The sequence below is a fragment of the Leguminivora glycinivorella genome, chromosome 21, assembly GCF_023078275.1.
Source record: "Leguminivora glycinivorella isolate SPB_JAAS2020 chromosome 21, LegGlyc_1.1, whole genome shotgun sequence".
Taxonomy (NCBI): domain Eukaryota; kingdom Metazoa; phylum Arthropoda; class Insecta; order Lepidoptera; family Tortricidae; genus Leguminivora; species Leguminivora glycinivorella.
In genome coordinates this window covers 2,075,352-2,147,440 of record NC_062991.1, presented here as the reverse complement: position 1 = coordinate 2,147,440, position 72,089 = coordinate 2,075,352, and the positions used below count along the sequence as shown (strand labels likewise).

The 72,089-nt window shown below is 36.6% G+C and overlaps 1 long non-coding RNA gene and 1 other non-coding gene across 3 annotated transcripts; one reads left to right on the top strand and one right to left on the bottom strand.

Moving 5' to 3' along the window:
- Positions 1-36,812: 36,812 nt before the first annotated feature.
- On the bottom strand, positions 36,813-41,606 carry LOC125237476. Of its 2 annotated transcripts, XR_007178333.1 has the most exons (3): positions 37,654-41,606; positions 37,462-37,576; positions 36,813-37,250 (listed from the first exon to the last, which is right to left on the bottom strand). It is a non-coding gene; the product is annotated as an uncharacterized LOC125237476 (long non-coding RNA). The 2 variants fall into 2 exon arrangements; XR_007178332.1 differs by having other exon boundaries at positions 37,462-41,606.
- A 26,124-nt stretch (positions 41,607-67,730) lies between these two features.
- On the top strand, positions 67,731-67,804 carry Trnas-cga. The gene has a single exon. It is a non-coding gene; the product is annotated as a tRNA-Ser (tRNA).
- Positions 67,805-72,089: the final 4,285 nt, after the last annotated feature.

Here is a 72,089-nt window from a genome sequence, read left to right as displayed (position 1 = left end):
ACGATTTGTTTCATGAAATGTTTAACAAGATTATGACACTGATTCTAGCGATAAAATTGATAAAACATGCAGACATTTTCAATAAAAGGTTTATTTTACACAGGTTTATTTTTTAAATCGATTTACTCAAACGTAATTCGTGATCAAAAACCTTTTTTAACGAAAACAGATCAACACAAATTATGGGACTTCAAAAGGTTTTTAATCATGGTTTTATTGATTCCGGATCGCAATTATGATTACGGAAGCAAAGATCCTGGTCCGGAAAATGAGATCCGGAGGTAATTTATTGCTGGAAAACATTACCTTTTTAATTATTATAGGGTCAGGGGCAAGGGCATTTATTTAATAAGATGCACAGGCACAATTTTGACTGGGGGATAGTATAGTATCAACAAAACGTAATATTATACACATTTTAAACTATTGGCCCATTGACATATGTGTCCACTGGCCATATATGGCGCGCGTGCTCCGTATTTTGTTCTTATAAATAAATAGGTAAAAATATATTATAGAACATTCTTACACAGATTTTCTGAGTAAGCTCAAGAAGGCCTGTGTTGTGAGTACTCACTCAGACAGCGATATAAATAAAAATTATAAATAAATATTGGGGCAACCTTACACAGATCAACTTAGCCCCAAACTAAGCAAAGCTTGTACTATGGGTGCTAAGCGACGATATACATAGGTACTTAAATAGATAAATACATACTTATATACATAGAAAACATCCATGACTCAGGAACAAATATCTGTGCTCATCACACAAATAAGTGCCCTTACCGGGATTCGAACCCAGGACCGCGGCATAGCACTACCGACTGAGCCAGACCGGTCGTCAGATATATGTGTATGATATCTATACAAATATTATGTGCTTATATTATATATGTCACTTTAAAAGCCTGAACGGTGAAACCTAGGTTTTACCGATGCCGATTGGTAAAAATCCGAAGTGAAAAATATTTGTTGTTTACTTCGGGCTTTTACCGGCATTAATTTGGTAAAACCATAGAGGAATAAATAAGGGAAGGAAGTTGTAACTCCATACATCAGTAAACGCGAGTTATTTGTATAGGCATAGTCATAGTAACATCTAGCGACAATCACGCGTCAATCACGCGTCAACTAGCGTAAATGATCAGTACTGTTACTTGTCAATAGATGTCGCGACGAACGAAGAGTCTAATGCTCACCAATTTTTAGCTAATATTACAATAGCATAAATCAGTATTCTGTTTTCAATTCCTTCTGCTTCTAATATAAGTTGTAAACTGTTCTAATATTAATTTTTTGGCAGACGAGACACTGTCGACACCTAGTATCGAGTAGTGGTACTGATAAATCACGCTATTTGACGCGTGATTGTTGCTAGATGTCTCTATAACTATGCCTATACAAATAACTCGCGTTTACTGATGTATGGAGGACAACTCTTCCCTTAGGTACTTATTCATCTATGGTAAAATCTAAGTATTAGAATTGGGGGTCTGTCTTATGACTCTTAATATTACAATAATATCATTATGTGCTACTTTCTGTCGCAACAGAGGTATCTATTTCCAACCTTGTTAGTGGTAACTTTTCGCTCTGGACTTTGTTTCAAGGGTTTCAGTTCCACGATCCAAGATATTTCTCAAACTCATAATGTAAACTTGGTAACTGTAAGTACTTCTTATTGTAAATTCTTCTGCCACAGGTACCTGTATACCTACTAGGAGATTTTTGTCAATGTCAATTGTCCTATCTACTTATATGCTTTAAAAACTATGAACATTTTTTTTACTAGGGATTAAATTGGTTCTTTTGTTACCCATGCACCATGTAAAAAAGTATGATATTAATTAATAAAAAAAAATAATCTTTATTTCAGACCTAAGTCCATACAGTGAGCATTACATTTTTAGACTTATTCTAATTAATACAATTAATAATTAATATATTAATACAATTTGAGAAGAACTTAAATACCTACCCTTTTTTGATTCCAGTATTTGCATGCCGTTTCCTTTGAATTAAATTTTTAAATGCAGCAGACATTAATTATTTTCATTAAAGAAATATATCTAGTTTTCATAGAGTAAAATATTCTATCCTTTATTTTCTTGTCCTTCTAGCGTAGGTTCCTACGTACTACTTAGTAAATGGTCGTAAGACGGATGGCCTGTATGCATTAGTAAGACATTTTTTACTTGTTGTCACAAATGAAAAATTTTGGCATTTGTGAACAAAGAACCTTGGTTTTTTTTAAATGAATTACTGTTAGGCGCATTAAATATCCAAATTTCAAGGAAATCCACCTTTTACTTTAGCTACAAAAAAATAAAAACTTTTTTTTCTTTTTTTTTTTTTTTAGCAAAACCAAGAGGGAGAGCTTGAAATTTGGTAAAACGATATCTTAAAATAAGACAAACTAACGCACTTAAGAAAGCTATACATTTCAGCCAGTGTATTATTATTTTTTGCATTTTTGTCAAAATGAGGATTTGACAAATTGACAGTTCACAGAGTAAGTACATATTTTTATATTAAATTGTCTACATGCAACCTGCATTATTATTGCGATATAATTTCACATTCTTAGATTCACATAACTGCTCACATAAAAAAACATACATTAAAATTGCTATTTATCTTTCTCACAAATTTTCTCAAAGTTAGCAGTTAGCAAAAGCTACAAAAAAAAAACATTTTTGTAGATTTTAAAAGGTTCAGCCATATTAAAGACAAAACTATAAATTGTCCCCCGTGTGGTGGCGGGTTAAGAATTTCACCACCCCGTTTCTTCCCGTGGGTATCGTAGAAGGCGACTGTGGGATATGGGTTAAATTGTGGCGTAGGCGAGAGGCTGGCAACCTGTCACTACAATGTCACAATTTTCGTTTTCTTTCAACCCCTTATTTGCCAAGAGTGGCACTGAAACCTGAGTAGTTTCATGTGCTCTGCCTACCCCTTCATGGGACACAGGCGTGATTGTATGTATGTATGTATGTATGTATAAATTGTCCTAAATACTGATATACCTACACAATTTGCACAAATGAGGTGACATCGGAGATGTTAGTTGGTAACTTTAGGACGCCGAGCTATCCCTATTAAACTCCGGAACCTCGTCCTATTGAACGCCTAATTCGGAATGTTCGGATAAAATGGGGCTTTAAGAACTTTTACAGTGAGTTTCATATCGTTTCTTTGCCTTATTACTTTGACTTAAAGTCTATTGAAAATGGTCGAATTTTGCTACAAAAGATAAAGGGCCGCCCGACATGTCTTTCATACAAAAGTGCTTCCTATTTTCCTTCTTAAATATTGTTCTTTTAGTATTTTTATTAGGTACAATTTCAAGTGTTTTTAACTATGATTTTATTTATTACCTCTAAATTACCATTATATGTATTGTAAAAATTGGGATCGAAAAACTGATGAGTCATATCGTAATAAATTTAACATACATAGTTACATACAATCACGCCTGTTTCCCAGAGGGGTAGGCAGAGATCACGGATTTCCATTTAGGTACTACGATCCTGACAGATCACTTTCGCTTCACACACTTCCATTACGTTTCTCATACACGCTCATCGGTTTCGAGTACTTCTGACCTGGCCTTTTTGCAATATTTCCCCGATTTGAACAAGAAAAGTTCGCCTAGGTCTTCCACTTCCAACTGCCCCTTCCACTCTTTTTTCATATACTTTCTTCGTTACTCTCCTCTCATCCACCTTAACATACCCGCCTCAATCTTTGTCACCACATCTACATCCACTCCACACTTCTCTCTTATCACGCTATTTCTGATCCTGTCACTCAACTTCACACCAGCCATGCTTCTTAACGCTCTCATTTCCACGGCAAATGAAAATGAAAATGAAAATGAAATATTTATTTCAAGTAGGCATATTACAATACGCATATGAACGTCAAATAAAGCTACGCCGGCTCTAACCCTACGCCTCAGCCTCGAGAAGATTTCAGTGCCCCCTCAGTTGGGAGGGGGGTATCTGCTATGGGACCGGCAAGAAACTCGGCGGGCAACTTCTTTTCAAAACATTACATCTTATAATTAACATGCATTAAATAACAAGATACAATTTAACATGCAAAAGTATTCTGGCATTCACTTGACTTTGTTGTCTTTTCTCCCACACCCAACTATAAATTTAAAACTTCAAAAAATCGGAGCTTTCTACGGTTACCATACATTAAACAGTAGAAATATCTCTGATGTCAATAACCAGCGAGGAAGATTGTAGTCCACATTTGTATGGACAAGCTGCCGTCCCCTTTTCCCTTAAAGGGTCAGTTTCATATCAAAACCAGTAGAAATCCAAACCTTATAACTTTGACTTAAAGCCCTGCTCTAATTTTTGTTAAAAAATACAAGTTAAAAAGATCTTTAGGGCGTTTTGTGGATGGTTCGAAATGGAATAACTGGTAGTTTAAAGGAATATCTTTATGGGAAGATCTTAGTTTCCTTAAGGAAACGGCGAGTTTCGTTACGGTGGCCCTTATCTTCAAAGTTACAGAAAATACGGATAGCTGTATTTTGGACGATTTGTAGTTTTTGTCCACAGGGTGAAATAAAAATTTCGCATAGTGACTTTTGAGGTCTTAATGAACAACTATTAATATCGATGTAGGGAACAAATCAAATTATTTTATTAAATATTTTTTTGATTAATATTGTCTTCGGTTACCGCGATAGTTACTCATGAAATAAAACTATGGAAACGGATTAAATCGCGTATAATGATGTGTTTTTGATTGGTTTTCACTAGAAAAATTTCGACGGGTACCTCGGCGGTCGAGGTGGTGTAACGGTTTAGCACGTCAGCCGCGTTAGCTGGAGACCCGGGTTCGATTCCCGGCTTCGCCACCAGTGGGCTTGATCGCTTTTTCTTTAGTGTATGGTATCTCAGTTTATAACTTTTAATATGGGACCAATGCTGAAATCGCAAAAAAAATGGCTGTTACATACATTCCGACTGTCATGATGCCGCTGATTTCTATGGAATTGCCAGTTTTTTTTCGCGATTTCAGCATTGGTCCCATAATAAAAGTTGTTCATTGAAAAAAAAAAATGAAAAAAAGTTTATTATATAAATTAACAATTACAGAAAATCACGACCCTGTGTCCTGGGGGGTTACCATGAAGTGCTAAAGCCGTTCAGTTTAGGTTGAGAGAAAGGGACGAAGCTATAGCAGTTCCATAGCTCCGTCCCTCTCTCTCAACCTAAACTGAACGGCTTTAGCACTTCATGGTAGAAATCTATACTAATATTATAAATGGAAAAGTGTGTGTCTGTTTGTTTGTCCGTCTTTCACGGCAAAACGGAGCGATGAACTGACTTGATTTTTTAAGTGGAGATAGTTGAAGGGATGGAGAGTGACATAGGCTACTTTTTGTCTCTCTCTAACCCCCCACTTCCCTAAAATGGGGGAGTGGAAGTTTTTATGGAGCATTCCGCAATTTTCGAACTGAACGCGAGCGAAAGCTAGTATAATATATATTTTGGGATACCCCCATTTGTCAGAATTTCATTTGCCATAATTTTATTTGCCATCCTATTCAACAATCATAATATTGTTTCTCATAACATCTTATGCCATAATCATTGTTTACTATATTAATCTAGTGCCAGAAACTTTGTTTCCCATAAAGTCAGTTTCCATAATGTCATTTGTCAGAATCATCGAAATCCGTAATTACCACATTCCATACCATCATTTGTCATACAAATTAGCGTCCAGAAAAGTCAATTTCCATAATGTGCTTTGGCAGAATCGAAAACTAGGTTAGGTTAGGTTAGAACTGTGACCCCCTGGAAAATAAAACTGCTATCAGAAAGTAGGTTAGGTTAGGTTAGAACTGTGAACCTCTGGAAAAGGAAACTGCTTGAAAAGTAGGTTAGGTTAGGTTAGAACTGTGACCCCCCGGAAAATGAAAATACTATCAGACAGTAGGTTAGGTTAGGTTAGAACTGCGACCCCCTGGAAAATGAAACTGCTATCAGAAAGTAGGTTAGGTTAGGTTAGAACTGTGAACCTCTGGAAAAGGAAACTGCTTGAAAAGTAGGTTAGGTTAGGTTAGAACTGTGACCCCCCGGAAAATGAAAATACTATCAGACAGTAGGTTAGGTTAGGTTAGAACTGCGACCCCCTGGAAAATGAAACTGCTATCAGAAAGTAGGTCAGGTTAGGTTAGAACTGTGCCCCCCTGGAGAATGAAACTGCTGGAAAAGTAGGTTAGGTTAGGTTAGAACTGTGACCCCTGGAAAATGAAACTGCTATTAGAAAGTAGGTTAGGTTAGGTAATAATATGGGCAACAATTAATATGGCAATAATTGCTTATGGCGTTTGAATATTCTATGAAACCATATTATTGCATTTAATAATATGGCTAACAAATAGTATGGCATTGTATGATTATGGAAGGTAATATTCGGATAAACAACGAGTATGTCATATGATTTTTATGGTAAACAAATCATTCGGGCAAATGAAATTCAGGCAAGTTAGATTCGGGCAAATGAATATTATGTTAAATGACTGTCGGGCAAACAATAGACAACCATATATTTTATGTTTGTTTAGATTTAATAAATATTTAAGCCACTTTGGTGCACGAGTTGCACGACTGGATGACTCAGCGTACATCTGCCGGGTTCCGTAGGGGTCGCAAAGGTCACCAGCTGCTATACGGGCCCTTAATTAAAGGTTAACGAAAGTTCGGTCATTAGTTGTTAATTAGATTTTAGGGATATTTTGATTGGTTGTTAAAAATGTATTATCATATCTATGAATGTAAACAGTCATAGTTTAACGTTGGCCAATGTATTTTTAGGGCCGGTTGCACACCAAACCATCTGTCACCGTTAAAGTATTCGTTAAATTTTATTGTATGGGAAGTTTCATAGACCACTGCTGCGCGACGGTGTCTGTCAAAGACATTAGTTAGTAAGTTGCATGTTAGGTATAAGTAGTTAAAGAATTTTGAATTCTTGACTGTTTAAAATTCGCACGCCTGGAAAGGTGTAATATGTAGAACTATCTAGTATATAAGACCATTTTGTAACCATATTACTGCGAATAAACCATTTGTATTGTATTGTAAAAAAAAAAAATGTAGTTGATGCAACTGGTCCTTATATTACAATCAAAACAAAAGTGTTTTTGCAAGCTTCTGATTTTTTTTCCTATTTTTTTTATTTTATTCTTAAATAAAAAAAATCGCAAATGGGGAATGTAAAGTAATATTACAAGCATTATGGGCATCTTTGCGTTTAAAGTAAGCAGGAATGGTCTTTTACATATTTTTTTTTAAATATATTTTTTCGATAAAAATATTTTCTAGGTTACGAGTGAGCTTCGGTAGTTTAGTTGATTAAGAGCGATCAGACCGGTATTTAGGTAACATTTTTAGCGTTGAATTTCTTCAATTTTTTATTAAAATATTAATTTCAATATCAAATATCATCACATACGTACGAATGTACTCAAACCACTTGTACGAACCAATTGACCCGTTTTTTACGCAATATCATGTAATAACACACGGGCTCGATAATCAGGGGGTTTAACAAGGGGGCCCTTATCACTCAGCTGATAATCAACCCCCCCGCCGCCCAGACACTTCATAAATGTGTTGACGCAATCGTAGGGTGCACATGAAGCCCGTTTTTGTGGGACGTGTCCTGGTTTTTAAAGGGTTTTCTCTGTTCTGGGTCTGACAGGCGGTTTTTATATATATTTTTTTAATTTGGACGGAATTTAATTAAACGGTTGGGTTGTCTGTTGAAGACGGAAAAATAAAGCATAATACATATTCTCCTCAATTATTTGGAAGAGAACCTTATATGGATAAGTTCTATTTTGAACCAATTATGAACTCGTCCTGTTTAAAAAAAAGTGATTTATTAAAATAGAGAGTTATAGCTCTCTATATAAAAATAATTTTCCTAATTACCACCAATTGCAGGTGTTCATAGGCTACGCAGACTGTTTACCATCAGGCAGGCCATATACTAATTTGCCATCGAGTTTATAAATAGTTCTGAAAAGCTGTCACGAATTTATACTCTTGATTGCAACATTTTTTTACGCACTATCCCAAGGTATTCATATAAAAATAACAAAAGCCAGCTATGAAAATGTTGACCCAAAGATTTTTTTATTAGCCTCTTTTAGTCACTGCTGGGCAAAGGCCTTCCCTCATTTTTTCCACTTGATCCTGCCGTCGGCGTTTTCCCGCCATTTTGGGTAGAATGCGTCCAGTGTGCGTAGTCGAATGCACAAGCGTTCACGATAATATCTGTTTCGTAGCTATCTATCTCTATCGCTCTTGCGTATTGACGCGACAGAGTTACAATACAATACAATACAATCATTTATTCGTGATAAATAAGCATAACAATACAAACACATTTAAAACAATACAGCAATACAAACATTTAAATGTTAAAGAAAAAAACACAGAGTAGTTATCAATAAAATAGTTTATCACGAAATGGTCCCGCCTCAGCATAATGCTAACCTATGGTCAGCGCTGCTCTTCCGGCGAGACCATTTTTGGACTAGCTAGACTACATTTCTGTCGGCGTGTCGATGATTGCCATTCGGCTATGCCGGCAGATCATCCCGCCATCTCATTTTTAGTCTGTCCGAACCCCGGCCTGCACCGGCTATGGTTTAACCGCCATAACGAAGCATTATCCCACAATATAATCAAATGAGAGTCACCCTATGTAACTTCATATGGGAGCTAAGTGGTAACTGATTGCCTGTCCACATATACATATGTATGTGTATGTGTATATGCGATCAATAACAATCAAAGCTTTGCTGGCTTCGTGTTTTGTAGAAGAGTCGAATGCTATGTTAAGTTTATTGCTGGTAAGTTTTCCATTGCCCACATATTTAGTAGGTACAGATACTTTTTTTTATTATTATTAAAAATGGGCTTACTCTTAGCCACAGACTAGCCAATGGCAAAAACGTGGCCTACGATGGAGTGAGCTCGCCCAGAAGATGCCTGTTCACCCTTGATTTGAAGGTTGCCGGGTTATATGAGCACCGGCAATGAAGGAATTCCACTCCTTGGCAGTGCGCATAAGATAACATACATACAAAAAAAAAAACATTCAGTCGAATTGAGAACCTCCTCCTTTTTTTGAAGTCGGTTAAAAAGAAGAAGCAAAGCGCTTCGTGTGAGTTCACAGAAATATTTCCTAAATTCAACCTAACATATATTATGAATCTATGGAATCAGGAATCACTTTGCGGAAATCCATGATTATCAAATATTATATTTTTGCTAATCAGATTGATGACGTGCTTCTCAGGTTATAAGTTTTAATCCCTGTAAGTCACTAAACAACAGTGATCTAAAATTTAAGACAATTTTATAACTCATGATAAAATATATTACAGAAGTACTCGAAACCGACGAGCGTGTATGAGAAACGTTATGAAAGTGTGTGAAGCGAAAGTGATTTGTCAGGATCGTAGTAAATGGAAATCCGTGATCTCTGCCTACCCCTCTGGGAAACAGGCGTGATTGTATGTATGTATATATATATATCGTGTTCGTGAGCATTGCGAGAGAGTTTAACCACGCATTTCTGAGGCCAAAGGAAAGAAAAAAACCGGCCAAGAGCGTGTCGGGCCACGCTCAGTGTAGGGTTCCGTAGTTTTTCGTATTTTTCTCAAAAACTACTGAACCTATCAAGTTCAAAATAATTTTCCTAGAAAGTCTGTATAAAGTTCTACTTTTGTGATTTTTTTCATATTTTTTAAACATATGGTCCAAAAGTTAGAGGGGGGGGGACGCACATTTTTGTCCTTTAGGAGCGATTATTTCCGAAAATATGAATATTATCAAAAAATGATTTAGTAAACCCTTATTCATTTTTAAATACCTATCCAACAATATATCACACGTTAGGATTGCAATGAAAAAAAAAATCACTCCCCACTTTACGTGTAGGGGGGTACCCTAATAAAACATTTTTTTCCACTTTTTATTTTTGCACTTTGTCGGCGTGATTGATATTTATATTGGTACCAAATTTCAGCTTTCTAGTGCTAACGGTCACTGAGATTATCCGCGGACGGACGGACGGACGGACAGACAGACATGGCGAAACTATAAGGGTTCCTAGTTGACTACGGAACCCTAAAAATTAACACAGATAAGGACATCCTGCCAAAAAAAAATTTTTTTTTAAATATTTTGATTGTATTTTCACATAAAAAGTAAATGCTATTCATAAAACTGGCTCTTAAGATGAGTTTTGACGTTCTTTCATTGCAAAATCTGCAGTGTTAACTTGGTCTGTAAATCCGCAGCGGTGCAGAAGTCTCATGCATATTCACACATGATAATGCATGAGGGCGAGCAACAAGTTCCCAACTTAGGAATTCATGGCTCTTAAATTTGGAGCCTAACTTACTCACTTTACGTGAAAGTAAAGTGTTTTTCTGATTTGGAAAGCGTAAAATTTCAGGCCGTAGCGCTGAACGAAGTTGCTTCTCGGTATTGTCGAACAAAAAAATTGTGGCAAATAAATAATAAAGCCTCAAATCACACGTTGCACTGAGAGAAATTTGCATTTTTTGCAGCTTTTTGACATTCCACTTACAATTTAATGTTGTATTTTAACGATTTGGATATGTATGTAGTAAGTAATAATACAATAAAATTGTATTAGGCAGATTGATTAATTTATAAATGATGATAAACGCATGACATATACATAGAGACATAAATATTATGCAACAAAATATGGACATATAACAATTGTTATCAATAAAGATTTTTCTTTTTTTTTCTTCTTTTTTTTTAAAACAATATGTGTCAGGTTGTTTTTATAAAATCGACTTGTTGATTCAAATATATTGCCGATTCAAATGACAAGTAGCTTGTTGTTTGAACCAAAGAGCACGTAGGCGCTATTTTAACCAAAAAACTTGTTGAACGAACATGAAAACTGGTTGTATTTTCTCTCAATGTGGCCTCGGCTCCGTCTCGGTCGACAAATACATCTGATCTGAGACATTTCTTAGGGACTATCTACACACAGGCGACGCACGTCGCAAGACGCTGAACGGACGCCGCCATCGCGCCTCTAGGCGGCGCGTCATACGTCTTCTCTATACAAAATGTACTGAGGAGACGTTTTGTAAACTCTCTATACTCAAGCGACGCGGCCAGGCGTTCTCTCCACGCCCCACGTTCCTCGCCGCCCAAGTGTATTTTACGCCTTACTTTACTGGCCTGTAGCACATCTCGGACACTGGCGGTCAAATATATGAAAGAAGCGCGTTACTAGCACACATTCTAAGCTCGTGTAGGTGAACGCGTACCATGCTTGTATGAGTGGGATATGACAGGTTCATGTTTGATGAAAATCGGTCCACTATGTAGGGGTATTTTCAAATTTTAATTTTGTATTTTGAGTATCACATTGTAAAAAAACAACTACTTACATCACCTTCCTCCGTATTTCCGCGTCAAAAAACGAACCGATTGACACCTCAATACTATGCCAAGATAAAACAGTTATCAAGTGCTAACGAGTCAAAAATCACGATCTTCAAAACACAGATGTAGCACATAAGTCACATAATGTTATGCAACGTCTGAGTCATCGAAATATTACGACACTGCCTTACAAGGATCATGTTTATTACTCCTGTGGGTGGCCACGTGCATAGAATACCATCCTTTAGGCCCTTTAGGGCAAGGGAACGTATTAAGTACTGATAGTTAACAATGAAGAATTAGTCCGAAAATTTGCGTGGTTAACTTTTGTGTTAGATAAACAAACAATTTGAAAATTAAAGCAATTTTCTCATAGTATAGGTACCTACATGGTCCTGTGAGAAATTGCTTCGTCGTCTAAGATTTCCTAGACTTATCGGAATATCACGACACTGCCTTACAAGGATCATTTTTATTATTCCTGTGGATGGCCACGTGTACGGAATACCATCCTTTTAGGACACGCTAGTAAGTACCTAATGCACCTAATCATAAATTTTGAATATCGAAAAATATTAATCGGAACGCGAAGTACTTTACAAGGACTATTTTTATGACTATCAAGACTACGTGTACGGAAACGGTTTACAATTTTGCAGGTCGAATTAGCAAGGAGCATTAGCAAGTACGTACCTACCTTTAGAACATAAATTGTCCGAAAAATGCTAGATGAACTTATAAGAGACAAAAAAGAATAAATTAATAGCATCTCTATAATAATCATTAAACTTCCTGTAAGAAATTGCTTCGTCTTCCAACATTTCTTAGACTTATCGGAACATTACGACACTGACTTACAAGGATCATGTTTACGACTCCTGTGGGTGGTCACGTGTACGGAATATCATCTTTTAGGGCGAGGAAACGATATAAGTACATGGATAACTGCGAAGAATAACTGCGAAGAAATTATAATATTGTCTTCGGTTACCGCGATAACTACTCATGAAATAAAACTATGGAAACGGATTAAATCGTGTATAATGAATTTACAATTAATCCCGACGTTTCGAACACTTTACAGCGTTCGTGGTCAACGGGTGACGGGGGTGGGGGAGGGGAAGGGGTGACACGAACGCAGTAAAGTGTTCGAAACGTCAGGATGAACTGTAAATTCATTATACGCGATTTAATCCGCTTCCATAGTTTTATTTCATGCGAAGAATTATGTTTGAATTGGTTTAAGAATTAGATTTTGCGAGAGATGAATGAAACGAAAAAACGAGAATTCCCGTACTCAAAATGCAACGTTTGATTTGTAAATTATGTTCTACTTATTCTGTTATGTATCAATAAGTAGCAACGAGTGCTAATGCTCCTTCAAATCAAGAGTGAACAGGCATCTTCTAGGCGAGCTCACTCCATCGTAGGCCACGTCTTTGCCTTTGGCTAGTCTGTGGTCAAGAGTAAGCCCATTTATAATAATAAAAAAAAAACGAAGAAAAATAGTCCCCCTACTGCAAATACCGACTAATGTGCAAAAAAGTGATGTTCGAAACGTCGGGCCAAACATAAACGTAAGTGCGTTTTCACATTATCCGATCAAATATCGGATGTCGGACCGATATTCCATACATTACAGCCGCCATCTTGGATTTTTTCCATTGAAATCCTTCCGATCGATACCGGATCGGATAATGTGAAAATGAAAACGGACTAAGCGTTACTGTTGTTTAACCGCACGTGCCAATATTGATGATTCCAATATCGAACCGCGAGCGTAGCGAGTGGTTCAAAAAGTGGAATCTTGAGCGTTGCGAGGGTTTCAAGTCACGTATGTTTAAACAAACTTTGCCACCGAGTGAAACACAACATTTTTCACCACACCAACACGACCACGAAGAAAATACTGACTATAAAACATCAAACTAAATCAAATCCATCAATCTATTCAATATTTATGATTCAAAATCATCATTTATAGGTAAATTCTACCAGCCAGCTCAAGGCATCAAGTTGAAATTTGTATGAAATTACTTTGCACTCTTGTGGATAAAATGCAATTTTGCTGTCCGTTTTCGAATAGCAAAATTTATCTTTACCAGTTGGTGTGGTGAAAAAATATTTTTGTCTTCTTTGCTTGGCTTTTATACGAAAAATATTATTTAAAAAGTTTCCGCGACCCATATAGCCAAGGGACGCGTTCCACTGACATTTTCCTGTAAGGTCACTGCTCCGTAAAGCCGGCCTTACACGCCCTAATCCTGAAGATCCCTTTCACACGCTCGGACTTATGCGGTGAAAAACGCCTTTGGTTGTAGTGGTGGAAAAATGTCTTAAGCGAGTTTTTGGTTACAAAAAAGTGTAGGTAGTAGGGTGTGTAGTTTAATTATTCGTTCATTAAAATCACGTTATTAAACTCCTAAAATATTTAAAGCGAATTAGTCAAGTTAAATTAAGTAAAAAACACTATACGTTTTGATCCACTTTGGAGGCTCATTTCATCATAAAATAATAATTTAGAAGTCAATTCTACATCCCAGCTGTCATGCTATGCTGCAAAAAAAATATATTTGACTACTTCGCCACTCTTTGACAAAATGCTACTCAACGGTTTTAAGTACATAGAAGCCGCCTTTACAGGTGGTCAGAAATTGTTTAAGAATTTGATATTTTTTGACGTGATCTCATTTATTCAAAATAATAAATTATTTACTCGTCCAAATTGCTCTTATTAGTCATAAATCAAAACTTGGTTACCGTAAAAAAATATTTAGAAATCAAAATACAACAATGTGACTGTAAAATTTAACCAGAATCTGCCTAAGTCTAATTAAACGAAAAAATAATTAAAAATATCACATTTTTTTTTTAAATTTATTATTCACAACATGTACACTTTTACAAATTTTATATATCTCGCCAAACTATGACGTTTGATGGCGAGTTAGCGCTCATTTTTATGCTTATAACTTAACCTATTTACTTAATTCTAACAACTTGTTAATAGTTTTACTTCATTTAAACAAACATTTAAGCATGCTCAAAACGTACTTATTGCAGGATTCATCTATCTAACTTACAGACTATGACTTAACACTGAGGAAAAAACTTTTTAATCTAGATTTGATTACCCCTTTGCTCACTTTTGGAGTTTGCCTTAGTATATTGATTTTATTAAACACGCTGGGTACTATATATTTCGCAGTTCTTTTGCCATAGTAATTTCTCGTTTTTCGTTGTACATATTAATTTTTGCTCTCTTACACTTCTAGTATTATACCTATTGCTAATTTAATAAATAACATAATTATATTACCATAATAAATATCACAATCGTACCTGTGCCACTTTATAATTAGCACTCGAAAATAAAGGCACCTTCAGATAACTCACGAAAACGCAAACCCGCACAAAATATACGGACGGTCCGGGCCCACATAAATTCACCGTACCTACTAGCTGCCGCCGGGACCACATAGTGACAAATGTGTTGGAAAACTCAGATCCTGTTTGTATGTTTAGATTTGGAGTGTAATGATTATTGTATTTATTAACTTTAAATAATAAAAAAATAGGGGTCAGTTGCAGAAAAATGTACCTTCCGGTGAATTTTGTGTACCTTGAAAACAAGGTCGATTTAAAAATATATGTCTGTCTGTCTGTCTGTATGTGTGTGTGTCTGTCTGTGGCATTGTAGGTCCCGAACTGATGAAACAATTTTGATTTTTTTTTGTTTGAAAGCTGAATTGGTCAGGAGTGTTCTTAGCCATGTTTTATCGGGCGTTTTTTCAATATTTATTTTTTTGTATAACGTAGTAAAATTATATATTTTTTGTTTCAGAATGCCCAAGAGTAGTGTCGCAAAGTTGCGGTAAGTCTGTTGTTAAATACAAGCTTAGTTTGTGATTTAAAAAAAAAAAAAAAAATCTATTTGAAAGCTACACATTTGAGATAGATATTTCTTTCACCTATATTCTGCAGTAAACATTTCCTGTACCCAATATAACGGGTATATTGACGTGAACACAGAAAAATGGGGGCAATTTAAAAGCGAATCAATTTGGATTGCCCCGCGGGGGGAGAACTGTGTCATACTAACAAATTGACCAATTTCGGTTACAGCGTTCTACGGCCTTTTAGAGTGATCTAAATTGTGACAAACGGTGTTTTAAAAGAAAAGTTTAGGTACTTCCAAACTTGGTAACTTTGCCTTGAGTAGCAACTTTGCCATATAATATGGTTTTGACTAATACTTAAAATTTGTCTTAAAAATTGCAAAGTGGCAATGTTGTACTAGTATCGTGATTTTTAAATCAAAATATTTATGTAAAAAAGCGGGACGACACTTCAATGTTGACACTTTCTCGTCAAGCTGTAGGTACTTTTTATTAAGATTAGTGTCGTTTTAGACCGTACTGATTTGGTTCTCTGAAGATTAAAATACTTAAAATGAATTGATTTATGTACGTAAATAAAAATTTAGTAATGATAACGGTTGTTCGGTACGGTGCCGTACTAGACTGGCCGCATTGCCTCTTTTTATAGCAATGCTCATTCGTTGCACAAAATACTGCCTAGCCTACTCACCTAAAGAAAGAGTTGCCAATTTTTTTTAAAGGATATGCGCCCACGGGCGATGAAGTTGTACGGTGACTTTTTTATTTCTCACATCCAGTCTATGGGCTAATATACACGGTGTTTCCGGTATCACTCAAAACCTCAGACACCCCAACTGATTTTTATTTTTTTAAACTCATCTAGAGTATTCATCTTTTAATCTGATCGTTACTTTTTTTTTAATTGAATTTTTAATTTTCTGTACAGCTCTACTTGAATTTTAGCTCTACACTCAATAAAATAATTGCTAACTACCATCATAAACCATAAGACTATTTATTTGTGTACGTTACTGCAACGACATAAGGTTTACCAATAGACAGCTAAGATGTCACTGTAAAACACTTTAAAGCTTTGTCACAGTAAACTTCAAATTGGACAGGTAATCGCAGTAAGCAAATAAACTCAATATTCAAAATGACAAGGTTGTAATTAGGTACAGAAAAACGGTAGCGGAAAAAATAATCGTCCAAGTAACCGGCCAGTATTAATACCCCTAAATACTGAAAAATGTAAACAACTTCTAGCAATGCGATATACACAATGTTGTATTACGAGTACAATAGAATGGGCACGTAAAAAATAACTAATAATACTAATTTAAATAAAAATATTACCCCCATCAAGATATAGCTCAATCGATTCTACTCTCGATTCTGAACAAACTGTTTTCAGGTTTTTAGTGTTAAGTGAAACACGGTGTATATGCGTACACTTCCTAAACGAAAAACTTATTGTAAACTTTGTAAAATGAGGTTAAACAGCCGCTTAGCTCAATCCCGCGCATGATCTAACTATGATGTCAGCGCAAACACTAGTATCTAACATTCTTGCGGTTTATGGGATTATCGTCTTTGTAGTCTGAGCTGGTGTGAACTAGAATATAGTACAAAATTAGAATACACCTATTTAACAATCATAACTAGAACATTAAATAAATCTGAATTAAACTTCTTTCCGCTTTGAAATCTTTTGATATGTAATGTATTTAGGTAGAGATGATTTATGCTTGATTTTTGCATAAATGAAGTGAAAATAATGCAAAGCTTCTGCGACGACCAAGAGTAAATAAATAAATAAATATTATATAGGACATTCTTACACAGATTGACTGAGCCCCACGGTAAGCTCAAGACGGCTTGTGTTGTGGGTACTCAGACAACGATATATATAATATATAAATACTTAATATACATAGAAAACATCCATGACTCAGGAACAAATATCTGTGCTCATCACACAAATAAATGCCCTTACCGGGATTCGAACCCGGGATCGCGGCGTAGCAGGCAGGGTCACTACCGACTACGCCAAACCGGTCGGTCAAAGAGTATTAAGACAATTTACCATACCTCATCATCCTCTTTGCGTTATCCCGGCATTTGCCACGGCTCATGGGAGCCTGGAGTCCGCTTTGACAACTTATCCCAAGATTTGGCGTAGTCACTAGTTTTTACGAAAGCGACTGCCATCTGACCTTCCAACACGAACGGTTAACTAGGCCTTATTGGTATTAGTCCGGTTTCCTCACGATGGTTTCCTTCACCGGAAAGCGACTGGCAAATATCAAATGACATTTCGCAGATAAATTCCGAAAAACTCATTGGTGCGAGCCGGGGTTCGAACCCGCGACCTCCGAATGAAAGTCGCACGTACTTACCGCTACCAGCGCACAATTTACCATACCTACATAATCGTATCACAATTTGTTTAAAACGTTTGTTGATTCTGAAACATGTTACTAGAACAAACTACAAAAAAATACTTGGTCATCATAAGTTGCCATGGAGCTTTTTTAAGCTTTTGTGAAATAAAACTAAGAAAAAGAACTACTATGATTTTAAAATACATCCTGTTGTTACGAACCCAAGGTGTATATTCACTATGAATACACACCTCTACAACTTTACAACGGGAAATATAAGGCCAATTCGAACTTATGATACTTGTAAAAATGCAACTTTTCTACAACAACAATATTGAAAGTCTAGAGGACACTTAAGATGCATTTGCCCTGTAAAAGCTGCATTTCTGCATCAAGGTGAAAATTAGATAAATAATTAACTAGCACTTGCCTCGTGAAAATTGAATTAAATCCAGACACTTGAAAGCTTTTTGTATTTAACAGTCTATTTTAATGTAGTTAGTTTCACTTCAGCAGTGAAATAATTTTGGCAGAAGAAATAAAACTAAAAGCGTGTGCATATTAAATTTCTTTAATATAGTAGGCATTTTTTTTATTATAGACTGATCGGCGATCGATCCTAGTAACAAGGGAACTAAAGACATAATCTAAGATGGAGCTCACCGATTGCATTAAAGATATACATATTTTAAAGTTGTATTTTACAAGGAACACCAATTCCCCGCATTCCCTATATCTAGTCGATGTAGGGAACAAATCAAATTATTTTATTAAATATTTTAGCCTTCAGAGATAACATACACTGGAGAAATTTCGACGAGTACCTCGGCGGTCGAGGTGGTGTAACGGTTTAGCACGTCAGTCGCGATAGCTGGAGACCCGGGTTCGATTCCCGGCTTCGCCACCAGTGGGCTTGATCGCTTTTTCTTTAGTGTATGATAGCTATTTCAGTTTATACCCTATATCTTCAATAGTGAGAGTGAAATATTACACGTTGCTCAGTCAGTTGGTAAAGATATTTTGCTGTAATTTTCTCAAAACGATGTAGTTTATTTTTTACGTTTTTACTTACAACAGAAGTTGATACACGTAAGCTCATGACTCATTACAAAATGTAAATTTACAATCGGTGTTATTTTTCTGGTCTTCTGCTACTGTTTCTGTGTTATTCTAATTTTAGACACAGCCGTTTGTGTAGGTAACGTAATGCCCAAACTTAAAACAAAGAACATTAAATCAAAGAAAACATTTGTCTAATTAAACCATACCCAAAATGGATCTCATGTTGCAACCGGACGAAACAACATTAGCTTTGTAACTGAGTAACTGGTTTAAAGTCTTTGTTATAGAAGCACTAAGAGTTATATTCAAATTGTGTTGTAATTTTTTGTGGAAAAAAGAAATTTGTAGAAGGCAGATGTAGGTTATGTAAGACCAGTTGAAGATGAGCCGCGAGAGTTCTTTGTACGGTCATGGTTTTGACTATTCCTTATTCGAAAGGGGAGACGCGGGAGACCATTTTGTGTTGGTGTTGTTGTGATTTATTCTTTCTTTGTTTGGGAGTTGGAACAAATGTTGACATTTGTAAAATTCGGCCATGATTGGATAATTTTGCTATTGTAGACTGACATATTGCTTTAGTTTAGAGATTTCCTCGGTGACAGTGAAATGGAATTGGAATGGTATTTGAATGTGTTCGGTTTTGAGTTTTTGTTTCCCTTATTGTATGCGAATTTTGGTGGCCCAACGGTAAGAGCGTGCGATTTTCAATCCGGAGGTCGCGGGTTCGAACCCCGGCTCGTACCAATGAGTTTTTCGGAACTTATGTGCGAAATGTCATTTGATATTTGCCAGTCGCTTTTCGGTGAAGGAAAACATCGTGAGGAAACCGGACTAATTCCAATCAGGCCTAGTTACCCTTCGGGTTGGAAGGTCAGACGTCACTCGCTTTCGTAAAACTAGTGCCTTTGCCAAATATTGGGATTAGTTGTCAAAGCGAACCCCAGGCTCCCATGGGCCGCGGCGAATACCGGGACAGCGCAAGGAGGATGATGATTGTATGCGAATTTTAAGTTTTAACGTAGTGACATGCTAGTTTTCTTCTACTTGACCGAAAATTTGAACATGAACTTACCTTGCAGAACAAAACTGTAGACTTATTGCGATTCTTGTTGTCTAAACAATGACATTTACATACATATGTCTTCTTCAATAAGAATGGTATTTTTGGAAACTAGGTCAATGACCCTCATTTTTTAGGTCTTGTTTAAAATTTCGCCAACTTTCGTGAAAAGGTGCAAAGTTGGTCATCTAAATATTACACATGTGAGAAACGGCCCTAATTTTCTTGTACGATGGGGGGGACAAGATATTATTCATGAGACTTGAAACTATGTAATTTGGGCTACCACGGTTCTCTTCAACATATTTAATGTATGAATTTGCAAGAGTACCATTAAACATTGCAACTTTACCGAGCTCGGTAAATTTATCCAAGGATATTGCCGATATATATAATTAGGATATTTTGAAATTTGTTTGTGCTATTTTCATTTACATACTTTCAAAACCTTCAATTGGCAACTTTACCCATGGCAAAGATACCACCGAAGGTAAAATTGCCACGTTTGACAGTACCCTAAACTAAGTTAAGATTTAAGAATCAGTTAGAATATTTAACTATGATAGGCAATATTAAGGAGAAGAATGAATGGCACTTTAAAAAGAACGAATGCGGACATAAGCCTATTCAATTTAAACTTATCAACTCGTTGACCTGTGCCATATTAAATAGACAGTTCTGGACCACCCACTCATTAATCTGACCTATTAATATACTTTAATCATCATACAAACATACAAACTTCATTCAATGACGCCATTTTGAAAAGATAACGTTTGTACATTTAAAGGATCCATTCACTACAAACAATTCATTCTTTGAAACGTTTTACAAAGTTACACATTCACCTACGAAACTACTTTAAAACTCTTATTCTATGCTCTAAAGCTTTAAAACAACGTTCGCTTTCAATTTCCGAGTTGAAAATATAAATTTGCAAAATTTGAACGTAGGTACAGTATCAATAAACTGTTATGCACCGTGCGTTCGAATCTTAAGGTTTGTTTTCATTTAACGGAGCGACGCATTTTGAATTTGAAAAAGGAACACGTGCGAAGACGCGCAGGGGCTGATATTCCAAACGGTTACAGAGTCGCTCGCTACCATAAACCAGTCTAAATGCTCCGTACAAGTTCTTAGCGATCTCGAGTTCAAACTTATTTTGGTTGATGTGGGTTTTCGACTATGTAGGCGTTGGGAACGTACGGCCCAGTTGCGTTCGGAAACATATGCAAATCTCTTTGTAGTCTGGCGTTGCGTCAGTATAACGGGACACGATTTCCAAACCGAACCGACTATGGCTTTGTGATTACAGCCTTAGGCTCGAAGGATTAAAAAGGAAAGAGGAATTTTGAAAAAAGAACGCTTCGTTTCGGACGAAATATGACTGTTAGTTATTGTGAGTGTTTTTAGCATACAGTTTGGTTTTTGTAATTATGATGAAGAGAAATTATGTTTTTTTTTTGCTATAAATGCAGTCTTAGCCCTAAAAACTTGGAACTTAAATAACTTTATTCAAAATAATGATTTATTTTATCGAATTTCATTATTTATTTCTTAATTTTTAAGATTAGGTACTCAATTTTACAAATTACTTGCACGTTACATAAATTTAATTTCTGTTTTCTGATAAAAAAAATATTATTTAGATAACTTTATAAAAGGCCTTCAAAGTTGTATTGCTTTTGTTTCCAAATTAAGTTGAAAAGTTATTACATAAACTAAAAGAAAAGTTAAGTAATGTTCTTTCAGATTACAATTTCGAAACTTTATTTAAAGGGTGTATTGTTATTATACAATACGTAACACTTTTGAAATACTTAAATAGATAACTGTTGTTTAAAATCTGGTCTTTCGTAAAAAGTTGCGTATTTGTTACATAATTTGGTTTTTGATTTAGATTTAAATTAGATTTTATGTAATTACATATTTAAGATTTTTTTTTTTTTTATACTACGTCGGTGGCAAACAAGTATACGGTCCGCCTGATGGAAAGCGGTCACCGTAACCTATGGACGCCTGCAACTCAAACAGTGTCACATGCGCGTTGCCACCCATTAGAATTAATTCATTAAGTCATAAAAACAGACAAATAATAAGGTACAACGTGGCAAATGCCGACTGAGGGGCAATTGTAACTGATCCATTTTTTCCATTATAACACTTTACTTGAGTTCCACATGTATCCACTGAAAACGCGTGCCATACATATATAACCAGTGGACAGTCCAATTAATAATGCAAACATTGTAAAACATGAAAAAAAATGGACAGTTACATTTCTCCCTCAGTCGAAATTGGCCCTCTGTATCTTATATGATTAGTGGTTACCTAATAATATAAATATATCATCATTTGAACATATAAATTACATATATACTTAATAATTATATTAATTAGTCGATTATTCATTACACGAACAATTCTTTTACAATGCATGTATAATATGAATATAACAAACTCATTTGATTAAAAATCATCAATCGTAAATGTAATAATTAATTTTAATGACTATCAACATTAAACATGTAGGTATCTAAACTACCACACAAAATAACGAGGCGTCTAACTATATTCTGTCAAACTAATCTGTCAGTAAATAAGAACTAAGAAAACTATAAATGATTTATCTATCTATCAAAAACTATAGGTATCCTTTTCTCTAGCACCCTAAAGAAAAGGATGCATATAGTTTTCTTTGTTCTTATTTACTGACAGACTTGGTTGGCAGAGTATATACCTCTATACATATTTAACTGCCTATTAGAAATCCACAAAAGTAAGAATGATTTTAAAACGCAAAAGGACATTCATAAATATAACACACGAAATAAATATAAGCTATGCGTTCCTGCAACAAAGTTAGTCAAAACATTTAAACAAGGTATCTCCTTAAAAGTTACTCTTTATAATTTACTGCCTGTAAACGTAATAAATTTAACATAGTACGGAATTTAAAAATACACTGAAACGTTTCTTTCAATGTAATCCGTTCTATTCAATCAATGAATTTACTGAGAAAATGAAAAATAATGTACATCTTATATGAATTATATCTTTGTTTTATATAAGCTATTTTAAGACATTGCATGATTAGTTTTAGCAATGACCTGTAATTGACTTGCTAGATGTAACGTGTTTTGTTACTTGGCCAAATAAAGAAACTTGAAACTTGAAATTATACAGGGTGAAATAAAAAGGACTATTCAAACTTTACACAGTGACTTTTGAGGTCATAATGAACAACTTTTATTATGGGACCAATGCTGAAATCGCAAAAAAAATTGGCTATTCCATAGAAATGAGCATAATGACAAATTAATTTATCATCAATAATAAAACCTTCGGTAATTGTGTCATATTTAGAAAATTTCGACCCTTGCCAACGTGTCCAAATGGCCGAGTGGTTTAGGCATCCGCCGCGATAACGGAGGACTCTGGTTCGAATTCAGCTTTGAACACTTGGAGGCCTTGGTCACCTTTTCTTTGTATAATGACATTTATTTCAGTGTTTTTAAGCTACTACTTTCACCCCATAATGATTTTTTGAAAAATTTCCCACTAGCAATGTACTGTAAATGATTGTTGCGATAACAATCAATGACAACTGTCAATGAGCGTTTAACGCGAGTGTGTTTGCATTACATTGCGGGCCGAATTATTTTGTATAGAAATTTTTTTATGCCCTATACCTATACTCACCACCGTTAAGAGATTTGCCCGTATTAGATTTACACCCTGTATACCTACTGTTACCAAAGTAAGTAGAACTAACGAGTACAGGTTTTTTAGTTTAAAAATAAGTACCTTTTTATAATAAAGCGCTAAATTACATAATCGTGAAATTCATAAACCGAATAATATTCTTATTCTATATTTAAAGCTTTGAGGAAACTTATTGAAATTTCAAATGCAAAATTCTCCCGATTTAAAATTTAATACGTTTGAGCTCCACGACTCAAATAAAATCTAGACTCAGAAGAAAATAATACTTTAAGGAAAACCTGAAACTTCCTTGAGGAAACCTTAAAATTACTTCAATTGAAATAACTTGTTTCTGAAACGTGATGAAAAATCCAGGTCTCATTTCCTTAGTCTTGAATTGCGGTGAAATAACTTTAGATTTGATATTTCTTTATTAATATTCGTCGGAAATGTGAAAAGTAGAATAATGGGGAACAAAAATGCTTTATTCGCGGTAACGCCGTGGCTTGCGTGGGCGACGGTCGCGCGATGGTCGCGCGACGGCGATGCGACGCATACGAAATCAAACCTTATCGATATGGAAGTATGAGACGCGACCGTCGCCCACGCAAGACACGGCGTAATTTTCCGGAACTGAGCAAAAGCGCACCTCGGACACTGGCGATCAAATATATTAAAGAGGTGCGTTCAGCTGCACACATTCTAAGCTCGTGTAGGTGAACGCGTACCATGCTTGTATGAGTGAGAATTCTGATATTGACAGGTCGACTGTTCGCGTTTTTGACAGGCGGTAACTGTGAGGTAGCCGAGAGCGGGTGGGCGGCACTTTCAGCGGGGAGCGGGAGTGGCCATACTGTACGATAGTACTCTTTATTATACTGTGGCAAAAGTAAGTGCGTTTTCACACTATCCGATCCGATATCGGATGTCGGACCGATATCCCATACATTACAGGCGCCATCTTGGATTTTTTCCATTGAAATCCTTCCGGCTTCCGATATCGGATCGGATAATGTGAAAAAGCACTAACGGTATATCGAAGACGGAATAATGTTAATGTTAAACCTTAGAGCGTTTTCACATTACCCGATCCGATATCGTATTTAGGAAGGATGTCAGTGGAATAATTAGTTATTAACAAATTGAAAACTACTTATGCATAGTTCTGTATCAGAAGACCGCTAGCTTTTAATTAGCTTTCAAAAACATCATGACATTGAAACTACGCATCAAAAACCACATTGTATAACCAAATGAAACAACTGTGTCGTCTTCAACCAATGACAGCATACAAAACATCGTGGAAACCCAAGAGCGGACTAATCACGAACGACCGCTCCAATTTCAGCCAATCACGTCACAGTATTATGACGCAAGGTCATTAGAATATAAGACAAATGAGAATCGAGTACCTTATACTGGTATGTTTAATTTTCAACCCTGTAAATAGTAGTTTAAGAGTAAAATTATATTGGGTATTGTTAGAGCGTGTTTGCAAAAAGTATCAAAATGGTTGAAACAACTTGAATGTACTCGATTGAATTTGTATTTTGTATCTAACTTTATAAGATGCATTTAAAAGTGGCTGGGTGAAGAAGGTTAGGTCGTTTTGGTTGTTCAAAAAGTAATGACTCATGAATACACTTAAGTCGGTGCATGATCAGTTTTCAAATGGCGGTGTTTAAAGAGCTGCAGATACTAATTATTCTAATTAAAAGTAAATGTACTTAACGTATGTGTTCACGACAGCCGGTACGATTCGAGCTCTAAGAAACGTCAAATATTAGCTCTTAGATACGATATGGGTGGGATCAGTGTTAAAAGTAATCCAATTCATATTTAATATTTGAAAGTTTGAATCGGGCTGAGTGGAGTTTAGCGTTCCGTCGCTATATTTGAAACTTCTAAAATAGAGTGACGAGACAAAATTAGAAATATGTTTACATAATAGGATTATAGTTGTTATGATAAGCGTGAAATTAGGTAGGGGAGGAGTTATTTTAGGTAATGATCATGAATATGATGGGCTATGTAAGATTTGTGAGATATGTAAGATTTGTTAAATATATAGTTATTTAATAATTGTAACTATGTTATTTTTTCGATTGTGATTTTTATTCGTGATATATTTACAATATACAGACAAATACTACAATTTAATTAAAAGTAACTTAAAATAAATATTTACAAAAAAAAAATTGTGGACACCTTACACGAAACTATTTGTAAATATTTGTTATTTTTTTTTCTCAAATAAGTGAATTATTGTTATTCTTTTGAGAAATAAAGATCTTTAAACCGAGATCGACTTAGCCCCAAACTAAGCAAAGCTTGTACTATGGGTGCTAAGCGACGATATACATACTTAAATAGATAAATACATACTTATACATAGAAAACATCCATGACTCAGGAACAAATATCTGTTGCTCATCACACAAATAAATGCCCTTACCGGGATTCGAACCCAGGACCGCGGCTTAGCAGGCAGGGTCACTACCGACTGAGCCAGACCGGTCGTAAACTAACTATTAAACCCCGCTCCTTATCGTTTCTGGTGCAAAAGTACCCATAATACTTATGGCGTTACCCCTTTGGATGGTTATGGATAACTTTTGCACCAAATACATATCTTTCGTGATATTATATCTATTGTGATAGTATTACTATATTTTGACGACCGGTCTGGCCTAGCGCGTACTGACCCTGCCTGCTACGCCACGGTCCCAGGTTCGAATCCCGGTAAGGGCATATATTTGTGTGATGAGCACCCTGACACCTGTTCCTGAGTCATGGATGTTTTCTATGTATATAAGTATTTGCATATATGTCGTTGTCTTAGTACCCACAACACAAGCCTTCTTGAACTTACCGTGGGACTCAGTCAATCTGTGTAAGAATGTCCCATAATATCTTAAGAGGCCGTCAATATCAAAAAGTAGAAAATCGTAAAATTGGTAGTTTTCTACGTCCGGTTTTAGTTTCAGTATATACTTATTGATAAGAAAAGCACTTGTTTTAAACAGCGCGTATTCTTATCTACAAAATCAGTAGTTAACATCAAGGAAAAGTTACTCCCTGAATTAATTATGATTTTTTTCCTGACGCTAGTTTAAGAAAACCCGCAAATAGTGCTCACGTCTGAGTGAGCTGAGCTCAATTTTGTATACTTTAGGCTGCTAAAATTGATGCTGTCGCATTACTTATATCCTAAACTAAAAATTCAGTAGTTTACATGTGTGTTATCATGCTACTAAAATACAGTAAATGGAAGTTAAACGACATCAATATTTGTCTAAAAATACTTCAAATCAAATGGCAATTACTTCGAAAACCTTTTAGGCAAACAAAAGGCTTTCTTGATAATTATAAACTTTAAGTATGTGTATGCAAAATTGTGTGTAATACAAATCAGGAAACACTTCCAATTTTAGATACATACTTACTTAAAGTTGTAACTAAAATGCGGTCGGCCCCTGTCGGCATCTTCATAAATTTGAATATGTACGACCGTGTTTTAGTTTTAAAATAATGTTATTTTATAAGCTAGATAACTGGACTACAGAATTATTACCTTTTCATATTTTTCCTTACAAAGAGAACGAATAAAATCAATGTTGAATATAAACTTTCGTAAATTTTCCATACAAACGTCAAAACTGCGAACAGATTCTATTTAGTCAGACGCCCGATCGGGCTCGTTCGGAGCGGACGTGTCGCCAAATTTGCTCCAATGACATTTGTTTTTGACACTGGAAATCATATACGGATACAAAAAGATTGCCAGTGCTATGAATGTATTCAAAAGTAATAAGGTAAATAAATATCGTCACGTCTAAAAGAGTCTCAGTTTAAAATCGTTTTTTTTTTGTGTTGTTTACTACTTATTATTGTTGAGAAATAAAAAAATATATGTAACTTTAATACAATGATAAGAAATATAGGTATTTTTTGTCTTCTAAACTTTATTAAAATGAAAGAGTTTTAAAATTAATTTTAACTCGTTGGACTTTATTTTCATTATACTGGTCACATTATTTAGTGTGTCAGTGTGTGTAACATTCTCTATCGCGAAGAGACATTCAGTGTGGCGTATGAAAAAACTAACAGAACTAATCATTATAATTATATTTATAAACGATTATTTACGTAAATGGCGAAATTATTAATTGTAATAATATATTATCTTATCACAAAATTGTTCTGTATGACTTACCTTCTTACGTTCAATATAATTTTTAAATGGTGTTTGCACACGGGGCACGTAACCTTAGATTCAGACAACTTTAACTAAATTTTGAAAATTATTATTTTAATGAAGAATTCTATATATGGCAACAATTTTACATGTAAACTGACTGTCAACCTCTGTTCATACATAACCTCAACCTTTGTCTCAGTGCATTTATAACGGATGTTATAATGGCTAAACCGATCAGGAACAGTGAATTATTTTAATTCATTCGGAAAAGGGTTTAACCATTTATAATTAGAATATTAAACGAAGCACTGTTTTTTACACCAGAGTTGTTTTGATTTTATATGGTGTTTGCACAAATTTATTTTGAAAAATAATCGGAGTCAATTCGTGTGAGATGGTAACACTAAATTGACACTGTCCGCAATCTAAACACGCGGCAGCGTGTCAAGCCAAGTTCAAGTAACCGAACTGGCAGACAACATCGTGTGTAATATTACACGAACTATTTGGAGCCTCTATGGGCGTCCTCACAACAAAAACTATTTCACATAAACGTCTTAAATTTGGCTCTTATTATTTGTGACATACATATTATGTGCCTGTCGTGATTGTTTCACCGGATGGTCTGATCGGAAGATTAGACCATTTCGTTGGATCTCCTCTTGTTTATGTCTTATTATTTGTAACGTTTATTTTGTGTGTGTGTTAACGAATAAATTAATTATATTCTATTCTATTCTATTATAAAAGTTATAAGAAATGATATTTTATGTCATCAATTGTCATAAAACATTTTAAGGACTGCCATTGAACTTGGCACCCGTTTAGATCTCACTGCTTTTGTCGTTGACGCCAACAACCAAGGCATATATAATATTGAACTTGGCTCATATTTCCCTTTTTTGGTTTTGATGGGATTTTAACGTTACAGCTGATCTTCAGTGAAACTATAGACCTGTCTTAAGTTCCTCTCACTTAGGTCACTGACCTCTTCCAGTAAATTGCGGTAGTGTGCGAAAAGTATGTTGGTGAGTGTGACGTGCGTTAGTGTGTGTAAATGGGGTAATTTGACAGATACTGAATTTTTACCCATCGTGACGGGCTCTTACTTACAAAAAGTTCCTTATTGTACATGATGAATAAGGGCACTATACACCGTGTTGTTTGTTTTTCGTTAAATTCGACACTTAGGTTCATTATCAGGAACCATCCTGTATATCACTTTTAGTTAAATTCGCAAAAAAAAAATTCATCGTTTTCATCCATACTATCCATACTAATTATACTAATACTAATTATTATATACTAATTATACTAATCCATACTAATATTATAAATGCGAAAGTAACTCTGTCTGTCTGTCTGTCTGTCTGTCTGTTACGCTTTCCCGCTTAAACCACGCAACCGATTTTGATGAAATTTGGAACAGACAATCTTTAGACCCTGAGACAGAACATAGGCTACTTTTTATTTCGAAAAAAAGGGATGAAGGGGTTGAAAAAGAGATTGAAAGTTTGTATGGGATTTCTTAATTTTAAATGATAAAACCATGAAACTTTTTATTTTAGCACTTGATAAGAAATCATTAAACATATATTTAAAGTCACATACAGGTCGAACGCGATTAATTAACATTATTTTTACCTTTAAAATAAACATGGTGGGAAATAAACATTAACTAAAAGCGGGTAGATTATATTTATTTGTCTACCCCGAACATTTATATAAATTAATATCGGGTAGTTTTGTGTTGTTTACATCTCCGGTGACATTTTGCTGGGACGTCAGTCTTCCGCGACCACGGCCAGTGCAACCTGGCCGAAACGTTGGGAAAAAAGGTAAAAATAATATTAATTAATCGCGTTTGACCTGTATGTGACTTTAAATATGTGTACAAAGCGCGAGAACTTAAAGTGTTATATCATTAAACATCTTGATAAGGGATAGGGATAGGGATAGCGATAGGGATAGCGATAGGGAAAGCGATAGCGATAGGGATAGCGATAGGGATAGTGATAGGGATAGCGATAGCGATAGCGATAGCGATAGCGTTAGCGATAGCGATACGGATACGGATAATATAGGTATCGTTAGAGGGATACGGATAATCGGTCGGCGGTCTCTTACAATCAATGTGCTCTAAGACGATCTTTGTTTGCTTGCTTGAAGATTACGTTTGCGATAAGTATAAGCAAAATGTAAAAAATTGTAAGGGATAATAGAAAAAAGTACTTTTTACCCACCGATGTGGGATGTTTATAAAGGTTTCCCCAGCGTATATAGAATTACCTACGCTGTGGTCGATGTGTAATATTTCTACAATCATTGCAAGCAAAAGTATTATGTGCAATCGAAATAATCGCAGATAAATATACCTACAGAGAAACCTACGGTCCCTACGGATCCAAATGAAAATCTTAATGAATACTTTTATTACGCGGGCGAAGCCGCGGGTAAAAGCTAGTAATATTATAAATGCGAAAGTAACTCTGTCTGTCTGTCTGTCTGTCTGTCTGTCTGTCTTTTACGCTTTCCCGCTTAAACCACGCAACCGATTTTGATGAAATTTGGAACAGACAATCTTTAGACCCTGAGACAGAACATAGGCTACCATCATCATTCCCTTGCCCTTTTCCCATTATTTGGGGTCGGCGCAGCAGATCATCTTCCTCCATTTCTCTCTATCAGCCGTCATTTCCATACTAATACCTTTCACTCTCATATCGTTGTTCACACATTCCATCCATCTTTTCTTAGGCCTTCCACTACCATTGTATCCATCCACTTTCATATTTACCACTCGTTTTATAACATTGCTTTCATCCCTCCGCATTACATGCCCATACCATGCTAATCTACTTCCTCTCAATTTCTCTGTCACTGGCGCTACTTTCAGGCTTCCTCTTATATACTCATTCCGAATCCTATCCAGTCTTGTCACACCACACATCCATCGCAACATTCTCATTTCATTCACATGCAGTCTTCTCTCATCATTCGTCTTGGTGGCCCAGCACTCACTTCCATACAGGACGACAGGTCGGATAACTGATTTATAAATTTTCCCCTTCAGCCTGAGAGGCATTCGGGGATCACAGGTTGTGCCTGTAACCTGTCGCCATTTCATCCATCCTGCATTAATCCTGTGCTGAACTGCTCTGTCGATCTCGCCATCTCCCTGAATGAGGGAACCCAGGTACTTGAAATCCGAGCAGGTAGGCAATATTTCGCCATCTAGTGTCATGGCAACAGGGGCGGAAAGACCGCCGAAGTCACAGTAAAGATACTCTGTTTTGGATCTACTGATCTTCAAGCCAACATTTTCCAGCCTCTGTTGCCACTTCGCTAACCTGCCTTGTACCTCGAGTCCCTCTTCTCCGACAAGCACGATGTCGTCGGCAAAGAGCATGCACCAGGGTGCCTCTTCCTGCATGTCCGACGTCAGAGCATCCATTATAAGCACGAAGAGGTATGGGCTCAATGCCGAGCCCTGGTGCAAACCCACAGCCACACCGATGCTGTCAGTAGTTCCAGCAGCGGATCGAACACGCGTACAAGACGATCTGTACATAGCACGGATTAGCTCTACATACTTCCCAGGCATACCTTTCTCTTTCAAGGCCCACCACAAAACCTCACGGGGAACCCGATCGTAAGCCTTTTCCAGGTCGACAAAAACCATGTGCAGATTTTTATGTGCGCGCCTGTACTTTTCGCACAGTTGGCGTAAGGCGAAAATGGCATCTGTCGTACCTCGACCGGGCATAAATCCGAATTGATTTTGCGTTATTTCACACTCTTCTCTCATTCTTCTCTCTATTATCCTCTCCCAGACCTTCATGGTATGTGACATGAGCTTTATTCCTCGATAATTATTGCAATTTTGGACGTCTCCTTTGTTTTTAAATATTGGTACCAGCGTACTACTGCACCACTCGTCAGGTATGCGTTCCTCATGCAACAACTTACCGAAGAATACACTCAGCCATTTCCATCCATCCGCACTCAACAACTTCCATACTTCAACTGGTATTCCATCCGGGCCCACGGCTTTTCCATTCTTCATATTTCTTACAGCCATTTTCACTTCTTCCACACTAATCTCCCTAACAAGGCCCAGATTCAATGGTGGATTTTCAAGCACACCATTCCATTCATTTTCTTCATTCATCAACTTTTCAAAATATTTCTTCCATCGTTCTTTTATGCTTTCATCATCAGTCAGAATCTTCCCAGAATCATCTTTTATACATTTAACATGCGAAATATCTCTTCCATTCCTTTCTCGAGCCCTTGCAATTTGGTAAAGTCGTTTCTGACCTTCAGGTCTTTCCAAAGACCGGTACAGATTGTCCTGCGCCTCCGCCCTACAAATTGCAACTGTCCTCTTGGCTCTTTTCTTACATTCTTTATACACCTCTTTCTTACTTTCTTTTAATGTTTCATTCTCATCCTCAACCATCTGCCATTCTTTAAACGCCTTTTTCTTTTCTCTTAACACTTCTTGAACACTTTCATTCCACCACCATACTTCTTTATCTATCATACGCTTCCCTTTTGTTTCCCCAAATACATTCTTTGCCACACTTCTAATATAGCCAGCCATTACTAACCAACATTCATTCGCACTCATTCCTTCCATTTCACCCATCTCTAACATTTTGGTCACTACTTGCTCCCTAAATTCACTAGCATACTCATTCTTTTGCAATAGATGCCACTTTATTTTGGGCGGGGGACAAACCTTGTTCTTGTTGGGGCGAACAGCAATACTAACGTCAGCTAGCAGAATTCGGTGCTGGGACACCAAATCTTCGCCTGGCAGCACTTTGCAGTTTTTGACACAGTTGATTCTGTTCCGTCTTATCAGGAAATAATCAATCTGTGTAGCGTGGTTACCACTTTTATAAGTGATAAGATGTTGGTCACGTTTTTGGAACCACGTGTTTAGTACAGCCAGATCAAATGCAACTGCCGCTTGTAGAAGGGTTTCCCCCTCGCTGTTCCGCATTCCATACCCCCACCCACCGTGTACTCTTTCGTACCCATCATTCACTCTTCCTACATGTCCATTAAAATCACCACCAATATAAATCTCTTCACTATCTGGTATTCCCATTATCATACTATCAAATTCCTCCCAAAACCTCACTTTCACACTCTCATCACAACCTGCCTGCGGAGCATACACACTCACAATATTCACAGGTTTATTCTCAATCATCAATTTTACAACAATCATTCTATCATTTATTTCACAATCCAGCACAATTCCCACCCCATTCCGCTTTCCGTCACTGCCACAATAGTAAAACTTATATCCCTCACCAATCTCTCTTGCTCTATTTCCCTTCCATTTCGTTTCTTGCAGACACGCTACATTCACTCCTCGCCTTTTCAAAACGTCCACTAACTCTCTCGCTCTTCCAGTCATCGTACCTAAGTTCCAACTAGCAAACCTCACTCTGACATGCCTCTCTCTCCGGGCTAGCTTCTTACGTCGCATCCGCACCGTTAAATGCGACAACCCTAGTCCACTTCCCACAGGAGCCGGGTGCTGCCCCTGCGCGTCGCCTGCGGGGTACGCCCTAGCCCTGTCGCTCATATCATTAAGTCCGATAGTCATACTGCAAAAGGTTTTGGCATTTAGTTTTTACAACCGGCCGCCCGCCTGACGTCAACCCTCCTTGGGAATCCTTAGTTGACTTAGATGACTGTCGTTTCACACCTTTAGTCGCCTTTTACGACATCCATGGATAGGCACGGAGTGGGCTATTCTTAAGCCGGCTACCCCGAACATTTATATAAATTAATATCGGGTAGTTTTGTGTTGTTTACATCTCCGGTGACATTTTGCTGGGACGTCAGTCTTCCGCGACCACGGCCAGTGCAACCTGGCCGAAACGTTGGGAAAAAAGGTAAAAATAATGTTAATTAATCGCGTTCGACCTGTATGTGACTTTAAATATGTGTACAAAGCGCGAGAACTTAAAGTGTTATATCATTAAACATCTTGATAAGGGATAGGGATAGGGATAGGGATAGGGATAGGGATAGGGATAGGGATAGGGATAGGGATAGGGATAGGGATAGGGATAGGGATAGGGATAGGGATAGGGATAGGGATAGGGATAGGGATAGGGATAGGGATAGGGATAGGGATAGGGATAGGGATAGGGATAGGGATAGGGATAGGGATAGGGATAGGGATAGGGATAGCGATAGCGATAGCGATAGCGATAGCGATAGCGATAGCGATAGCGATAGCGATAGCGATAGCGATAGCGATAGCGATAGCGATAGCGTTAGCGTTAGCGTTAGCGTTAGCGTTAGCGTTAGCGATAGCGATACGGATACGGATACGGATACGGATACGGATAATATGGGTATCGTTAGAGGGCTACGGATAATCGGTCGGCGGTCTCTTACAATCAATGTGCTCTAAGACGATCGTTGTTTGCTTGCTTGAAGATTACGTTTGCGATAAGTATAAGAAAAATGTAAAAAATTGTAAGGGATAATTGAAAAAAGTACTTTTTACCCACCGATCATAGTGTCGAAATACGGGCTATGTGGGATATTTATAAAGGTTTCCCCAGCGTATATAGAATTACCTACGCTGTGGTCTATCTGTAATATTTCTACAATCATTGCAAGCAAAAGTATTATGTGCAATCGAAATAATCGCAGATAAATATACCTACAGAGAAACCTAAGGATCCAAATGAAAATCTTAATGAATACTTTTATTACGCGGGCGAAGCCGCGGGTAAAAGCTAGTACATAATAAACGAATTTATTAGTGTGAGAGACCCTTAAGAATTACATTCAAGTTAGTGTCAAGTGATTGACGGCACATGTCAAAACAAATAGCTGTCACACACGTGTTCAGTAATTATCTTAATTTTTTTAATAACTCGATAACCGTAAAACGACGATTGTTTCTTAGAGAAATTAATAGTAAGTATTTGATCTAAAGAACCTTCCCTTAAAGTTAACGGAATTCAATAAAAACAGGGTGTAGACATGTCTACATAAAGGATGCAATAAAATATAAACTATAAAATATTCTACCAATGATTAGATACTGTAGGCACGTCGTAATACAATGGAAACGTACAAGTAGACTACACTATTCCATTCGCTCATTTACAAAAGGTCATCAAATTATATAATAGTACATTACGATACAAGTGCGAAAAAAGGAAGGTGGAAACGAGTGACGATAAATTAAAACACTCCCTTCGGTCCTGTTTTAAATCGACACGAGTTATGAATTTCTTTTCGCACGTGCATCGCACGACGTTTTTCTACAGATGGCCCTCCGAAGTTTCAACCTGACAATAAATTAACCACTTCTCGCACTAGTGCGTAAAAAAAGCATCATCTGTACTGAATAGTACATTACGATACAAGTGCGTAAAAAAGGAAGTTCGAAACGAGTGGCGATAAATTAAAACACGACCGAAGGGAGTGTTTTAAATCGACACGAGTTACGAATTTCCTTTTCGCACGTGTATCGTACGACGTTTTTCAGTACAAATGAGCCTCCGAAGTTTCGACCTGGCATATAATGAACCACTTCTCGCACTAGTGCCTAAAAAAAACTCCATCTGTACTGAAATAGTTATTTGTTATACAAGGGGGCAAAGTTGTATTTTAACGCCGAGTGTGGAATTGAAAAACGAGCAAGTGAAAGGATTCTATAGTTGAACCACGAGCTAAGCGAGTGGTTCGAGAATAGAATCCTGAACTTGCGAGTTTCTTAACACACGAGAAGTAAAATACATTTGCACCCGAGTGTAACACAAAACTTTTTCCCTCATTAAAGCGAGGAAACTACAACGCAAAAAATGCGTTTATCACTGCTTCCAGTAGTTCCACAGGTGGTAAATCATCTTTAATACTAGATTCACCTACTTTTATCAATTTTAAAGCAGTTAATTTGACTTTATTCAAGGTCAAATTACTTTACCCACCAGTGGATAAAATGCGTTTTTACCCGCTGGTATTAAAGGACAAAACACGTGTTTCCGAGCTAGTGAGGGGAAAAAAATATTTCAACATTTCAAATCTATAAAGCAAATCTGGACAGTCCGAAATTGCACTTATTTTGACCGGGGTTTAGACATTGAAATGATTACCTCTTTGATTTTTGCCAAACTCTCAAAATTTTTAAGCATTTTTTAGGAGCTTGGCAAAAATCTTAAAGGTAATCCAGGGGCCAATGTCTAATATGACAAGTTGGAAAGAGCCATCAGCTTGTAACTTGTAACTTTTAGTTTTGATAAATGAGCGGATGGCTCTTTCCAACTTGTCATATTAGACATTGACAGCCACTTGTAAATTGTAACTTGTAGCTTCAACCCATTTCTCAAAACTGAAAGTTACAAGTTACGAGCGGAAGTCTCGTTCCAATTTGTCATATTAGACATTGACAACCACTTGTAAATTGTGACTTGTAGCTTCGAAAAATGGGGTCTTTATCCCGCTAATTTAAATATAATTATTTTTTTCAATAGGCAGCGAACGAGCAGACAGGTCTTGATGGTAAGCGATCGAAAGTTACAAGCTTACAAGCGGAAGTCTCTTTCCAACTTGTCATATTAGACATTGATAACTTGTAAATTGCAACTTGTAGCTTCGAAAAATGGGCCCCAGAAGGGTTGGAGGTGCGTTGTCAAACGTTAATATGAAATGAAATGAAATATTTATTTTTCCAAGTAGGTATATCACAATGCGCATATTATGAACGTCAAATAAAGCTACGCCGGCTCTAACCCTACGCCTCAGCCTCGAGAAGATTTCAGAGAGAAGATTATGGGTCTCTTTTCTAGAAGATTTGAATAACCGTGAATCATTCAAAACTCTTAATCCAAAATTGCGTTTGTCGTTACAAGTTTTTCTTGATATTTAAAAGTTAAGGTCAAGTTATACTGGTCGCTTTAGCTTATCATTTGTGTTACGATATTTAATTTTATGGGGGGTTTCCTTTAGCTAACGCCAAAATAAAAAAAAATCAAACAACAGTTGAAGAGGAACCCGGTATTTATTGAATTCAGGAAAAAAAATCTAAATTGTTTATGCTAATTTGTTAACCTAGATACACGGTAACAATTGTTTGCCGAGGGCTAGCTCACGAGAACAATAATGTTGAGTTTATATTTTAAGGGAACAAACGTGGGTCAGCGAGCTCTAAATTATCATTACTGGTAGAAACGGATACAGCGGTCAATATATATTAAGGTAGTTACACGGATGGGCGCCAGAACCGAAAGGCCGGTTCATTCAGTCAATAAGTAAACGTGGAAAGATCTGACCTCGAAACACCACAACTGCCACGTCAGCCGCCTTGGGGTGAAACGTCGGGAGTAGGTAGAACAGCAGCAATCTGCTGCCCACAAGTTACCGGGATACCAGGGGAAGCTCTCGCGGCCGGCGCGAGGTTTAGGCGACGCGGCGTGAACCCTGGAATGGTTATACCAGTCTGTAAGTAAAATTCCTAAAAATGGTGCCCGTAAGGGGGGTTTATACCGCCCGCAGGACACGGGGGCTACCTTGGAATTTAAATTTCGAACGACAACGCGTTCCGTGAAACGACCTACTGCTAATTTGGAAGATATACATAACCTACGGAACAAGTTGGCTTCCAACAAGGTTTAAAAAATGTATGACTTACCGTTGATGGAGAAAGGGCCAGCAGAGGGCAAAATTGCACCTATTTCGACATCCGGGCACGCTGGGCGTCGCCTATCACCATCAGAACATGGTTTTATTCACGTCCGATTCCGGGGCTGGAAAATATGCAACGCTTCGTTAGAAACTAACCAACTAAAAAGAAATACACAACCGAATCACTATTGAAACTCACTCAAACGGGCGATTGCGCCCGATTTTAGCTTGGGCCAACGATATCCCTTCAACTCTCTCTCCGGCAAAAAGAAATCCCATCTCATTCGCCATTTTGGACGGGACTAGTGTTGCCAAGCCTAAATCGGCTCGCACCGCAAACAGCCGGCTCCGGACGTTCAATGGAAATTAAGTCAACAATAAAATATAATACTAAACTCTTCGCGATTAACGCGGAGCTTAAAAAAAAAACCCATAATTAAGTCTGGTTACGAATAAAAGGAAGGAAGGCAAACGCCCGATGACGATTTACTTCTATTTTTCAAAATGGCAACTATGATCCACGTAAGTCCATAGAGGAATACAAGAGTGCAGCTATCCCACGCTAGATGGCGAGGAAGGCCGATCCAGGATCAGACAGCTCACGGTCGATGACTTCCTGCCGATTTCCGACAGAGGGCGGTAGAAGGCGTAACCTACGCCTTGCATTCTTAAATTTATTACTTTATTAAGGAGAATGAAATTTTATTGTTACAATACTCCCTTCCCCAGAGAAAATTTTGACGTAGGCAAAATTTTGAGCTGGTCTCCAGCTCCAACTACAGGAAATATCGGTAATATAACAGCTACAACTCGAAATCTAAAATCGATAATAAAAAAAACCATCAAAATCGAACCCACGCACTAAACCAGATAAGAATACCTTTTTTTTTTTTAAGTAAATTACTACAAAACGTCGCATCGTCTATATTTCTTGGCGGCACAGCGAGCTGTACCAGACAGCGGGCTGTACGTCCAAGCGATATAACGGAAGACGGCTTATAGCTAAATGAAATTTCCCTAACTAATATCGGTGACAGCTAAGAATACGAAAATCAGACAATAACACCAGGACAACGAAGCGTATCTACCGGCTGCGTCTATCTACGACACAGGACGGAACGTTTCGACACAACATAAGACATACAAAGGTTGACTGTACAAACCACGTCTCAGGCGACGCAAGTCTGTCGGTCCGACAACACAAAAGAACGTCAACGTTCACGCATATGATTTAAGCCATACCGCAAAGCGTCAACAAGGGTACAACACTGCTATTAAGAATTCTCCGTTTAAATCCGCAAGAATCCGACCAGCCAGTGAAGCTGGAATGCTGGTTTAAAACGCCAGCACCCAGAAAACTACGTGAAGAGAACTTTTAAATCGTTCACTCACCACCAAACATCAAAAGGTAATACGTTTGTGTACAGACGTAACCGTACCATCTGGACACAACGTAAGAACTCCCACTCACAACACATAAAAGGAAAAACGCCTGCCTCCATCGAGACAAACACACAACACAATCACCGATAAACTGGTAAGCAAGTAACCGACTACTTCGTAAACGTCGCTAAAGGTAAAAAAATAATCTCGATTTAAGTCGAGAAAAAGGGAAAAAGCAAAAGAAATAAGTACCAAATAACTCTCAGTTTATTTGGCCTTTGAACTCAAGATAAGATTCAACTTTATATTTTATGAATAAAAAAAAAGTTAAGAAACGCCTCAGCAATAAATGTGCCTGACTATACACACACTGCACCACCCATTAGTAATAACATAATATTAATTTTATTTTAAATTTAAATCTCCGCCAGAAAATAATATTAAAAAAAAAAATGCTCCGCTGACCGACGTTGTTCCCCCATTACACTTATCATGAGGTGCATACTTATTTAGCTACCTACTTATAAGTACAAAAACTTTCCCTAAGGGAATAAAATTTTAATAAAGTTAACTTAAATTATAAGGTTTAACACCTCTGCATAACTGTCCATCTCAAAACGATGCACCTTTTCTAACTATTCAACATCCAACGTTAACCATAATGTTTCAAAGTAAAAAAAAAAATTTATATATTTGAAGTCTCCACAGTCCAATATGAAAAGACATCCTGTATCAAATGATACAGTAAATAGTACATGCAAATTTTAAACACTGTAAGTAATTACCGAAATATTTATAGTAAGGTGGCCATTGCCACATGATATTCAAACTCATATTTATGTAATAAATTATAACCGCTACTAATAATTACTGTAACCTCCCACGAAGGGAGAATAATAACATTATCAACTTTTAAATTTAAAACGTAACACTTTTTCTTTACACAACCGTCCGTTAACATTAAGGCACCTTAGTTATGGTTACCCAAAATGCATACAATCTCTAAATATAAAAAAAAAATAGAAATAAAATTGTTACAACTCCACACTGGGTCCCGGTAACCCATAAAAGAATAAAATTATTTATACAAATAGTAATGTATGTAATTAGTAGTAAGTATTTAAAAAAAAACTATCTTTCCAAACACTGAAAATATTATCGGAAATAATTCCGCACAACTATTAAGAGGTACTTGCAGCTACAATGACACACAATTACTTAGAATTAAAAAAAACAAAAGTACCTACTTAATTACAATTATACAAGCCGCACCGTTTCTACCAGAAATTCCTCTAGCTAACAATGTGACTAAAGAGGCTCGCTGATATAACGCCACACGTTGGGCTGACACTGTTACGATATTTAATTTTATGGGGGGTTTCCTTTAGCTAACGCCAAAATAAAAAAAAATCAAACAACAGTTGAAGAGGAACCAGGTATTTATTGAATTCAGGAAAAAAAATCTAAATTGTTTATGCTAATTTGTTATCCTAGATACACGGTAACAATTGTTTGCCGAGGGCTAGCTCACGAGAACAATAATGTTGAGTTTATATTTTAAGGGAACAAACGTGGGTCAGCGAGCTCTAAATTATCATTACTGGTAGAAACGGATACAGCGGTCAATATATATTAAGGTAGTTACACGGATGGGCGCCAGAACCGAAAGGCCGGTTCATTCAGTCAATAAGTAAACGTGGAAAGATCTGACCTCGAAACACCACAACTGCCACGTCAGCCGCCTTGGGGTGAAACGTCGGGAGTAGGTAGAACAGCAGCAATCTGCTGCCCACAAGTTACCGGGATACCAGGGGAAGCTCTCGCGGCCGGCGCGAGGTTTAGGCGACGCGGCGTGAACCCTGGAATGGTTATACCAGTCTGTAAGTAAAATTCCTAAAAATGGTGCCCGTAAGGGGGGTTTATACCGCCCGCAGGACACGGGGGCTACCTTGGAATTTAAATTTCGAACGACAACGCGTTCCGTGAAACGACCTACTGCTAATTTGGAAGATATACATAACCTACGGAACAAGTTGGCTTCCAACAAGGTTTAAAAAATGTATGACTTACCGTTGATGGAGAAAGGGCCAGCAGAGGGCAAAATTGCACCTATTTCGACATCCGGGCACGCTGGGCGTCGCCTATCACCATCAGAACATGGTTTTATTCACGTCCGATTCCGGGGCTGGAAAATATGCAACGCTTCGTTAGAAACTAACCAACTAAAAAGAAATACACAACCGAATCACTATTGAAACTCACTCAAACGGGCGATTGCGCCCGATTTTAGCTTGGGCCAACGATATCCCTTCAACTCTCTCTCCGGCAAAAAGAAATCCCATCTCATTCGCCATTTTGGACGGGACTAGTGTTGCCAAGCCTAAATCGGCTCGCACCGCAAACAGCCGGCTCCGGACGTTCAATGGAAATTAAGTCAACAATAAAATATAATACTAAACTCTTCGCGATTAACGCGGAGCTTAAAAAAAAACCCATAATTAAGTCTGGTTACGAATAAAAGGAAGGAAGGCAAACGCCCGATGACGATTTACTTCTATTTTTCAAAATGGCAACTATGATCCACGTAAGTCCATAGAGGAATACAAGAGTGCAGCTATCCCACGCTAGATGGCGAGGAAGGCCGATCCAGGATCAGACAGCTCACGGTCGATGACTTCCTGCCGATTTCCGACAGAGGGCGGTAGAAGGCGTAACCTACGCCTTGCATTCTTAAATTTATTACTTTATTAAGGAGAATGAAATTTTATTGTTACATTTGGGAAGCTTTAAGAATACGTACGGTACAGCACGTGAGTCATCGATATGAGGGAACTAATAATCATGCGTGTGGTCCAAGTTATGATCGGAATGCGGCTTATACATCTGTATGGCCATATTCTTTATATGGTTTTACCCGCCTATAATAGTTCAGAGTCTTACCTGTACCCATAGTAATTATTATGTTTGATTAAATTGAATTAATAAACTATTTTGCACAGTACGCAAAATATTTCAATTTTTTTTATTACACTCGCTCGGTGTTATTACATGCCTGCATATACGTAATAAGCTATTTGACCGCCCTAGGGCGGTAAAGTGGAGCTGTTGGCGACTGGCTGGTGCGCGACCTCCTTCATAGTTTAAAATTATGTCACTTTCAAAAACTGTCCTCATGTTATGAAATATGATCAATCACTCTTCAGTCTGCCTTCTGTCACGAAACTAAATAAGCTTGTGTTTGTTTACCAATAATTAAAATTAGTGCTTTTATTACATGTTTTCATCATTTCACGTCAATAATAACAGTCCACAACCCCGCTAGCTATCAGGAGCCTTCGACGACCTGTCAAAAATTATAAGATGGCGAACGAATGTTCGAGATTTGGTTCCTACTACGCTGTTTACTGCGCTTGCTACGCTTAAACTGTTTTACCTAAATAGCCAAATTAATAGTTTATTGTTTACTTTAATTAGTCCGATGGTCCACAAATTAATTTTGGAAATGGTTGCTGCTCATATTTAACACTTCCCTGAACTTCTACAAGAAACTTATAAAAGAAGCTCCTTTGTGAACTAAAATTACCCTTTTAAACTACAAACTAAAGACAACTTTATTTTCTGAGCAACAAAGACTATTGTATTAAACCCGAGCGGTGTAAGTAAGTAACAAGCGGAAAGCGTTTTATAATAAGAACGTCTTTTATCCTTCCTTTATTCATTATTTTAGAGTAGATGATTTATAACATGGATATAAAAGTAATATTTTAAAAACAGTTACAAAACAGGTGCCGCTAGTTTTGTTTTATTATAATACTAACTGGTGGTCAAGTGAATGCCGTGGAAATGAGAGCGTTAAGAAGCATGGCTGGTGTGAAGTTGAGTGATAGGATCAGAAATAGCGTGATAAGAGAGAAGTGTGGAGTGGATGTAGATGTGGTGACAAAGATTGAGGTGGGTATGTAAGGTGGTTCGGGCATGTAGAGAGCATGGATGAGAGGAGAGTAACGAAGAAAGTATAATTATGAAAAACCGGCCAAGAGCGTGTCGGGCCACGCTCAGTGTAGGGTTCCGTAGTTTTCCGTATTTTTCTCAAAAACTACTGAACCTATCAAGTTCAAAACAATTTTCCTAGAAAGTCTTTATAAAGTTCTACTTTTGTGATTTTTTTCATATTTTTTAACCATATGGTTCAAAAGTTAGAGGGGGGGGACGCACTTTTTTTTCCTTTAGGAGCGATTATTTCCGAAAATATTAATATTATCAAAAAACGATTTTAGTAAACCCTTATTCATTTTTAAATACCTATCCAATAATATATCACACGTTGGGGTTGGAATAAAAAAAAATATCAGCCCCTACTTTACATGTAGGGGGGGTACCCTAATAAAACATTTTTTTCCAATTTTTATTTTTGCACTTTGTCGGCGTGATTAATATACATATTGGTACCAAATTTCAGCTTTCTAGTCCTAACGGTTACTGAGATTATCCGCGGACGGACGGACGGACGGACGGACGGACGGACGGACGGACGGACGGACGGACGGACGGACGGACGGACGGACAGACAGACATGGCGAAACTATAAGGGTTCCTAGTTGACTACGGAACCCTAAAAAGAGTGGAAGGGTCAGTTGGAAGTGGAAGACCTAGGCGAACTTTTCTTGTTCAAATCGGGGAAATATTGCAAAAAGGCCAGGTCAGAAGTACTCGAAACCGACGAGCGTGTATGAGAAACGTTATGAAAGTGTGTGAAGCGAAAGTGATTTGTCAGGATCGTAGTAAATGGAAATCCGTGATCTCTGCCTACTCCTCTGGGAAACAGGCGTGATTGTATGTATGTATGTACTAACTGGTATGGTAACCTAAGAAAACTATGTTATGGGCACCCAGAAAACGATAGAAAACATACATGACTCGTGAATAAATGTCTTATCGGGATTCGAACCCAGGACCCTCGGCTTAGTAGGCAGGTTCACTACCCATAGTCTAGACTGTTCGTTAATTAAAAATGATTCTTATTTCACGAGCAATAAAGTTGGAATTTGTCTGATAACGAGCGAGAATTGCTCTAATTGGTAAAACTGTAGCATTTTTAAAGCGTGAAGGAAGTGAGAGGTGTGAATACAATTAGAGGCATTGTTATAGGTTTTATTGTTAATTTTTTGACTGTGAGTAATACTGCTAATGAATTCTGGTAATATTCCAGTTGCATCATAAATGCAAGGTAACAGCTGCAAACAAGCATACGGCCCACGTCGTGGTAGGCAGCCACCGTAGCGTATAGACGCCTGAAACTCGAGTATCGATGCAGGAAATCACCGATTCGAATCCAATGTTTGACTTTCGTGAAAAAAAAAAAACAAGTATTTTTTTGCACAAAAGCTAGAAATATGAAAATTGTTTGAAATATTTGATTAACATAAATAATTGAATAAATGATTGATTGATTAAATGAATCAATCAATCAATCATGCTCGAGAGAGCTAATTAATTACTTTTGCTATTTAAAAGTACCTAAAAAACAATAACGCGATAAATTACTATAATATGTACATACATACAAGCATGCTTGTATCCCATAAAAGGGTAAGCAGAGCACATGAAACTACTCAAGTTTCAGTGCCATTCTTGACAAATAAGGGGTTGCAATAAACGAAAATTGTGACTTTGCAGTGACAGGTTGCCAGCCTCTCGCCTCCGCCGCAGGGGAGGGGGTATTTTATTTATTCAAAATTAAGAGGATACGGTAGCGAAAATGCTAAAATGGAAAGGGGGCTCCTTTCAACTTGGAAATTTTAGTTCAATATACAAGTGTTATTAACTAGATTTATCGAAAAAAAATTGTCCATTAAGAACAACTCAGTCAAAAGTTATTTCAAAAAAATCTTTAAAATCGAGGTTCCGCTCTCGACTCTTTCCTCCTTCAAAACTTAATCAATCGGAACGAAATTTGAGAATCTGAATAACAATGAAATAATGTATGTCGGACCGTTTAGCTTTTTTGGTTAATTGTTACCAATCTTGAGTATCACACCTTTTTATGCGCCACAATGAAAAAGGCCGTTTTTGGAAATTTTTGATCGGCTCTAGAGTCTTTAAAAAGCAGAATATCAAAAAAATCAAAACGGTCCGACACAGATAAAAATAATAACAATCTGTGTTGAATAAATCATTGCTCTATCTTCAAAAACCAGGGAGGAAATAGTCGAGAGCGTTTGTATGGAGAATTGACCCCTACCGTATCGTCTTAAAATATTGGAGAAGTTCAATATTTATTTTTTAATTCAACGTTAATGAACGTAGGTAGTTACAGAAATAGCGGACGAAGGTTAATACCATGAAAAAATGAATGAAACATTACCCCCATTCATCTCTTATCGCTCACAACTTAAGCCATAACAATTATTGTTACTGATTGTTCGGGGCACGAGTTCGATTCCCGACGAAACATTTAAAGTATTTCTTTAAGTGCCTATTGATGTATGTTATGACTTTTATGGGTTTGGAGAAGTGGTTTTTTAATTTTAAATATATCATGCTTTAGTTTTAGTCAAGGACTTACGCCGTGTCTTGCGTGGGCGACGGTCGCGCGACCGTCGCCGTCGCGTCTCATACTTCCATATCGATAAGGTTTGATCTCGTATGCGTCGCATCGCCGTCGCGCGATCATCGCGCGACCGTCGCCCACGCAAGCGGCGTTAGTTTTTTGTACTGAAGGAAATAGTTGTTGAGGTCTAAGTAAACGATGGAAACAAAATATTGTTTTCCCCTCACTAGCTCGGAAACACGTGTTTTGTCCTTTAATACCAGCGGGTAAAAACGCATTTTATCCACTAGTGGGTAAAGTAATTTGACCTTGAATATAATCAAACTAACTGCTTTAAAGTTGATCAAAGTAGATGAATCTAGTAATAAAGATGATTTACCACCTGTGGAACTACTGGAAACAGTGATAAACGCATTTTTTGCGTTGTAGTTTCCTCGCTATAGTGAGGGGAAAAGTTTTGTGTTACACACGGGTGCAAATATATTTTACTTCTCGTGTGTTAAAAAACTCGCAAGTTCAGGATTCTATCCTCGAACCACTCGCTTCGCTCGTGGTTCAACTATAGAATCCTTTCACTTGCTCGTTTTTCAATTCCACACTCGGCGTTAAAATACAACTTTGCCCCCTTGTATAACAAATAACTATTTCTGATAGAAGAGGTTATTAATTGAAGACCAAAGAGGATCAAGTATTACAGGGAATTACTGTCACAGTAAAATATGTAATCACAGTGCATAGACAACCATCTCTCGACACAGGCTTATAACTTTTAAACCTCAGTTTTGACAATTTGGCCCATATTCTTACCTCGATATGTGTTAAAATGTCAAATATTAATATTAGCGCCATCTAGCCGAGCGTCCCCCAAAGGTGTAACGCCATCTAGGCCACCGTACCTTTTTCTATAATAGGTTCTGAGGTGCGTTTTTTTCTTACACTGTACCTGTCTATACGGAGTTACATATCGTCACTACTTTTAAAAAAACTTGTATCTTCGTCTGTCAATGAAAAGAAAATTGTAGTAAGTATGTATAGAATGCCTATAGACTTACTGCGTTTTAACTTTGAGGAGCAGCGTGAGATACGAGATTTTATAAAAGTAGTGACGATATGTCTTTGATAAGACTGACTTTCGGAACTCCGTTAGCGCGTTGTAGGATTGCTACATATTTCCGCACTTGCGTACTACTTTAAGCGCCACCTGTTAGATTATTGTGGCATGAGTTTTGCAGTGACGCCACAGCACCTATAAAATAAACCGTCAGATTAAAAACATATAAAGATAACCCCTTTATCGTTCTAATGTAAATGTTTTCGTTGTTTCATTTATCGTATGTAAATATCGTTTAGTTCGTCTCGTTCTATTATAACCAGTTTAAACATGACCTATACTCCGAAGTAACTATAAGTAATGACAGGTCATATTATATTGGTACAGTTAGGTAAACCATTTGATTTTGTTCCCCTTTTTATTATAAAACGGGGTTAAAATGGCTTTATTACAATTGTAACCCTTTTTAATCTGGAACGTTAGGCCAGCATAGATTACTAACACTTAGATAGAGTAAAATTAAGAAAATATGAGAACGATACAATGTGATTTATTTATTTGTGATGTGAATCCATACTATTATAAATGGGAAAGTGTGTGTGTCTGTTTGTTTGTCCGTCTTTCACGGCAAAACGGAGCGACGAATTGGCGTGATTTTTTAAGAGATAGTTGAGAGGACGGAGAATGATGTAGGCTACTTTTTGTCTCTTTCTAACGCGAGCGAAGCCGCGGGTGAGCTCAGTCCATCGTAGGCCACGTCTTTGCCTTTGGCTAGTCTGTGGTCAAGAGTAAGCCCATTTATAAAAAAAAAAATTTTTTGAAGCGATTATTACGTGTAATGCCTTAAATAAACAGAAAATAAACAGCTTACTTACAATTCAAACAATATGGATAACGATATTTCCTCAGTAACAGGAAATAGGCCTAAAAATAAGTGGTCAAATTTTTTTTTAAATAAACTAAAAAAAGTTATCATCAAAATTTTCCTTCGGCTTCAATACAAAAACTTTACCAAATGATAACCCTAAGCTGTAGAAATCATTGTCAACGTAATATGGGTCACTGTACCAATGTCCGTATGCAAGGTCTACAGGACATAATCGACCGGTACCAGATTAAATATTAAAAAGGTAAAGAAGCGTCAAAAACAGAGCCAGGGGCGTAATATATTCGGCCTCAGTTCCGACTGCGGTTTCCGACGTACATACAACAATATACGAGACGGAGTCAGACTAAGCTAACTCTGCACTATTTTTTTTATAGGATAGGAGACAAACGAGCAAACAGGTCACCTGATGGTGAGCGATCACTGCCGCCCATGGACACCCGAAACACCAGAAGTGTTTGAGGTGCGTTGCCGGCCTTTAAGATGGGTGTACGCTCTTTTCTTGAAGATTTGAAGGTCGTATCTGTCCGGAAATACCGCAATAATATAATATTATGAAATGTTGGAGTAATGTCAAATCATCATCCTCCTTGCGTTATCCCGGCGTCTGCCACGGCTCATGGGAGCCTGGGGTCCGCTTTGACAGCTAATCCCAAGATTGGCGTAGGCAATAGTTTTACAAAAGCGACTGCCATCTGACCTTCCAACCCGAAGGGTAACTAGGCCTTATTGGAATTAGTTCGGTTTCCTGACGATGTTTTCCTTCACTGAAAAGCGACTGGCAAATATCAAATGGCATTTCGCACATGAGTTTCGATAAACTCATTGGTACGAGACAAGTTCTTGGTTCGAACCCGCGACCTTCGGATCGAAAGTCGCACGCTCTTACCACTAGGCTACCAGCGCTTAGCCTATCATGATATATAAAGTAAAATAATTCAGCTGTAAATTTCAAATTCGACCCAAAAAATACCTGAAATGCTAAATGACTACAACACAAATTAAACCAAACTTTCACAACCGCTCGTAGCCTGAATCCAAATAAACGCAAACTAAATAAAAACCCGCATCACTTTTATGTTGCTGTACCTACGGGCCTGTCGGCCTAGCCGAATGACAATCGTTGAAGCTAGACGCTGATCGAAACGCAGTTTAGCTCTGTCGCGCCAATACGAAAGAGCGATAGAGACAGCTAGCTACGATAACGTTATCGTAAGCGTTTGTGCATTTGGCTACGGGTCTGAACTTTCCCGTGCCCCCAATCGGGTTAAAATGCCCGTGACAGGTCCCACCAATTACCTATTAATTACCTATTTGAGACCTGTTCTACCAATTTTAGCACGTAGTGTACTAGCGTTTTTAAATGGTCGGGAAAGCGTTTGTCTTTTGGAATAAGGATTGGGAAAAATATGATGCGATCTTTTTTTCTTTAATTTTATCTTTTTTTTAAAGACGAGAAATAGACGAAAGAGAAATCTTTTTTTTGTTTATCTTATGTTAGTGATTTCTATGTACAGTCAAATTGAATAAAATATGGGTATACAAAAAATGCTCAGTAATTTCTATGTACAGTCAATATGAAATATGGGTATACAATTATAAAAAATGCTCAAAAATGTCAATAAAATTATCAAGAATCACATAAAAGTTATGGGATGTATTTTTTAACGTCTTTCATATTTCGTAAAAGTAAATTACATGTCAGTGGTTACATTATACATTTCATTGAGTCAAATGTCAATAAAAATAATAAAAATAAGTAGTTCAATAAAATTATTGTATAATACACCGTATTCAGTGAATACATTAGAAAATGCGTTTTAAAAATGCATTAAAATAAGCATTAGTATTGTTAATAAATAAAAAAGAATTAAATACATTAAATTTTTTACATAGTTTGTGTGATAAAAGCCAAAAAATATCCGGATAATGTATTACTAAAAACTACCTACACTAGGTACAGAAACTTCTGTAACAATCTCCTAAAAAATGTTAAAATTACTTACGATAAACAGCAGATGGAGAAGGCCAGGGGTAGGCCTAAGGAAAGTTGGAAAGTAATTAAGCAAATAGCTAATATGCAACAAACTAAATCTGCATCAAATGAGTTACTGACCTCGTACTCAGATCCTACTTCTTCCATCGACTACATAAATAACTATTTTGCAAGTGTTGGCAGTACTCTGGCGCATAATATAATTCGTGACACACATAACCAGCAGTCTGCAAGTTATACGCATACTTTGTCATGCCCTCCAGGTCCGAACTCCATGGTGATTTTATTTGTCAATGAATCAGAAGTCAAGGAAACTATTCTTAGCTTAAAAACAATTGTTCAGTCGGTTTTGATGGCATCTCTACAAGCATTCTAAAGTCCAATTGCACTAAACTTACTCCAATTCTTACATACATATTCAACTTGAGCATTTCTACAGGTAACTTTCCGAAGGTTTTCAAAAAGGCTCTTATACACCCCATACATAAAAATGGTAACAAAAATAACGTCGGTAACTATCGTCCCATCTCGGTTCTTACGTGTATCTCAAAAGTTTTTGAAAAGATCCTGAACAAACGCCTTGTTGATTACCTAGATAAACATAATATATTGGCAAATAATCAATATGGTTTTCGGAGAGGACGTTCAACAGAGGATGCTGTTGTCAAACTTACTTCTGTAATTATTAAGAATTTGGAAGATAAACATAAAACGATCGGCATATTTTTAGACCTCTCTAAGGCGTTTGACACAGTGTCTATACCGACTCTCTTAAACAAAATGGAAGCCATAGGTATTAGAGGAATATCTCTTGATATCTTTAAAAGTTATTTGACTGATCGCTCTCAGAGTGTAGTTATTAATAGAGTAACAAGCAATGAAGTTCAACTAAATTATGGGGTACCGCAGGGCAGTGTTTTGGGACCGACGCTTTTTCTACTGTATATTAACGACCTGTGCTCTCTACAACTAACAAATTGTGAGATTATTACATATGCTGACGACACTGCTCTGATTGTCCACGGGAAAGATTGGTCTAGCGTTAAAGAGCTGTCAGAAAACGCACTACATCACGTGTCTCAGTGGCTGTCAGTGAATCTTCTTACGCTAAACGTAGATAAATCAAAATTCCTAACTTTTTCGCCAACATCTGTTTCGCAGCCATGTGTGGAGTTCTCGGAACTTACTGTTCACAGATGTCTACGGCAATCAGTTCAATGTAACTGCTCTTCGCTGTCGCGCATTGACAGTATCAAATACCTGGGTGTAATAGTTGATAGCAGTCTTCGGTGGGAATTGCACATTGATACACTTGGCAAGAAAATTAGGAAATTAGTTTATATATTTAAAAACCTTCGTTCGGTACTTGACAAAGCTTGTACTATGGGTGTTAGGCGACGATATACTTACTTATATAGATAAATACATTAATACATGTATACATAGAAAACATCCATGACTCAGGAACACAAATAAATGCCCTTACCGGGATTCGAACCCGGGACTCCGGCTTAGCAGGCAGGGTCACTGCACGCTAGGCCAGATCGGTCGTTAATATAGTTTTACACTTAATATAAATATTTATGTAAGTATATAAAACTTTATAGCATGCCATACAACACCTAAGGGTAATTATCTCTGTTATGTTTTGATATGGAGGCTAAAACTATTATATTTATATCTAATTTCCATAGCAAAAAGGTCTTTATACAGTAAGCAAGGACCTTTTATGTACAACACCACTTAAATTATAATAAAATTATAATAAAATAAAATATTTATATTCACAATTAGCTATTTCTACTATACATACATTCTATGTTTGTATAATCGTCGTCAACACATCGCATTTGCAATTACATACATAATTATTTAAATTTCTTATTTTTTTCTAATTAATTTTAAATCTAAAGTTAAATTATATTGTACGCTATTTATAAACATTTATAATAATTTAATACTTAAACAGAGCAAAATTGTGAGTGTGTTTAGTGATACGTTCCCCTTGTCGCTTACCATAAAGATGAGATTTGCTTGTATCTTTATTTATAATATGAATAAATTGACAAAGCGGCCTTACAGCAATCGAAAAAGTGAGACGTTTCATTAAACACACTCACAAATGTTTATAAAACTAGCTACGTATTGCTTTCTTACTTAATTCGGCCCTAATCTAACAGACGATCGCCAAACCTGCCGGCGTATCATGCTGCCAATTTTATCAATTATCCACGTGGATAAGACCTCCGTCACTCTCACACTGAATGTACTTGCTAAAGCGTGACGGATGCTTTATCCACGTGGATAAGTGATAAAATTGGAAGCATGATACGCCGGCTGGCCAATTTATCAGCTGATAGCCCATCCAACCCATCAACAAACTGGGGTCTGGGGTGGTGGGCCCAACCCCATTCTAGCATTTGCGTAACCCCATAATAGCCCATCAGCTTATTAGCCCGCGCCAATAAGTCAGGACAGCCGATAAAGTCGGCGCTTAAACCTAAAATAAACAGAGTAATAAAGGTGTGTTCTCTAATGAGGTCGTTTTATGGGGTGTGCTAACATTTATCCACTGACCAGGGTAAATGACGTAACTACATACTAAATTTGCGGCACTTATGACCTTTTAAGTGTTGTGTTTTTGCTGCGCGCGCAAGCATCAGGGTTTAAAAGAAGTGACATTCTTGGGGGACGTTCAGTCAGCACGTGGCTAGGGTAGTGAAAGTTCGCGTTTTTGTGACAGTACTGAATTGAAGTTAGTTTTAGTTTCAAAGTTCAATTGTGGTAAAGATTGTGTTATACGAGTTTTGTGTTCAATGTTATTTTTGTGTGTCGGGTCGGTTTTCTTAAACATGAACTTATTGACGTATACTATAATAGCTGATATTTTATTTAAGGTACGTATATTATATACTGTTTCTGTATATTGAGTACATATTTACTTCTGTACACACAAAAACTCAAAGATGGTTCAATTTTTTTTTTATCAATAACTAACATAATAATTACCAGAGGCCGAGGTAGACCAAAGATGAAATGGCGGAAAGACCTGCAGCCTTACCACGATCTTTTTAAAAACGATTCAAACGCAGAGCAGTTCAGTTTAGGTGCCTAAACTGAGCGTCTCAATTTGCTACCATGACCTCCAATGTTCAGAGTCGAAACTGAACCGCGTACAAGTGAATGAAAGACCGATATTGTCTCTGGTTCGCAACTGAATCGTTTTGACAAGAAAAGGATGACGCTATAGGAATCGTATAAATCTATCTCGTTTTCCCCTTGTGACGTTTGATCGTTCGAAAACCAGGAACGATTACTAATTTTTAATTTTATTTTATTCTTAAAACTGGAAAAAGAAACATTTAAAATATTTAAACGTAAAATTCACAATAATTACAATGATTTTGTGTAAAATATCGTGTCTTTTTGAACAAAACTGTAAATAAATGATAAAAATATATATAATGACATTAATGACAGTTCGTTAAAGCTTATGTATAGAACATCGCGCCCTTGACTAGTAGGTAATAATTAATAATAAAGTTTTTATTTATGTATTTGAAGTGCTGTGCTCGGCTATAGAACTCGCAGTGTTTGGATGATATTTTAACAAATACGTAAGTCATTAGTATTTGTAGGTAGCTCACTCGTGTCTAAATTTAATGTATATCGCTAAGTTACGCTAGACCTAGTTGATTCCTTAGCCATCCTAGTTCTAGGCATAAGTAGTTTGTCGCAAGTGTTAACATGACTCCTTGCATATCGACTAAAAAAGGATCAGACTTTTTCTCGCTCTTTTTGATTTGCGTTTTTGCGAAAGTTGCCAGATCATAGGGCACTCTAAAAATGTAAAAACCCTGGACTCATTTTGTGGCGGCTGGCGAGAGCATGAACAGGGCCGTGACGGTGGCGGAAAACTGGGAAGGCCTTTGCCCAGCAGTGGGACACATTATAGGCTATTAAAAAAAAAACTAACATAAAACAGAGTAGTAATAAAAGAGGCTCCAACGTTTCTTTACAATAAAAATAATAAGTCGACAATTCTCGTTATCTACATTAAAATATTAAGTCGATTAAAGTCGACAAACGTAAGTTCGACTGTCAGACAACCGATTATGTTTCTTGAAAAATATGCATTTAAATTTTATTACACAATCCAAAAAAAAGTACAAATGGCACACTTAATGCTAGCAAGCATTCTCTACCAGTCAGCCATGGGCTAAACCGAGAGATCGTGTTGGTGCAGCGAAATAAATTATTTTTATTTTTCTATATTTACATTCTGATTTAGTCCGGATTAAACATTACATATTATAATAATTTTGCCACGCTTTGATTATGAAACCATAATTGTTTCACTTTTGATTCAGAACTAATTGCAATAAAAATCGCTGTCGCTCATGTCTTACCCCATACCCGATCATTTGAAGCATGGGCATAATCACTAAACTACTACAAATAGAATTTGCTCGGCCCATTTGGTCTGAGCCTGTTTCCAATCAGGACTCAGAACTTTTGTTAGTTTATTTATTACTTTACTTTTCGATAGACTGTCCTGCTTCTTGAAGTTATGATTGAACCATGACCGAATGGCTGAGCGGAGACATTCGTCCGGCAAACGAAGGACGGTGGTTCGAATCCAGCTTTGGACATTTGGAGGCCATGGGATTTTTTTTCTTTGTTTGACATTTATTTTAGTTTACTGTTTAATAGTAGATAGTGTGACTACAAAAAAAATAGAAATAATAATATTTTGTATGAAAATAATGAATCTTATTTCGGTTTTAATTTATATATATAGTGGTGTGACTACATTAAGATTGCACAAGTTGAAATATTTTCATTCTTATTTGTCTTTAAATAGAGTGAAGTTATGATTACTAAATTACAATACAGGCTACTTTTAACTGAGTATGTTCTACATATTTGTGATTAATTAGGTGATGGCCCAAAATTATGTTGACATTGATGTGTCAAAAAATTTGATTTAGGTTTTGTTAGTAACTCTAGATTTTACTCTTTCTCTCTCTCTCTTTCTCTCTAGATTTTATACGCCATCAAATTAGATATATTTTTTTATATTCTGAAAATTAGCCATTAATCTGGAACTCGAATTAAACTCGCGTTATTAGTTTCACAAGTCCGTCAAAAAAATCTAACCTTACAGTCCTGTACCTAACTGACGGCCTTGAAAAAGTTTCCTCTTTAAAAATTAATTAAATCTGGCTAAAAAAAATTTCAGCCGTGGAATAATTTACTGTGAAGACGAGTAGTTAAAAAAAATAAAAATAATATTTTTTAAATATAACTTTTTTATTTATTATAGTAGATATTAGAATTTTTCACCACTCGCAGACGGCATGATAAAAAAATAAGTATTTCATCGAGTATTTCCGACGAGTTTATAAAATACTATAAAGCCTTCGTTAATATATCGGCGAGCATTGAGTCGGTCGGTAAGTACTTTAACTCAATACTCTTATTGTCCTTTAATACACTTCGCACAAAGTGATACTTTATATCAATATGTTTGGACCGAGAATGAAACATTGGATCGCTCGCAAGACATATTGCCCCCTGATTATCTACATGTAAACTATGTAAAGATAATGGTGCATACTTACGTAACCCAATTTCAGTAAGCAAACTGTTCAGGTATATAGCTTCCTTCATTGCCGATGCCAAGCTTATATACTCCGATTGACAAGATGAAGTGCTCACACATCTCTGTTTTTCTGATCTCCAGCTTACACAACCAGCTCCTAACATAAAAACATAACCAGAATAAGAACGCCTATCTATCAAACAACCTCCCCAATCAGCATCCGAATAACCATGCAATGATTTACCTGTCCTTTTGTAAATAAGTCCATATTGTTTCGTATGCTTCAGGTATCTCAAGACACGCTTTGCTGCATTCCAACATTCCTCGTTAGGGCAATCCAGGAATTGACTCAATACAGCCACGGTATTCGTAATATCAGGTCTCGTTCCCGTAGAAAGATACATCAACGAACCTATAATTTCGCGATATGGGTATTGTTCACGCGCACTGCACTTATTCACCGGTTTTTCTATCTTTTGCTTAAATTCCATAGGCGTAGATATCGGTTTACTTTCATTCATATTAAATTTAATTAACAAATCGTCAATATATTTTTGTTGTGACAATTTCATTCCATTGTCAAATCTGTCAAACTCTATGCCTAACATATACTTCGCAATGCCATAATCTTTCAATTCAAACTTTTCGGCCAGTTCCTTTTTGAAATGTTCGATGCATTCACCTCTTTGCGATGCGACGAGTATGTCATCCACATAAATTAATACAAAGAGTTTAGTTTGCGAGTCTATATTTTTAAAATAAAGGCATGGCTCATTTAAAGATGCTTGCAATCCCATGCACTTCAGCTGTTCATCCAGTCTGATGTTCCACTGTCTACCAGCTTGTTTTAGGCCATACAGCGACCTCTTGAGCTTGCATACATTGCCTCCAGACCTCAGGTCGCATAACAACTTGCTAGCTTTTTCATATATGAGTGAACCTGGCTGCTCCAGTCGTGTTAAATCTTGCAAACATTCGTCAAGAAGATCTGGTACCTTCATATATATCTCTTCTTCTAATAATCCATTTAAATATGCCGTATTTATATCCAACTGATGAATCTCAAGATCCAATTCCACTGCAAGTGCAACTAATAATCTTACTGAATCAAGTCTAGCGACTGGCGCAAAGGTTTTCTGGTAATCGACACCGTAACGTTGGCTAAAGCCTTTCGCCACCAGTCTAGCTTTCTTCTTCTCAGTCTTGTCGATATTTAACTTCGTCGTTAAAATATATCGGCAACCAACGACATTTCGGCCCATGGGTTTCTTGACGATATCAAAAGTGTCGTTTTTAATTAAACTTTTGACTTCTGACATTATTGCATCCTTCCATCCTTTTCGCTCGTTACCTGATAAGGCCTCTTTCAGACTAATCTCGGCAACTCCAACGAAATCTTCGCAGTCTCCATACTCCTCAGTTGACTCAAAGTCTTCTTCCGCAGAAACCTCTGGTTCTATGGCAACTTCTGGCTCTGCGACAATCTCTGGCTCTACGATAATCACTGGCTCTACGATAACAGGATCCGGTTCTACGATAACTGTGTTGTATATCTTCCGAGGACGCCCAACATGACCTCTCTCCAGCCGCGGTCGCCCTGGACCTCTCTTCACTATCCTCCCCCCATCAACATGAACTTCATCTTGATGATGATTATGTTGAGATGGTTCTGCGACAGTACCTGGAACATCTGTCATTTGACGGGCTTCAACAGGAATATCCTCTTCTCTCTCGGGTTCAGGATCACGACCACTCGATGACCTTATGTTCACATCCTCGTGATCAGAGATCTGTTCTACCGGATTTCCACTAGTCTGAGCCGGATGGAACTCTACATCTACCGATAAAGGTTGATTTGTAGTATTTGCCGATCTTTTCTTATCGATTTCAAACCTTGATCCGTTTCTTTTCTTCACGTTTATCTTCACGTTATGTTTGATTTTTAACTTTTCATTGCATAGTCCATTCGAGCTAGAAAATGGCAACCTACTTATTTTTCCTTTCGCACAAATGTCACAATCATACAATTTAGTTACATCTGACATCTTTAAATTCATCCCAGATTTATTTAAAACTCGGACAAGATCTTTCGCATTTAAATGACCAAGACGTTCGTGCCACGACCATACGTCAACCTTTCGCTCAGAAATCGCTGACACTACACCACAATGTTCCTCGACGTAATATAAATTACCTTTACGATTTGCGACCAGTTTAGTATTACCATAGCTATCTTGAACACTAGCTATATTTTTATTGAACGTAATGCTATAACCTTGATCGGTAATTTTTGCTACTGAAATCAGGTTACATCGCAAATCCGGAACAAATAATGTATTTGGCAATTGCACTTCAGTTTTAGAACCATTATCACATGAAGAAAATCTAACTGTCCCCTTACCTTGTACGTCTGTGCTCGAATTCGTTGCTAAATTTAGCTTACCGGACAACGGTAGTAATGAAGTACCAAATTTATCAGCATCGTTACACAAATGTGACGTACACCCACTGTCAACGATCCAATTTCCATTCTCGTTCCCAACAGCATTAACATCTGAAACACAATTGAATGTTACAAAATTGGAATCAACATCATGTAAATCACTTGAGTTCGACACATACTTTGCACTATCATTACGTTGTTCCTTCTTCTTTTGAATACAATCTGAGGCTTTATGACCGTGTAAATGGCATTTGAAACATTTATAATTGAATTTCGACCTAGCCTGCTCTGGGGCATCACATGCGCGTTGACGTTGCTCTATGCCACTCTTTGGCTTAGAAGATCTCTTTCCTCTTACAAGAAGTGCCTTATATACACATTCTTTCTGATTTCTGGAATATTCCTCTTCTAAAATCTTCACTTTCAGTGCGTCTGGTTTTGGCAATGCATCTCTAGATTCTATTGCACATCTAAAATTATCAAAACTGGACGGTAAACTATACAGAAGCATTATAGATGTCAAATCGTCAGGCATTTCAATGTCCATGTCAGATAATTGGCTTATTACTTCGAAAAATCTCATAACATGTTCCCTCAAATCGCCGTTTTCATCCAATTTACGCAGTAACAACTCTTTCAAAAGTGTAGCCTTTTTCGCAGGTCCTTTGGAAGCATGAATATCCTTTAACTTTAACCATACGTCACGCGATGTCTTGCAACCTCTCAGGTGCCTCAATTCACTCGGAGTTATGGATAAAATTAGGTCAGACTTAGCTTTGGAATCTCCTGTCTCCCATTTCGCTACTTCGGCTTCTCCACTTTCTCCAGCTGGCTTCTTGATACTCCCATTCACGTATCCCCAGGCGTCGTTTTTATTAACACTGCTTCTACTTGGATCTTCCACGTCTCATAATTACTCTCGTTGAGTTGGTCAATTTTCACAGTACTACTCATTTCCGCTGAAAATTTCTTCCTTTTACTGTTAACACAATTCTTGATTCGTACGAGGGACCATAACCACTGTGGGGGATATCCCACAGGTCTAACACTATATAGCAGAGATCTATAGCACAAGGAAACCAAGAAAGTGTACACCAGGAATTTATTCAATGTTTACATGAGAACTGTTATTGACCGACTGACTTACAAAACGTAAACAAACATATCAAAGAATCGGTTGCTATACCAAATACAAAATATGACAGTATTCCTTCAACAGCCAGTACTGTGGCCTCTTAGGCACAACTCGATTCTATCGAATATCTCATTATCATTATATTCAATAATACTAATATCCAAAAATATATTTTTATACCCCTACAATGTGTGCAGTGTAAAATAACATGGTTAATATAATTAAAAATATAATATATTGAAGGATCAAATCCAAGCCCTTAAAAATAGACCGACCCTTTTGATTACCAACTGTAGATGCCGCTTAAAGCTGTCTTTGTGGGCATGAGAAAAAACTGGCGGAGTTTTGAATTTTTTACTGCTAGTTTCACTAAATTTTGACATGGCCGAAATATGTAAAACCAAAAGGTAATGAAGATCTTAGTAATATCTTATATCCCGATTAATATGACTGTATTTGTTCAAATTGGTTGAAGCGAAAGCGAATAATATTTTTGATTCTTTCGAGCCAGTCTTCAATCACCTCTGACTATAGTTTCTTGTTTTTTTTTTACTGGCAGGATTTGTCTTACATCGTTGAATCATGTTCTTAGCCTATCGCCCGAACTATGTACAATTAAGAACCGTATCTCACAGTCAATTTTTGCGAGGCGGGAAAGAAAAGGAAATGGTGAAAAGAGCCCCTACATTAAATATTTCTTCTCTTATATGCTTTGTCTTTAAGCACTGGTGGCCTAGCGGTAAGAGCGTGCGACTTTCGATCCGGTCGCGGGTTCGAACCCGGCTCGTACCAATAAGTTTTTCTGAACTTATGTGCGAAATGCCATTTGACATTTGCCAGTCGCTTTTCGGTGAAGGAAACCATCGTGACGAAACCGAACTAATTCCAATAAGGCCTAGATACCATTTGGGTTGGAAGGTCAGATGGCAGTCGCTTTCGTAAAACTACTGCCTACGCCAAATCTTCGGATTAGTTGTCAAAGCGGACCCCGGGCACGGCACGTGGCAAATGCCGGGATAACGCAAAGAGGATGATGATATGCTAGCTGTGTCTGATAGAGATGATCTGTGAGCGCCGTAAAAGGTATTTGGAGCCGGCTCGCGTGCTGAAAATGGAGCGACCCAAATAATATCCCATTACGGAAGACTCCATTTTGCTCATTGAATTTAATGCGGAAAGGGTCAAGCGCGAGTCGGGAACTAGTGGACGGAAGGATATAATAATTATTATATTGCGTTTTTACATTAAATAATACTACTAGTGGTTTTTATTTACGAAAGAAAATGTTATTTTTGTACTTATGGCGGAAATATGTATGCATAGTGCATACCAAAATATGTAATAATAATATTCGAAAGTATCCAATAATCAACAGTATTTTCTTTTATTACAAAATAATAGTCTTACTTATGACATTATGACGTTGAAAATTTCAATTTTTAGGCTGTAATTTTGGTACAAAAACACTAAATGCAAGAAATCTGTGTTTACGTTTTTCAGCGAAAACGTAATTGTAGACTGTGCAGAAAAATAAGATAATGTTCATAATGTATTGTTTACATTATGAACGCTAAAATAAAATAGTAACTACCTATTTGCTACCTACGCATAGCTTTCAAGAACAGCAATTTGACATAAAAAGCCAAGTAATAATAATATATCCGATTACACAAAATTCAATTTCACTTATTGAATTTAATACGGAAAAGGGTCAAGTGCGAACAGGGTAAATCACATTGTGAACCTGTTATTTTCCTCGTATATCATTTCTATTTCCATAAATACCATAAAAACCATAAATTATAAATTTTATTTATGTAGGTACCTTTAGTAGTGTGATGAGCCCAGACATTTGTTCCTGAGTCATGGATGTTTTCTTTTGTATAGTATAAGTATGTATTTATTTATTTAAGTATGTATATCGTCACCTAGCACCCATAGTACAAGCTTTGCTTAGTTTGGGGCTAAGTTGATCTGTATAAGGTGTCCCCAATATACTTACTTATTTATATGTTGATATGTTAATAGATTATTTGATATACCTCTTATACCAGTATCGAATGATGTATTTATCTAGTGCCTACCTAAATAATGTAAAAAAATGGATGCGCAGTTGGAAGCGCGATAGCCCCGGCAAGGCCAAAGGTCGCAGGTTCGAGTCCTGCCGGAGGTGTGAATTTTTTAATTTTTTCCTGTACTTATAATTTAAAAATAAAGAATTCTTTTCTTTATAGTATACTGAACTTACACTTCGCCGTCCATTGCATGTTCAACAAGGAAAGATTGACAATGTTATACCTACCTATCGATAATAGACACAGAATTGTAACTGTCAAGTGTCAATGTCACTATGGTCAAAGAGGATCGAGTATTATAGAGAGTTACTGCCGAAGTAAAATGTGTAATCACAGTGCAAAGACAGCCATCTCTTGACACAGGCTCAAAACTTTTGAACCTCAGTTTTGACAATTTGGCCCATATTCTTAGCTTGATATGTTTTAAAATGTCAAATATTAATATTAGCGCCATCTAGCTAAGCGTACCCCAAAGCGTACCTTTTTCTGTGTGGTATTGAGGTACGTTTTTTTCTTAGACTTTATCTGTCTATACGGAGTTATATATGTCTTTGCTATGGCGAAACAGCCCCCTAATCTTGACAATAGTCATATATTTCGGATCATGTTACCCATTTCTACACCATTTCTTTTGAAATCTGCAATGTTCTTACGAAAACTCTATTTTGTTACAGGTACAACGAGGAAGTGACAAATTTAACGGTGGAGCAAAGGTAACGAAACGTGAAATATTGGGAACATCTCATACGATGGGACGAACGAAATAGGTACATTTGTTTAAAACAACACAAAATCTTAATATGAACATGTAAAAATGACATACTTTCATATATTATTACTTATTAGAGAAAAAGATAACATTTTTAACTAAAACTTGACAAAAAAATCCATCTATTTTTGTAACTAATTTGTTGTCGAAATATCATCATTTATAATATTGTAAACTTTATTGCACAGTAAAGATATATTTTATAAAATACAACTTAATGTGACATTCTCTACAGTCAACCTTTAGGCCAAAAGAAGTTCCAAAAAAGGTGGGATAAATTAAAACACGACCGAAAGACTTGATTTTAAATCGACTACGTTATAGAAAAATAGGGACTTAAATAAATATATTTACCTATTTAAGATACTGATAACTATAATAAATACAAACAAATAAATATATATGATCATCATTCTCGCAATTGTGTACTTTATGAAAAAAACTTTTTATCTGTACTGAAAAGGTTCTTTTAATTCCTATAACTTTTTACAATTTTAGAGAACTTTTCCTAGACACACATTACTATAACAAAATGGTTTCCCACTGTCTATCTGTCTGTGCCTATGCTATCATCTTTAAAACTACGCAGCAGACTTTTTTCATAAATAAGAGAGATTCAAAAGGAACTTGGGGCGTGCCGCTATAATATAGTTTTAAGAAACATGATGATTCATGAAATCTATTTTGTCTAGTTTAATTTTATTATAGGATATCGCTTGGGACCATCGATCGACTAAATGTGACAATCCATGTTAAAGGGATAAAAAAAGCGTGACAAAGGGAGGAGGGGTTAAAAAAAAAATCGAAATTCTGTGTAACGTAATATGTGGACGGCCCCCTTTAATGACAGTATCATAGTAGATGGCGTCTAGGTTTTCCCAAACATACTATAACAAGGTGTCAAACCATTATGACCATCCTTATACAGCATTATTGACTCATTACTTTCCGTCAACCCTTTCTCCAAAATATAAGGTATATTTTGTATTTTGTCTTTACATCAATTTCAATTTCAATTTCAATTTATTTCTTCATAACGAAAGTTACATGTCAATACATATTTACAAAAATTACATCGTTATTTATACTTGGAAACTATTTGCTTACAATTTGTATTGTCAAATAGTCAGTAATTGTTTACTTTTTAATCCCCGACGCAAAACGACTGGGTGTTGTAAATTAGACGTGTCTGTCTGTCTGTGTGTGTCTGTCTGTGGCATTGTAGCTCCCGAACACGGATGAACCGATTTGGATTTACTTTTTTTTTGTCTGAAAGCTGAGTAAGTCGGGAGTGTTCTTAGCCATGTTTCATGACAATCGGTCTACTATGACGCGGTCGGGGGTTTTTTCAAAATTTTAATTTTGTGGTTAGGCTAGGTTAGTTCTATTAATATTTGTTTGGCAGGGAATGGGTTAAGATTGTTTAGTTACTGGTCATTAACATACGTAAGTTGCTAAAAGTTGTGTTCAAAAAGATCAGAGCACATAATTTGACCACCCAATATTTTAACTTAATATACATACCTAGTCAATTCAAAAAACATTTTTTTTATGGCATAAATCAATTTAAAACTTAAAGTATGTGTTTCAGTTAATCGCGTAAAACCAAGTAAAACTAAATTAAAAGAAGTTCAAAGTCGTAATTATTTTCTTTAGCCAAATAAAATGTGTAAGTAATTAGGTAAGTAAATATTCTTTATTGCACCATTTTACATGTTATAAATATACAGAATGTTGAGTGAGAGTATAACTAGGTAACAACAGGCGGTCTTATCGCTAAAAAGCGATCTCTTCCAGACAACCTTAGGGTAGCTGGAAAAACGGAACAGAAACAAAAGTTAACAGGCAGTGCAAGAACAATAAAAAAAATAGAGAAAACCAACACACCCAATGTCCTATCATTTTAAAATTATAGCTTTTTTAAATATTATTAACTATCATGTCATATAGTCTATCAACAACACTGTGCATTTAGTAATTACATACAATCATACAATCACGCCTGTATCCCATACATGAAATTCAAGTTTCAGTGCCACTCTTGGCAAATAAGGGGTTGACTGAAAACGAAACTGTGACCATGTAATAATTATATTAGTTTTACCAACTAAAAGTCGTTAAAATTCTTTCACTTCAAAAATATACTTTGTTCACAAAACTTCCCTCTAACCTTCCAAATTGATCCTAATACTTTTATCACAACTATTTAGGGTTTCCAACCCCTTTCTTCACGGATCAGTTGGCAACCCTAATTGGGCGGACGAAAAACAGATCGGTCAAAAAGGTCTTAACTAAGCCTTTACTAGAGTCACTTAAGACATTTTTGTATGGGGGATAGTATAAAGAATTTAAGGATTCTTTGAAGAAAACTATTTTGACAACGAAATGAAGTCATGTAGAAAGCTTTGAGGATATTTCACCCTTATATTTTGCACTGATATTGTTTATAAGATAGAAGAATAATTTCACTAAATTATTTTTAAAATTGGGACTTAATCGCGTATAACTACATATATACAGAGTGGGGCCTGTAACAAAGGCGAAGAATTGAACTGTAGGCTATTCTCCTTATACTGATCAACATTTGTTCAGTGACTTTTAAAAATTATGAAGTCTTTAAATTTTTAATTTTTCATACAAAATAAATATTAGCTTCAATGTACGCCATTATTGTTGTCATTGACGTTGTCTGTCACACTTTAGACTTAACAGAATTCGCAATACATTACCTCTTAGAAAAAACTTTCAAGGGTGATAAAAATCAAAATACAAGTTATTTTCAAAAGTCGCCGAACAAATGTTGATCAGTATAAGGAGAATAGCCTAGAGTTCAATTCTTCGCCTTTGTTACAGGCCCCACTCTGTATATGTTTTGTAGTTATACGCGATTAAGTCCCGATTTTAAAAATAATTATGTGTAATAATCGTGAAAGTTTAAATCAGTGAATTTCACTAAAGATAAACAGTCTTGAGCAACAACTTGAGAGACTCGCTAGTGGTTGGATCAAGGGTCAAATGCAGAAGGTGATCTTGGACACAGCGTTATTTAGGGTTTTTAAAGCTCCGCAGCCGTAACCGAATGGTATTTCTGCAACGGGAAACGAAAACGAAACACCGCGAAAGGTAGTCTGGCTCCGTCGCGCCAATACGCAAGAGCGATATAATGTAAAATACCCTATAATGGACGGTGATGCCATTATGGACAAAAAAACACAAATCCTTAAAAATAAGTATCTAAAAGTAGTTTCTAAAAACTGACGGCAATGTACCATAGAGTTGTAGAGCTGTTTCATTTTGAAGTTTCAATTAATTCGCGGTTATTTCTGAAGGATTTGGCGACTAGATAAAATTCACCAGTTTACTAAAAAAAATATCAAGACGAATTCTTAATAATGTTGCTAAGAGAGTTGAGTTCATGTATAAAATAATAAAAAAATAATACTCGGTGTAAACTTCAATGAGTTGTACTTACTGCATTAAGCATGAGATAAGGTATAAAAAAAACATACTAGTTTGTTGGTCCAAAGATATAAAGAAATAGCGTTATTTTGCGAGTATCCATTACTGGAACCGAAAAACTGCGTACCTCCTATGATGGATAAGAAACAATTTACAAAACCAAAATTTGCAAGAAACAATCCTATGTTAAAATAATCAAAAAGAAATTTTATTTATGGTATATAAAATTGACTCATTGAGTATCAGTTGGCTTTAAAAGTAAAATTTTAAACTAATTTCACTGTCCATAATGGGGGATCCATTACTGGAGAACTGCCGTCCATAATTGGAGAAAAAACACCTAGTTTTAATTTGTTAACTATGAAGAAACCAATAGGAGTATCTATTCTGCAATACACTTGAAATGTAAAAGAAGGATAGGACATTCAAGATTTAACACGCTAAGCGGTAGAATTTTTACATTTATCAGTGAAATATCAAAAAAAGGCGAAATTTTTTCTTAAACTGTCCATGATTGGGTCCTTTACCTTAGATATCTGTGGATGACTGCTCGTTTGCTGTATATCATAAACGAGCAATTCTTGTATATTTATTTATCTAACGATGGGGGTTTTAGTGGGTGAAAAAATAATAACAGAAGTGTTTCGGTCGAATTTACTTCAAAGAAGACTAAGTAGCACTTTAAAACCCTATTATTGAGAAGACCGGTGAGACGGTCCGGGCAAGGAAAGTCGGATTGCATTCCATATCCGATTTCCCTCGGGAACTAATCGTTATGTAACTGGGATAGCTTTAGGATTTGAATTTTAGTTGGTTAGTTTTAAATTACTATACGACGTTTCAATTAAAAGGATGTTGCTTGTTGATAACTTGATCAATGATAAGGTAGATTTCATAATTATAGAAGAATAGTATGTATGTATGTAAACACTTTATTGTACATAAGACAAGTTAGGACATAGAAATATAGTATAGTTATGATGTACAAAGGCGAACTTATCCCTATAAGGGATCTCTTCCAGTCAACCTTTGAGCGAATTGAGAGGAAAAAACTAATAAAACCGGCCAAGAGCGTGTCGGGCCACGCTCAGTGCAGGGTTCCGTAGTTTTCCGTATTTTTCTCAAAAACTACTGGGCCTATCAAGTTCAAAACTATTTTCCTAGAAAGTCTTTATAAAGTTCTACTTTTGTGATTTTTTTCATATTTTTTAAACATATGGTTCAAAAGTTAGAGGGGGGGGGAACGCACTTTTTTTTCCTTTAGGAGTGATTATTTCCGAAAATATTAATATTATCAAAAAACGATCTTAGTAAACCCTTATTCATTTTTAAATACCTATCCAACAATATATCACACGTTGGGGTTGGAATGAAAAAAAATATCAGCCCCCACTTTACATGTAGGGGGGGTACCCTAATAAAACATTTTTTTCCATTTTTTATTTTTGCACTTTGTTGGCGTGATTGATATACATACTGGTACCAAATTTTAGCTTTCTAGTGCTAACGGTTACTGAGATTATCCGCGGACGGACGGACGGACGGACGGACGGACGGACGGACGGACGGACAGACAGACATGGCGAAACTATAAGGGTTCCTAGTTGACTACGGAACCCTAAAAACATGATGGACAAACGAACACTATGTACAGAAAAGAAAAATGTATAGTTCAATTATTACCCCAGTAATAATTAGAACCTGTGCAGCCTATTATACCAATATATGCAAATAAATATATATAATTTATATAGAAGTTATTATGGAAACGGAAAAAGTACCTACACATTGATTGGAAATGGCTCATTTTGTAGGTTTATATAGATGGAAATGGTACATGTGTATTAAGGGAGGAAAGTGATATACACAATGTTTTTCATCACACGAGCGAAGTAGGTAATAACCAAAATTTCAAAATAAATGAACATTCGTCCGCCATCTCGTAATTTTTGACAGGTCTCGGAAGGCCCCACCCAGGTATTCACTTTACCGCCCTAGGGCGGTCAAATATATCATTACGTATCAGTATGCAGGCATGTAATAACACGGTTTACGAGCAAGTGCGATGAAAAATACTTGAAAACGCCAAATGTTTCACGTAGGTACTATCAATACAACTGAACGTAACTAAGATGGCTCAGCAAAATAAAGTCACTATGAAATTATTTATGATAAAAAAACACATAAATATTCGTGTTTTTTAAAGTTGTTTAATTAAGTTTTGCTAATGTAATAAACTCAAAAAATGTTCCAGCAGGCTGCCAGAGCTCAACGAGGGTGCGGTGTGCTGATGACGGGAGGACTTACGGAACTAACTTGTTCCGTCTATTGTCCTTTGAGTCGTCGGCAACCCGAACCCTCCTTAGAACTTGTACACTCCTTTTTGCTGTGTACTTAACACAGCAAAAGGGAATGTACAAGTTTCTAATGGGGTGGCAGCGCGCATGTGACACTGTTTGAGTTGCAGGCGTCCATAGGTTACGGTCCCCGCTTTACATCAGGCGGACCGTATGCTTGTTTGCCACCGACGTAGTATAAAAAAAAATGATTTACCTTTCTATTCAGTATCTGCAGAATCTCACAGGAAGTCAAACTGGGATTGCATATCATATTCCATTTTCTCTTGAGAATAAATCATCATGTAACTAGGATCTGGGATAGCTTTTACTATTTGAATATTAGTACGGAAACTTTAAGAGGTGAATTTCAACGGTGGGGTATTTTTAGCTGAAATATTTAATAAAATAATTTGATTTGTTCCCTACATCGATAGATGGCAGCACCATCTCTCTCGCTATATCGTAATCCTGCAAAAGGATTCATATAGGAGGTGCAAGTACAAATTGCTCGCCCTTAGAGTTGGTCAAAGGCGCCTAGCCTTCAGAGATAACATACACTAGAGAAATTTCGACGGGTACCTCGGCGGTCGGGGTGGTGTAGCGGTCGAACACGTCAGCCGCGATAGCTGGAGACCCGGGTTCGATTCCCGGCTTCGCCACCAGTGGGCTTGATCGCTTTTTCTTTAGTGTATGGTATCTATTTCAGTTTATGAAATTACAAAAGTGAGAATTACAGCGTTGCTTCTGTTACCAATTTTATTCGAGATATAAATAATTAGATAGAGATATAAATAATTACATACGGGGCCATGGCCCCGGCAAGGCCAGAGGTCGCAGGTTCGAGTCCTGCCGGTTCTGTGAATTTTTCCATTTTTCCTTAATTTAAAAATATACATGTAATATCGCTCGCAGACGTTTCTGCATGACAAAAAAACATAAATAATTAGTGAGTGTGAGTTATAATCAGTGAGTGATTTTTTATGAAAGTGAGTGAAAGGAAAGTGGTTTTCAGGGTCTTAGTCGTAGCAAATGAAAATGTTTAATGTTTTATTAATACGGTAGTGTATTAAGATTTTTAATAAGTAATTTTTACAGTAATTTAATTTGAGGCCATAAGAAGCAAACTAGACAGGGCCGATATGTAATTTTCAGAACAGAAGGTGTTTTTTTACGCACTAGTGCGAGAAGTGGTTCATTATATGTCAGGTCGAAACTTCGGATGGCCATCTGTACTGAAAAACGTCGTACGATACACGTGCAAAAAGGAAATTCGAAACGAGTGGCGATAAATTAAAACAGGACCGACGGGAGTGTTTTAAATCGACACGCGTTACGCACTTGTATCGTAATGGTACTATTTTATAATACGTCTTTTAGCGATATTCCTTAAAAACTTTTGATGAGTCATATCGGTACGATATCACTTTTCTGACCGTAGCTATAAAATAACCAAGATATTACGTTACCCTTACAACATATCGTAACCGACCTTTTTACTCAGATAAGAAAATTATATTTAAAAGAGCGCTGGTGGCCTAGCGGTAAGAGAGAGTGACTTTTGATCTGGAGGTCGCGGGTTCAAACTCGGCTCGTAGTTTTTTGGAACTTATGTGCGAAATGATATTTGATTATTTGCCAGGGTCGCTTTTCGGTGAAGGAAAACATCGTGAGGAAACCGGACTAATTCCTAGGCCTAGTTACTCTTCGGGTTGAAAGGTCAGATGGCAGTCGCTTTCGTAAAAACTAGTGCCTGGGCCAAATCTTGGGATTAGTTGTCAAAGCGGACCCATGTTCCCATGAGCTGTGGCAAATGCCGGAATAAGGCAAGGAGTATACATACATACATACATACATACATACAATCACGCCTGCATCCCACGAAGGGGTAGGCAGAGCACATGAAACTACTCAAGTTTCAGTGCCACTCTTGGCAAATAAGGGGTTGATAGAAAACGAAAGTGTGACATTGCAGTGACAGGTCGCCAGCCTCTCGCCTACGCCACACTTTAACCCAATCCCACAGTCGCCTTCTACGACACCCACGGGAAGAAAGGGGGTGGTGAAATTCTTAACCCGTCACCACACGGGCAAGGAGTATGATGAAGAAAATTATATTTAAGTACTAAAAATAACCAAAAATTAACATTTCTCGACAGAAACATCCCAAATGTCTGTACATATCAAATCGAACGTTTTAAATACACCACAGATACGTGGCCGAAGGTGAAATGAACCTTATGGTGTAAGGAATAAGGTTGGAGGTAGGGTTGGATGCGCGTGCGCCGACAGCTTGACGGACATACGCCAGACATCACCGTTTCGGCGTCATTCATGTGTGGGCCAAGTTATAAGCGTTTTATTACAATTTAATTTAGTATGAGTGAATCCTTACTATCCATACTAATATTATAAATGGGAAAGTGTGGGTGTCTGTTTGTTTGTCCGTCTTTCACGGGAAAACGGAGCGAAGAATTGACATGATTTTTTAAGTGGAGATAGTTGAAGAGATGGAGAGTGATGATAGGCTACTTTTTGTCTCTTTCTAACGCGAGTGAAGCCGCGGGCAAAGGCTAGTTTAATATAATTTAATTATGTAATTGGATTTGGTTAAATGTAAATATTGTGATTGTTTTTGTGTATATCATTTTGGATGTTACAATATTATGAGCCAAGAAGCTTGAAACAAATGAATTTTATTTTTATTTATTTATTTATTAAAGCGATTTGGCCCGATCCGAAATTTTTTTTTAAAATAATCGTTAGTTATATTGTAAAAGAGCTTAAAAGGGCACACAAGATTTATTCCAAGTATAACTTATTTTAAGTTCAGTTTCTTTCTCACAAATAAATTGTGAATAATAGAATATTGATTTCAAAAGCATGTATTTTAAGATATTAAAAAATATTTCCCTCAGAGGAACCATAGATTTTGAAGACATTTCAAAACATAAACACTTATTTTAAAGATATTATGGTCATCATCATCATCATCATCATATCAGCCAAAAGACATCCATTGCTGGACATAGGCCTCCCCCAAAGATTGTCACAATGACCAGTCCTATAATATGATCACTTCTATTAAAATAACTATAATTATAATTTGAAATACAATAAATTTCTGAATAAATTACTTCTTTTCATTTGAAATAAGTTGCTATAAAACATTTGCATAGTTTCAATTCTTATAACTCAAAACTACTCCACAATATCAGAAACAAATTGTAGCACAAAATGCAGAAATACGTCACATCCTCACGTTCGCTGACTCGTTATTTGGGGTTCAGCTTGTCCCAACAAACAAAATATCCTTATAAAATCAATCTATAAGGGCTAAACACTCATAGTAGTTTTAAAATAGCATTCATTATGCCAGAGTTCCTTATAGCGGCTCATTATAAGAGAATTTGGCCTAATAGTACATTTACTCTTATAATTTGGCCATGTACACGTTAATAAGTCAAATTTATATGACTGCAATAAGGGTTTAAAAATATTTACTCTTATAGTAGCTCATTATAAGAGGATTTGGCCAATAGTACATTTACTCTTATAACTTGGCCATGTACACGTTAATAAGTCCAATTTATATGACTGCAATAAGGGTTTAAAAATATTTACTCTTATAGTAGCTCATTATAAGAGGATTTGGCCAATAGTACATTTACTCTTATAACTTGGCCATGTACACGTTAATAAGACCAATTTATATGACTGCAATAAGGGTTTAAAAATATGTATTCTTATAGAAGCCATTTAAAATGCCTTTTCGCTGTATAATATTCAAAGCACTATAAAAGCTTTTGTTATGGCCAATTATTCTTATAAAAGTAATGCATAAGATAACTATGATGCTTTATGCCTCATAGGAGCATATTATAAAACGTCTATCCAGCAAACACATTATAGCATTTTATAAAGTGTTTAAAAGAATTAAAGCAATACATTTTCTCTTATACAATAATTATAAAGGCATTATTCTTGAAAGTGTCGTATTAAAAGTTTTTATAAAACTTGATTCGTCATTTTGAAAATCCAGCGAATGTGAACAATCTGATTCCAACTTATCGATTAGTGGTTCCGTAGAGGATGCCATTATGGAATAATTATAAGAATATGCAGGCAAGCAGCAGTGACAGTAATACAGGTATATCGTTAAATGATGAATTGAGTTTGGATTTAGCTTAATAATTATATTTTTTGTTCTTATTTAAGGTGTCTGTAGCTCTGCGGTGAAAAATGTTAAGGTATATACAGCGGGGCCGCGGGGCAGATCTCGACTGGAGGGCAAATGTAACTGGTCCATTGTTTCCATGTTTTACAATGTTTACATTATTAAATAGAGTGTCCACCGGTTATACCAGACTAGCATGCACTCGAAGGTGGCCAATTATACATAACTAAGCGTATAAGAGACTATTACCAAGGCACTCAGTTTTTTTATCCATCAGTGCCTACTAATATTAATTTTTAAGATTAACTTTATTAGAATAAGTTCCAAAAGTGTATTCCTTACTTTATGGACTTTGGTCTGAAATAAAAAAAATCTTTTATTGCGGATTATCATTGTGAATGTCGGACGATCTGAATAAGTGAATACAATGTTCGGCTATTTTAAGAAGACTAAGATAGATTAAAATTGAGGACAAATAAAGACAAACTCACTGTTTTTAAGATATTGTATTTATTTATGTGCAACGAAACCAAACCGATACAAGTAACTTTATAAGATTAATATTTTCAGTTCTATTGCTCACGATGTTGCTGTTTCAATGAGTCTACATACTTCAAAATATTAATATATTCTTCAGAGCGCCTACACGGTGGTAGAAATTGTAATTAACCTATCAGTAAATTTCCAAAATAATAAGTAGTTTCTTTTATCGAGGTCTTCATCAAATTCACAAAAGATATATTGATTTTCGTTTTCTTGTTTTGAATTGT